Source organism: Amblyomma mixtum, chromosome 1 (genome assembly GCF_055824585.1).
Source record: "Amblyomma mixtum isolate Tamu chromosome 1, ASM5582458v1, whole genome shotgun sequence".
NCBI classification, from domain to species: Eukaryota; Metazoa; Arthropoda; class Arachnida; order Ixodida; family Ixodidae; genus Amblyomma; species Amblyomma mixtum.
Window position 1 is genome coordinate 261999877 of NC_143012.1, and position 72089 is coordinate 262071965.

A 72089-nucleotide genomic window follows, 5' to 3' on the forward strand; every position below is an offset into this window, starting at 1 on the left:
TTGTCTGGTGCTTGTATAAGGGTTGAATGGAACATGTATTTTTCGGACGATTGTCGTATGAAGACAGAAGTCAAACAAGGTTGGGTGGGGCAGAGTCGGGTGTGCATAATAGATTGGAAAGTTTTCACGGACAGGGTGGCCTGGCTGGCACAAGAAAGAATATTAATGTCATAGCGTTGAAGGCCGTGTTACACAGAAAATGTGACCTCGGCGTTGTCATCGTGGTGAGCAAAAAATCACGCGCATGACTCCGGTATGTGATGCCTAGAGAGCAACACAGGAAGCAGGTGGGCCACTTGGGTCACGTGACTTTGCGGCGTCGTCAGAACCTGTCCACCGCCTCTTATGGTAATTGTGTAAACCGGCCATCGATATCCTTAACAAAAAAAAAGAAATAGGATTTTTCCGGAAATCCTAATTTTTGTCTTTGTTTTTGCGCAGCAGTATTGTGTTTTTTTTTTGGACTTCGGTTTTGCCGCTGTATTCTTAAAGTAAACAAGTTGATAGAATGGCGCTTGTCGTGTGCCTATGTTTTTAATACCTTGTTTAGTTTGCACCCACGTATTTGCATGAACGGCCTCCGACTAGCCAAACTTTCCATCTTATTTGTTGACACCTCAAAGAAAGTTTTCTGTAAAAAGGTCGCTATAAAGCCTGAGGTGTTTTAAGAAAGTTACGTCGACGTGGCAGAAAACTGGAGGAGTTCGGCTGGCTGTGAGTTTCTAAAAACTTTCACTACATGGTTTCTTAACAACCTAGCAGTTTATTTTAGCGCAAAGAAGAATTGGCAAATCGATTAATACCTAGACATAATGCCAGAGCTCTTGGTCATGTATTTATTAGTCACTTTGTAACATATGTGACCGCGTAAAATACTGTCTATGATTCTGTACCATGGAGAATACAGAAAATAACACGTATTAGGGTATCATAAGGCATATAGTGCTTGAGTTTAATATTACTGCATGTCATGCCCAAACACGCCGGCGTTCCGCTTGCGTATTATAAGCTCTTTTGAGCTCATTTTTTCGAGCGGTGGTTGCCCTCCACACAGTGACATAGTAGGGCTGCTCTGCGAGCGATGACACAGAAAGCAATGAATGTAAACTACTGTAAACTAAATGGTGCTGTATTCTGCATTAACTATTTCCCCAGAAGTGAAAATACAAACGGTCAAACCGGCCAGTACAATTTAGAAATCCACTCGTAAATCATGGCAAATTTGACAATACCAAAGCAAGTATCGTGGGGATCAGTCTTCAAGTTGTTGGGTAATCTACTCACGTGAGCCTAGGAAGTACTTCCACAGACTGCAAAATGTGGACCTCAATACAGTTTATTTTCTAAAATACCGTTCACGAAATTTGCATATTTTATATTTTTATGTGGTTAAATATCATAAGTATACAAAACAAAATTGAAAATAGGTTCAGCTCAATGCGGGCATTTCAGATGAGATGAGCACTGTCAATCTCATCTGTCTGTAGTAACACATCTATACCATCTCAATACAGGCTAATTTATAAAATATCGTTCACAAAATTCGCATATTTTACAATTGTTATGTAGCTAAATATGTCTACAAAACGAAACTGACAATAGGTTAAACTTAATGCAGGCATTTCAACTGAGAACACTGTCATTCTCATCTGTCTGTAGTAGCACATCTGCACCTAGCAGGAGTTGAAGCAAAAAATAAAGAAAATCATGGAAATTTCTAGATGAGACGCTACTAGTTGATCCGGCCTCTTTGAGGACGTAGAGGTGAGTGGCCGGCGACCGATGCTTCCCTTGAGAAGGACAGTCGAGCCGCAACGGCAGCTGCACACAGGGCTGCCATCAGCATTGCCAGCTGAGTCCTTAGCGGTGGTGCGTTGCTCCTGAATGTGATTCGTCCGTCAATCATCGGCATCAGGGGAGACCGTTTTTTCAGGTACTGGCGTAGAATGGTGTCGTCAGACACGTCTGGAGCGAACGAAAGAGAGAAAGGCGAAAACACGCAGTTTTGCAGCTCTACAGCAAAGGAACAGGGCTGGGAAGGTGATAAGCTTAAATGAGGGAAGCTTAAATGTACGGCGGCCACGCGATGGAACGAGAAAGCGGGAATAAAGACAATTTTCCTCACAGCAGTGAGGTGGACTGAAATATGCATAGATGTTGTGGGGATGTAGTACGCAATTTTTTTTAATGGAGTGAACCAGTTTCACCTGTTTCAGCTGCCGTTAGGTTTCCGTGCCGCGCTTTTGATGGCGCACCCGTACGTGTTAGACCTCTTTCCGAAAACATTCGTTCCCCTTTAAATTTGGCTCCTAGTAACGGGTGACGTAGGTGGGCATTTCAGCCAACAGTTGGAAACATTCCAGAAAATAGATTTCGAAGCAAAACAAAATCTACTAAGGGAGAAATTTTGGCCACAGTTAACGTCATCTACTCGAAAAAAAATCGTTACATTAGGGAACCTATTAACTAAAACTGAGTAATTATTTTTTATAAACACAGCCTTGTTTTGGTGTCATTGAGAATTTTAAAGCCATGGAAAAGAACAGTCTAATTTTCTAAAGCTTTGCAGACTGAAGAAATGCGATGTTTTTTTCCGCACAACTTCAACACTCAGGGCATGAAGCTTGCCAAAATGTCGGTGCAAATGCAACCTCCCGTAGTAACGTATGGGAGTCTGTACTGCACTCAGTTTAAAAGCAATTGTTTGTCCGAAGGGAGCATCCAATGAAAAAATCAGTCGGTCACCACAGAGCAGATCAAAGAGCTGTCCCGTCAGTCGTGAGCCGGGGGTGCTCTCCTCTCGTCTTTCGCAATTTTTGTTTCTTAGATGGTGCAGGTATTAACTACAATACGCTATGTCAAGAGGGGGAGCCATATACGCTTATTTCTTGCAAGGGAGTGAGTTAGGGGCTGCACTGGCCTATATACAGCCTAACTGGAAGGATTTCTGCACGCAGTTTACACAACAGGGCGACAATAAAAAGGAAGATATCAGCAACGGAAACCAATACGTTTGTTAAGTTATTTTCCTCTCCACTGTATTTTTCCTAGCGCATCATTTGGCTGAAAAGTGTTCTGCGTGAAATGACAAATCTGGCATTGCGCTACAACATGCTCTTTTTCACAGGCTATAAAATCGTATTCGAAAAATCTAATGAAAAGACGCGTAAAAAGCTAAGTAGACGCACCATATCGCCTTCTTTGGGAATTAAACGCTCTATAAGCAGCGACCTTTGTGCATGGGTCACATTCATGCAAATGGTAAAATTTCAGTAAGAATGGCACTAAGAGTTTAAAGATATCACGATCAAACCATTTCAATCATTCCTTTTTCAGAAAGAAAAAACAAGGTGTACGAAGGGTTACAAACTCGTAAAAAAATTTGAAAAGTATTACATATCATTACTTCACTCTTTCGTATGTATTAGACAACTTGTATTAAAACTGAAAACAGCTGAAGCAAGTATTATAAGGCAGTTGACTGTAGGAAAAGGCTCACAATTTAAACAATCTCTCAGTTTATTTTCTACAATCTAGGTCGTGTCAAACTATACCGCCGCGCTTTTAAAAAAACACCTAGAACACTAATGTAGCCTGTCAGAGAAAGAGAAAAACAGCGTGAATGTTTTGTGTCATAGCTCATTCGTAATCCGCACGCACAAATATGATACGTAGGTGCACCGTATTCCGTTCTCGGGCGCTTAAAGCAAGTGGGACACACGTGTCCCGTAGCTGCACAAAGGGTTAATTAAGCAGTCTTTTTCAGTATGCTTTGTACCACGTTAATCCCGCCCAAGATAGAAAAAAAAGGCGCCTTAACAAACAATGAAGCAGTGTTCGATCGTTGAAGGTATATTACACAGGCGAAACTTATCCAGCAAAAACAAATATATCTTCTTATGGAGCAATATATTGACAACTAGAACTTTGAAGTATAGCTTAAAGGAAAACCTTTCGTACTACGACCAGTCCCCTTTTTCCAGAATCGCTTTGACTAATTATGCCCCTTGAGATAAAAGCAGGCAGATCGATACAGTGGAGGTAGAACGAGCCCCGGTAACCACTGCATGTACAGTGGTGAGCAGCCTTGACTAGAGCGCTTGAGCACTGCGCACTTGGTAACAAAAACCGAAACTAGAGAGCAGCCCCTCATTACAGGGCAAAGTTTTCGCGCCTGCTTTGTTTACGAGGCTATCTGGCGCTACTTCCGTGCAAGCGTTGCAACTAGACCCTAGAGGCTGCCACAAAATCTGGATTTGTTTGCAAGGAAGTGCACCGCCCGAGCGCTCTAGACAAGGCTGCTCACCACTGTACAGAGCCTTGCGTGTAAGAATCTTAATCCTCACTATAAAACCGAACTATCCCCTACTGCACCATAACATAAACATCCTACAGAAATCCTAGTAGAGATGGGCGGACGGTAAGATTTCAAGAAACAACGAGGTTGACAAGGAGCGTCATCAAGTTTCTCTGCAAGAATTATTTAACTGTTGGATATGAAATATCTAGAAAAAATGAGAAACGAACAGCTAGCTGCCTCGCATAGAGGAGCATTAAGTCCGACCGTCTGCTCAAACAGCCATGAAAGACTTTATCGCGCAACATGACATCACCATATAAAGGGCATAAATGTTCGATGAGAGAACAAGATGCGATGTGTGGCGCGAAAGAGAACCTCAGGAGCGTAATGAATTTTTGTTGCCAAAAGCACATTAAAGGTCCGCGATCCACTAACTGAGAGGTCATGCGAAGCAAATGGGCGAGCTTAAAGGTGCACTGAAGAGGAATTTGAACTTGTCTTTTTGCCGCGGGACCTCGATCTACACCTTCCTAGCATTCTTAGAAACTGCGACTTATTGCCCTCTGTGGCCGATTTCCCCAATTAAATCGAATTAACGTCCGGCTCCCGCCTTTTTTGTTTGAATTCTGCCTCTAACGGTGGGCGGAGTCGACCAACGCGTGGAGCGCCTTTCACCCAGTCCCGTGGCGGCTTGCCGCTCTGCCATCGGCGGAGTAATACGTAGTAGTCCGTAGTAGCAAATAGTCCGCACGTATTTTTATTTCTTCGGGCTTATTTTGCGGCTATATTATCTGCGAATGAAACTATTTATTCATGGAAACCTAAAAAACAAAATAAAGCGAAAGAAAAGCCTCCACGGGACTGGTGAAAGGCGCTCCACGCGTTGGTCGACTCCGCCCACCGTACGAGGCAGAATTTAAAAAAAAAGGCGGGAGCCGGCCGTTAATTCGTTTTAATTGGGGAAATCGGCCACACAGGGCAATAAGTCACTGTTTCTAAGAATGCTAGGAACGTGTGGATCGAGTTCCCGCAGCAAAAAGACATGTTCAGTATCCTCTTCAGTGCACCTTTAACGCTCAACGGCCAGAACCAGCTCCGTCCAGTAGCGTGCACTTGACTTGAACGTCAGATGTGGAATGCCAAAATATTCAATGGGCATTGAGATCCATTCAACTTCCCCATAACGGGGTGGTGTTAAGCCCCGTGGACGAAACCACAGGCCTGAACTTTTGAAGCAATTCCTCACAGCATCAGATACACCAAACTGATATGCCATGGTCATATCTTTATCCATGCAGCGCTTGTAAATGCAGAAAAAAAGCAAGATCGTAAGCTCATGCAAGCACACTGACTTCAATGCCCACAAAACGAAAATATGTTAGTGACACGTACAACACAACAACCGACTGAGCTTCCGAATACGTGGGTTATACACCAGGTGTTTCTCCTGCGAGTTTCTGCAATTATTAAAATATGCTTTCTGACTAAAAAGAGCGTTTTTTTCCGGCACATTCTTGTCAGTGCTGTAGCGTGTCAGAGTACAGCGATCACGTCCGGACTAGTTCGCTGGTTAACGAATTTTCAGTCGTTTAACGTTTCAACTATTGCTTTTAGTCAGCTTATTTATTCAAAGGCGTGCAGCCTACCGTAAGTTACACCCATATAAGTTTTCGTATTGCAGGCAAAGCAACCCCTACAAAGCATTAACTATTCGAAATTTGTTATTAACAATAAAAAATAGAGGCGCACCTTAGACACCACCTACATTCCCCTCATAAGAGACGGGAATAATTGTAGACTAACAAACTCTAACCCTGACATATACTGGAAGTGGTGGCCAAGTAAAACACCAGTGTAACTAAATTGAGTTCTAGTGAGAACGTGGTATGGCGGATCTGGTCGCTGGAATTATGACCTACATCAGGTCTCGTTGTTGAATTCCAATGAAACGTGGATTTTACTTTTTATCTGGCGCGTCGCCGGGTGCGAACCGCGGTCTTTTGCAGGCGGTCCGGATGCTCTACCTCTAATCTCTCTCTGCATTCTACCCATTGTTGTTACACGCTGAAAAATCTAACAAACGAATTGCCCCGGAGCTCCTACCGACGAGCTTTGATTGCTTTGGAACTTAACTGTGTGAACCAAAAACCCGAAATTCCCGCAGTAACTTAAAGGATTCCGGCCCACTCTGCGTGTGGTCGCAGCCGCACGAACATCATTACTTTACATTTTACGGACTTTGTGAACATAATGGCTCTGGTGCTCTGTATTAGCACTCAACTGGTCTCAATCTTGTAGCCGCGCGGCACCCGACTGAAGTCGTAGCGGTCTCCGCCTTGTGCCAGGAACCGGGACATGGCCAGCGTGTACCACTGGATCCAGATAACGCGCTCGAAAGCGGGCGTCCGGCACGATGTGCACAGTACCATCACGTTCTTGACGCGGCTCTGGTTGCCAGTGGCGAGCTTGTTTATCTCGAACCTGATACCTGCACGTAGGCGCGGAAACAAAACGATGACAGCACTTAACATTGCGTATGACGCTGCGAATGTTTGTAACGAAAAAAAACGCGAATTCAGTTTCAGGAGGGGCTCTGATACGAATCGATCTTACGTCTGATATGAAGATCCACCCACATATGTACATGACAGCCACAGCGTTTACTCAACATCATAAGAATATTCCGTGTTTCATTTAGAGCGCGGCTCTTCCGCGCCCGTCTCTGGGTTGAGCCGCATAGCCGTCGCCCTTCGGTTGTAGATTGGTTCTGCCGAGCGAACAAAAGTGCCGCCACTCGCTCACAGATGGCGTCACAGTGGTGCGCGCCGCGCGCTCCGTCGGCTAGCAGCACTGCATGTGCGGAAGTAGGGTGGCTAGGAGCGTAGATGTTTGTCTTTGGTGGCACAAGCACCTACGCGCTGTCTCCCTGCAGTCGTCACGCACCGCTCCGTTGAGGGGCGGTGCTCTGAAATGTGCTGCACGTGCTAAGTTGTTCCAGTTGGCGACGACACTTACAGCTTTGTCCTCCTAGTACAAACCGGGTGCTTATGAGCCAGGCATTGTTGCAGCATGTTGAACATATCCATTTCTCTGACCACAAAGCCACCTTCATAACAATCAGACTGCGAAAGGAGTGTTACGTAAAGAAAAGGTGTCCGTGGAAAATAAAGCATGCTTTGTATTTGTACTTACGTAGACGTATCTCCCAAATTCTTTACCTCAATATGCCGCAAAATCAAATCACCTGCAGAGCTGCGCTCAAATTTTGCATAGGGGAGTGTCTCAATCATCCTTAGAATTTCTTTTTTCCCTAAACAAAAAAGTAATCGCAACACTATACAATAGGAGCTAGAATGTTAGCCTCTAAACATGTCTGAGAGAGTCGTACATTGAAATATTGATTATATTAAACGGTAAGAGTAATTCCTTGGAATGCGATGAGACTTAAACAACAGCCTACCTACCGGGAATCATAAGTCGGACGTCTCTTGGTTCTGGTTACGTGACAGCAATGGTGACGTAGCGCCAACGTCATGACTACAGAACATCCTTGCTGTCTCTGCGTGATTTAGTTTTTATTTGCTTTTCTTCTCCTTCCCTGCGGCAGGATGTCGGAGTAGAAATGCTCAGCTAAAACGGGGGCGGCGAATGCCTGGTGCGCCGCCTCAGAGTACGTTGCGCTTTTGGATACTTGATTTAACTTAGCGATTCGTACACACTGCGAAACTGTTAACAATACAAGCTTAAAAGAGCGCTTTATGATTATGCATAATGTATGCCGCTCTAAAATTGTTTACCTTCGTACATTGCTAATTAAAAGTACCTCAACTGCTGTCACTGAATATCAGGTTACACAGTGGTATTTATTATCTGAGTTCATTAAACACTCAAATAAAGAAAATATGACGCGAAATTACCTTTAACCACCATCTCTTTGTTCAGACCATTGCAATAACTATACTCGGCCACCAGTTATCGAATAGCTGTCGATAAGAGGGAAGTTTTGAAGACAAAACCCTTTTGCGCATGAAGAGAAAGTACTAGCTATTATCACGCGCCTGCCGACATGAAGAAGAGCGCCAAGGACCGGCAGCCAATAAGTAGAAGCGAAGAAAGTGAAAGCAAAAACAAGACAGTGGACGAAGACTGAACTGAGAAAGAGCCCATCACAGAAGAAAGCCAGGAGAATGGGAAGTAACGAATGAACAGTCATGCAAGAAAAACCGCGAATACAGGAGCTGTGGTACGCCGAACAAAGTAGAGCTTGAGCGCGGCAGCGCCGCCGGCGAAACAGCCGCACATGGACCTGCCCACAATTATGTGGTCTAGATGGCGCGCCTACGTAGTTATGACGTCGCCGCTGTTATCATGTTGCCAGAGCCTGGAGATGTCCGGAAAACGACGCTCTCCTATACGACGGGATGTTGTTACAAACTGGTGTTTTTAAAATACTTTATCCTGGGGCAGCTGGCTGCTCTGACACATTCGTATAGCAAGAAATACCATTCGGCGAATTCTGCTTGAGAGGCGGGGCTTCGGAGCGGCAAAGAAGCAATAGAACTACAAAACTGTGATGTTACAAAATGCATCTCATTCTGTACAATGACAACCTAATACTTAAAAAAGACACGTGACTGACGTAAGAGTTCAACAGAACGTCCAAACACGAAGAAAATAAGGTTCTCAAAAACTGTCGCCACGTTACACTTAGAGTATCGCTAACCTTATTCTTTCGGTGAGGAGCAATGCCGTTCTGCACGCCCTTCAATCTCCCACTTTCGCTCTCCATGATCCTCCCGTGGTAGTGGAGGTGAGATTTCTTTCGATCTCCCCTTTACGACCTGTCTTACGCGGCTACAGACGGACGGACGGACAAATTTTAAGGTGAAAGCCATTTTTAATGGCTCATCCTTGTGCGTACGTTGATCTGCGAAAACTGTCACACTATAGCTGTCTATTATTTAGATGACGTCATCAGTGGTGTAATACGCCGTAACCAAAAATGATTGAATTCATCGTGGCATACTGTATTGTGACCATTATTTAGTAATTAGTCATTAGTCATTAGAAATTCCAAAATATTCCTAGACATTTCCTAGACATCGCCACGTGGTTGGCGACGCTCGCGCCGCTCCCTACAGCGCATGCGCTTGGCGCCTCGGTGGCGCCACCGTCGTGGATGAATATTCTTGGCTGAATATTCGCCTCGTCGCTTTATCCTGCCTGGAGCAACACGGTTCCAACGCGCAAGGCGACAAAATGATAGAGTTTCAACGTAGTTGAACCAAGTAGGACGTGCGAAAGCACTTGAGGCAACACCGCTTCAATGTCTACCCCATCCACCGATCTTATCGTCAACCCCCATCGGCAGCCGCGTGTGGGGAGACGTTGTCGCTTCGCCCCTGAAAGCCAGCCGCGCGCAAGGAGTGGAACGGGGAGGGAGCGGGGAGGTGGGCGGAGGAGGCGCGCTGACGGAGGAGCTGCGCAAGGCCTCCTCCGCGGCCGCTCCATGAAAGGTGAAAGGTTGAGGTTTCACACATACCTCGAGTTTTGCAGCTTTGATAGTGAAGTAGTGCATTCACTGTATAGAGCGAATCCTCTAACTCAAGCTTGCGTGCATCCAACCAGGCCGCCCTCGTTTCTGCTTATTCTCTAAGTCACCACTGAAAAAATTGTTTCAGTGCACCACTTTGATTAAAGAATTCAACCGTCAGTGTATGATATAGTGCACCATTCAAAACGCCGCAGTGATCTTTCGTTAAGCGGGGAATCCTTACTTTTTTTTTTTTACTCCATGCTCGTAGTTGTGTAAGCTGCAGCCATAACTTCAGTGCGCACGGCACTCACCCGAGACCTGTAGGAACTTGGTTCGGGGTGGACTCGGTTCGACAGAGTGCTCCAACATTTTCAGCAGCGTGTCCCCTCGCATGGTAATGAACACATAGTAGTCGTTGCGCGGGTACATTTGAAAGACGTCGACGAGTCGCAGTTCTCCTGCGAAATCCGAAGCAAAGAATCAAGAATGGCATGTACTCCTTCGCATCCAATCAAATCAATTGGACGTACTATAGCGAGATAGGAAGTTACTTGCGGCTGTCTATTCCAGTTTCGCAATCAGAGAAGCAGAGCCGCAGAGGCGGCTCTAGCTGGCTTTTGCGCGGTGTGCGATCATTTGAGAATTTTAGCGGAGTGTTTTGGAACACCACTACAGATACCAGAACCATACGCCGCCAACAGCGCAAGCCCTGCTATCCTGTTACGTACTGCTGAATTTGTAGCATCTAACTTTACCGCCCATCGGCACATTTTTCAGCAATTTCAAAGTGGGATGCTTCAATGGGCATTGCATAAAAATAGCAGAACACTAAAAAGGAATTTTATACAGAACCATATTTATATTTTAGCTCTCCGCAGAAGAAAATCTGTCATCTTTAGGGATACGAAGACTCGGATGCGCCATGAAAGTATGTAAAAGAGGGAGGCGCCCAGTTGTAGCGCAGCCGAACTAATGTAACTGCGTCCAGTAATGGGCATATGTCTGCCACCATGTTTTGTTTTCTGACCTTATTTTACCAGGAAGTGCTCCCAACAGAAAACGCAAGGACCGTGGAGAATGTCACCGAGATGTCAGAACGCTGAGTGCCACTGCTCAGCATTGCACTGCACTGCAATGCGTTGCCAGCCCGCCTTCTAGACCACTCAAGTTATTCTATTTCAGCTCTTCACTCTTAGGGAGATTTTTGTAGTATTAAAATAACAGGTAGTGACTGTCTGCGACATGTAATGCCATTTTTTCTGAAAATTAAGGAAGGCCCTGGTTGTAACATTTACTTTCCTTTGAATACAGTAATAGAAACAAACATTATCAGCAGAACGTGCTTGTAAGCACTATCTTTTTACTAGTAAATGTAGTTTTTTTTCCCCTAAAACCTTGTTTGAAACAAATTTCTGCAAGCTTGAATTATTTTACCTTATCTTAGCGACTGCATCCTTGTACACGTAAATGCCTAAAAAGTTTTAAATGTTTGTATTTGATTGGCGCTCACTTTCTTATAATACTCTTTCAATAAAATGTTAAAGAACATACTGAAAAACCTAGCAACTGTTAGTCGCATGTTGCTAGGTTTTTTTTGTGGTGTTTCGACGTAAATTATTACAGTGGACATGATGAAACAACAAAGAAAGCTATAAGCTCGACATGATCAGAGCCAGGTGCCAGTGAGAGCTATCAGTAGTGCATTAGCAACAGTTCGCACGCTGAGGCATAGGTATGGGGGTAATTTAGCTCAAAATACATGCTTGGAAATTACATCAAGGAACCAGCCCTTCGCGGCACATACGAGGAAGCGGGAAAATACAAAACGACAAATAGGGAGGGGTCGCACAAACTTGGCACCCTCACTAGTTGTGTACAGATTATCTCTTTAAAGCCGTATACGCCCCGTAAATAAGGCCCTTGGTTAGGGCCATTGTGTTTTAATCACTGAGCTACGATACCACCCTAAATTATGAGCTGCGATTTGAGAAACTCCACACATACTTAAGCTTGTCATACTACAGATTTATGCAAGTTAAAAACGTTTTATTCAGAGAAAATCAATCGTTTATCTTCTAAAACCTTGTTTTCGACAGTTAAACTAAATGTCACTACTGGGTAGTAAAGTGAAACCAGAGGTAGAAAAACACTATTTAGCACAAATTTTTATTTATACAACTGTTCAGAAAGTGGTAAATATTTACTGACAGGTTAGCAGGAAGTACAGTTAGCAAGAGCCTCAGCTATTTCATATACTGATCTTTTTTTTTTAAGGGATACCACGGCATATCGAACACTTTTGCCAAATTACAGTTGTTTAATATCGAAAAATATCATTCTGGTTTTCTGAATCGCCAAAACGCAAAATACTTGGCCTCTCTAATGCGCGAATGGAGCTCTACGCGCATACACTCCGGCAAAAAACACACCATTAGGCCCATTTGTTCTCGTGAAGAATTCACAGCCCCATGCCGTTTGAATATGAAACTTCGCTGGCTTCACCTTGTGGCTCCGGTGCGGTGCCGTCGAACTCAGAAATCTGCTCAGCACGAGCTCTCAAGCTCCGTTGAGCTCATACTGCTATCACTTAGGAGTAAGTGAGCTTCCATGCAACAGTTTCATCGACAGAAGCTGCCAGAGGCTCAATTTTCACGATAAAAATATATAAAAGAGCGCACCGTGGTTCTGATTCCAAAGCTGTCTTTATGCTGTATTTTATTAGAGCGTCAGCGGACGCAGCCAACCCGAAAACTCGAAATGTCGTCGTCTGCAGCCACATGAGATGACGTCACCTTTTAGCATGCTGTCAGGAGGGTTCGGGGACACGCGCCGTACTGAACATACTGAACATTCCGTTCAGTATGTGACTGTCTGTGGTCGTAAAACTAGCCGACTGAACCTATGTTCCCAATGGCAGCGCAGTGCACGAAAAATGAATTGGCTCGGATGAGAGGGCAAAGCGATAAGCGAGACTATAGCTGTTACTTCCTTTCCCGCTTTAAGTATCAAAAGGAATGCTGTGCATGCCACCATGTAGCATTCGTTTCCATGACAACGCCTAACCGGCAACACTGCTAGCCAGGTGCACTTCCGATAATTCAGAGTGAGGGCGTTCTCTTTTCATTACCGGGAATCGACCAGCTGGTACTAGGTCTGTGACACGTCCTCGGCATGCCGTGTGTCTGTTTTGATATCGGGTCTATTGGCGCGCATAATACCACGTTAGATATCTGAAACCACCGCGTTTTTTTTTTAATTGAAAAACAGTACTTGACTTGGATGTTGAAGGCCGCCTATATCGCAGCATAAAATTGTGCCCTCAACCAAAAATTAAAAAAGCAAATCAGTTTATAATAGTTATTAGGCTCTGAACTGTCTACTAACGTATGTCTAATACCTCCATGCCATACAATGCACCTGAAAAGACCGCGTTGTCCTTTGTTTGAAAGAGTTTTAGAGAAAAATTTGTGAAGGCCTAAAAAAAAACGTGTTTACTGCTATATTATCTTACATAAATATACCGCTACATTTTTCTGAAAAATGTAGCCAATTAAAATGTTAATTGTTAAACTTCCCGATCGTGTGTGCGTCGATGCATTTGCTTCGTGCTACTGCCTCTCTTCATTTTTGTTGTGGCGGCTCTACACAGTAGGCATCGGTAGAGTCGCAATAAAGTGCTCACTGTTTTTCCACCCAATCCTCTATAACCAACTGTAGTTGGCACTATATTGAAAGCATGCACATTAAGACCACTTCAACCGTCCTAGAATGTTAGAAACGCCTTCGTACCGCTGTGGACGCGCTCGTCAAAGCTTTCCCCCAAGCAGCCGAGGTTCACTACCGCAGCGTTGATCTGGCTCCAGGCTCCGGCAATGGGCACCTCCGAGAAGTAGTCGAACACCGCGTCGGCCATCAGGTTACCGCCGTTGCACTCGCTTGTGCCGCATACCGATACACTGTTGTCTATGTACACCTGTGAGGAAGAAACCAAAGTCGAGGTATAGCCGTGCGTCTCCTCAATACTGAAAAGAAACTGGTCTTTAGCCTCACTCGTACCTCCCTTTTCTAACTACAACTCATTTTATTTATTTATTTATTTATTTATTTATTTATTTATTTATTTATTTATTTATTTATTTATTTATTTATTTATCTATCTATCTATCTATCTATCTATCTATCTATCTATCTATCTATCTATCTATCTATCTATCTATCTATCTATCTATTTATTTATTTATTTATTTATTTATTTATTTATTTATTTATTTATTTTCATGATCCGCAGACGAGGCAGCGCACACAGAAATGAATACATGTTATTACACATTCTATTCTTCTTTTGCTCTTGTTTATACGCTATATTTGGTTATAGCGTGTGTATACACAGCAGGACAACGAAAATAATTGATGGAGCTGTTTGTTACGACCGAGCTGTTTGATGGAGCTGTTTGTTGTTGATGCGCCGCGGTTTGTTGCGACCACAGAAATTTCGCCACACATGCACTTCTGCCCTTTGCAGGAAGCAGTAATTACCACGGCTGGGATCGAACTCACGGCCTCATGCTAAAGAGAGGAACTGCAGTGTCGCTGATCCGAAGTTGCGCTCAGTAATATTGGTGTTAGTAAAAACCGGTAGTGTTCAATGAGTCAAAGATGGTTGCATTGCGCATTCACTGGGAAGAAATCGCTTCTGAGACAAAATAAACCGGGTAAACCTCAGCCACATGTACTGACTTTCAGGGCAGTCTTCCACATAACAAGTGATCATAGGTTTGAACGAGGCAGACCGATTCTCTGCGCCTCGTGAAGCCTTCGGAAGAGATAACAATGAGGATACGGTAAATGGATACGTAGAATGCGAAGTGAAAACCAGGGAAATGTAAGCTCCAAAAAGCCTAAGTTTCGTCTTCTGAGCTGCCCAGCCTAATGTGGGAAGTCTTATTACTGGTGTTCTGCTTGCTGTAGCAAAAAGAACCGCAGTGGAAAGAAATCTTGGCAAGCGAATTTGTGGTGTTATGCTTGGCGTAACCAATGGCACTGTACTGTAACGAAAGACTGCAAGTTAATTCAACTCCTAGTTATTCTGCTAGACTAACAGTCTTCCGGACCTAACTTATAAATCAGGTTGCACTTCCTAGGAATCCAGTTAATCAATATTTAAGACATGAGTGCCCATGAAATTAGACCAGCGCCATTTTACCTGTAAAAATTATGGTTGTTAAGTTCATGTTCCATAAAAAACAGAGTCAAAATAAAGGACAAAAAGATTCACTTTTCTTATTTAATTTTTTTTCTATGCCATCTGAACGTCATGTGTGCGTCAAGCGGTAAGCAGCGCGAAGCTAAAAAAGGGGGTTTTGTAAAATGGCGCCACAAGGCTACAAAACTTCCTTGGAACGAAAAGCTTCTGACAATTCTACTTTTTAAATACAATAGCTAGAGAGCGACTTTCATTGACTTCATTCACTTTTACCTAACATACAGTATAATGGAAAACGACGTTCTAATCTAGCTCGTAAGTATATTTTGTTTCTTACGTATGATTTCATGTACCTTAACCTATACTCAAAGCAATACGTAGCCTACAGAGAACAAAGAGAGGAACGTACAACACAGCGCTGTGTTGTACGTTCCTCTCTTTGTCCTGTGCTTGCGCTGACAGTAAAGTGGTGTCGAGATCGCGAGTTGTCTTTTAAATTAAGAGCAGTGTCTGGAGCCGAAGCGCAACTTCCACTGTGAGATTCACGCGTACCCCAGTTCCTCCACCAGCCAGCGGCGAGTTTGCGAACGCCACAAGGAGAACCGAGCGATCCACCTGGGAGCGGAAGAGGGCACACGTGCCTCTCCTCCCGTTCTCGGATGCGTGACGAGCTCCCCACTCACGTAAGGGTAAAGGGGGACAAACACTATTCAAGAGAGAGCCAGTGATTCCCATCCCCACAAGTAATCGAGATTCATTAAAACGTACCCGCTTCGCATGCCCCTGGTTCTCATCCCTACCTGGTAGTAGTGGGGCGGCCAACCGCCAAGGTATGCCTCCTGCTAGTATTTCGAGCTTGAAGATTCTTCGGGTGCGCTGATTTTTTTAGTTTTATGCTGAGACTAATAAATCCTAAGCAGCTCTGCCCCAGTCTATTTAGCCCGAACCCTCCGCGGCTGCAACTAGTTGCTCCACGGATTGAGGGACGGGTGGGTACAAGTGACGGATGTGTGCGTGGCACGGAGACGTCTCCTTCGCCGTGTTCGCAGTGCGGCTCCCATACCACATAAAGAGCTGTCAGTAGCGATCTTGCCCAGATCGCACCATCTAATGCGGCTCCGAAACCACTTAGCTTGAGGTGCTTAAATGCGACGTGAATGTCTCGAGACCCACATGCTGGCTAGCGCCAATGGCTTATGATTAGAAAGTATAAAAGCGCATAGCATTTTGACAGGACGCGAAACGTTAACAATGCAAGAGCGGGGGCTATTTGGTGCTTCATACTGATCAATTCGCGCTACAAGGAACATACACACGAAAACACAAACGGACGAACGCTCTTCGTCCGTTTCTGTTTTCGTGTGTATGTTCCTTGTAGCGCGAATTGATCAGTACGCGAAACGCTCTTAAGCTCTATCAACCCCGAAATCCGTCCTTTGAATACTGCAGCTTATAGAGGTGGCGACCTCTACGCCAGGCTACTTTTCGGTGGCGATCATATTGCTCTTAGCGCAGTTATACCTTCAATTATTTTTCTGCAAGTCGACACAAAGATTTCTTTTTTCTTTTCTCCATTTATTGCCCTCTAGACAGCGTGTTGAAGCTGTCCATCGATAACGAGTTAATTACCTCACCATTTTTTCTCATATTTTTTCTCTCTCTCTCTTCATCTTCTATTCATTCGCACCACCACTTTTTAGTGTTCAAAATTATGTACCTTTTCTACGTGGTTCTCAGTGAGGTCCGTCGCCTGGCTTCTTTCGAATGCACTAAGTCTAAATGCACTGTAGGCGTGTACGAAATATAGACACATAACGTCCTTTCACACGACTTCCATAAACACAATCAGCGATGGTATATTCCCAAAGTAATTCCTTCTTCAACATCTTCATTCTTCTTCACCAACAATTTTCTATCGGACCATGATACAGGTCCCTGCCGTAGATCTTAGGCACGGTCAAGTTACAGGAAATTAAAAATTCGTTGATGACGACCGAATGCGATTTAACGCCATCGCGTTGTCAATATTTGCTTTCGGGACACCATTATGTTGTTCCTGCTATACCATAATGAAAGGTTTTTTTCTGTGCATGTAAGATTCTAAAATAAAAAGCTGTAAGTCTCTCCGATGGTAAAACTTGAATAAATAGGATTAATAATGTTAATTCGTTGCTATATGCTGTACGAAGGCGAGAAGCTAACGGTTAACTCAATAATCAAGGCGCTTAGGAAATCCCTGCATATTTAAATCACCAAAGACGCACCGGAAAAAGAGACGATGTGAAATCAGTGTTCAGCAAGCATCTAATCCTAAAGATCGACTTGAAAAACAGGCAAGGGAGTGCATGAATTCGGCCTCGCAGTACCCCATGACGGTTACCGCCCTCGCCTAGTGGAGGCGATTTGCGCCCCCCCCCCCTTCCCTCTGTTGTCCATCCTACCTTAATTATGGATGAATGGATGGATGGATAGGAGCGTCCTCTTTGAAACGAGGTGGTGGCAATTGCCACCATGCTCAGTTTTTCTTACATTATTTTTGTTCAACTGTGTTGTTAATTCTCATTAAGATTCGCCATCTCCTTTCACTACAGTTTCCTACACCTCTAACCTTATGTCACATCTCTGCTTTTCACCCACCAATCCTCCAATCGTTTTTTGGTAACTTCCACTGCAGATTTATTTACATGACCATTGTTATTTTTAAACCCCAGGTTCTCAGAAAGAGTGACTGTGCCTGCATCGACAACCGGATGGATACCATCACATTTGAGTATGAGGTGTTCATTTGTTTCCCCAGATCTACCACACACTGCACATGTGTCATCTTCTTCGTTAAATTTCTTTTTATAGCTGCGCGTTCTAAGACACCCTGGCCTATAGCTTCAAAGAGCGGGGTACTGCCTCTTGAGTTATCATAAAAAACTTCTTTCCTGCTCTGCCTTTTCCAGTATCGATAAAGTTATACACTAAGCTTCTTTTCCATTGAATTAATTCAATTTTTAACTTCCGCGTTTTTAACCTGTCGTTTAAGGATCTTTCTTTCTCCGTCCTCATGACCGGCACACTTAGTGGTTAGCAATGCAGAAATAAAAAGACAGGGACAAGCCAGGGATAAAAAGACAGGGACAAAGACAGGGACTCAAGCATTTGTCTTGAGTGGTTAGTTTTCTAGTCATTTTCCGCCACTGTGAGTCAACGCTCTTTCTATATATAAGTATTTGAATACCTTAGGTGCCCACCTGTTATCGTCGAATTTCCTCAGACGTTCTTCATATAGTATTTTTCTCTTAGCTTCCCGTGCTTCAAACGATGCCCAGCGCATATCCCCTTGTACTGCCTCGTTTCTGGTTTTGCCGTGGGCACGTAGTGCTAATCTTCCAACAGCTCTTTGATTTACGTCTAATCTCGAGTGAACTTCTGCCGTTAAGCACAGAACCGCATTTCTGAAAGTAAGCCCCGGCACCATTATTCATTCCAAATACCTCTAAGTACTTCATATTTGTTGTACCCCCATAATGCCCTATGTTTCATTATCCCGGTGTATCTTCTTCCTTCTGCCCTAAGAGACTGTTCATGCTATTCTGTGTGTATCTGCCCTTCGTTTAGCCGTATCCCGAGGTATATGTACTCGCCCGCTTTGGGTATTTCGTGGCCTTACATGTATTGTAAGCACCTGATCAGTTGTATCGTTGAAAATCATCACACCTGACTTAATTAGTTGCGCTAAAACTGAAACCTAGAGTGTCTCCTTCGTCTCCACAACGATTAGCCAAAATTTGTAAATCTTCCTGGCTATCTGCTAATAGTACGATACCGTCCGCGTACAATAAACCTTGGGAGCCGCTGCTCAACTACATTTCCGCCTAATCTGTACGACAGATTATAACCTAGATTACTAGCCTATAACCTAGCCTTCTTTCAGCGAAATAACCACCGCGCCGTCTTGTGGGCAGCCCACCTTCCCCTCACGTGTTCAGCGGCGAGGGCAGTTGGCGAAATACTAGGGAGGGACGCACGCCAGCAGACCGATCGGGAGCACCTAGAAGTGTCAACTCAGGTAACAATTACCTTCTGCCTCTCTTCTTGCCAGCCCTGCTTGTCCTGCTCTGCCTGTCCTTGCCCTACTTGTCCTGCCCTTCTATACCTGCCCTTGCCCGTCCCCGCCTGCCCTGTCCTGCCTGTGCTTCCGTGAGAAACAATGGGAATGGGAAATAGCAAACTATTTTAACTGCGGGCCATTCTTTGGTGTCGTTATTTGTGGCCACTAGCAGTATCTGCCCAAGTCGCGGCATGAAAACGCACAAGCGCTTCTTAAAAATCCCAAAGCTACTTTTTGCTTGCGCCTGCTTAATTTGCATGGAAGAACAAGGCACTTGGTATGTGCAAAAAAAAAAAAAAACACTGCCAGAACGTCGGCTATTAGGCATTCATGTGCTGGAGTCAGGTGCGTGCCAGCGCCGAGACTGAAGAAGCTGTAATGGTACAAATATACACCGTGACGTATTCACGCCTAACCAGGACGGAGTATCAAATGGTAGAAATAGCTAGCTCTTTACGTAATGTGTCTCTCCAGGTGCAATACTGGATTAGTTTTGAGAAAGAAGTCAGCAAGAGAAATTGATATATTAAATTCCACACAAGTCTTCTATATTCTGATGTTACAGCAACCCCGGGAGCGAGAGTGTTGATGTCGAGAAAAGTGCGTGCTAAGCATTATTGCTTGAAGGCGCGTCGCTTTTTAGAGAATTTGCATTACCCTAAACTCACTTCAAGGTTCCTCTTGTGCTTTTCGCGCGCATTTTTTGGAAGCTTGTGAGCGGCGATAGTGCTGGCCTCTACGAAATCCGGAATATTTTACTCCAATTCGGCGACGTTTTTATTAGGCAAATTTCCTAAAACATTGACGAAAAAATTTCCGACAATTACGTACCTTCCTAATGCGACATTTGAGCGCAGCTCAACAGCTGTTTGAGCTTTTCAATAGATTGAGGCAAATAATTCGAGCAAGACGTGTATGTACAATGAAAGACAACTTGTTATTTTTCACACGTATTCCTTCTTCAAGAAACACTGCACTAACAGTTCTTGAATGTCATTAAGGAAGCTTTCTGGACGAAGAACTAGATAGATATACGCTCGACTTGCTGCACCAATGCCTGGTTCTCAAAGACGAGGGACGCGCAAGTATGTCGCGAGGTTGTCACAGCTGTGGGAGCCGTTACGAGCGAGAGGAATGGGGTGTTCTCTCGCGTAAGTGGTAAGAAATTTCCGCTGGTCTTTATATCTACGTTAACGTCCCCGCCCGCCCTGCCGCCCTGGCAGGTAGCAGCGTTCCTGGCACAACGTTGTCAATGCCAAAGCATGCGGCGCACATCTAACTACCGCCACGTAGCTTAGAGCACGATTGAGGTGTCCGCTGTTCCAAGAGGGCAATTATGGGCCTCCCGTCTGGTTCAGGTGTCCACCGAGATGTGTGAGACAGATACTGCGCGTTTCCTTTCCTCAGAAACCAATTTCAGAGCGCCCGATCTATTGGTTTCGCTGCTGTGGGAGACAGATACTGCGCATACAGATACCTAAAATACTGAAGACACGTTGGAAATTCTTAAGTGTGCTTGGCGAAAGCCTTGTGGTCAACCCACTGCCGCTTCCCCGAACCGCTTCGCGCGGAATCACTGGGCCACTTCGGAGCCATGCGTCTCACTCACTCGACTGCAACGAGACGTCTGGCGAAGGAGCAGCGGTGTAACTCACTCGACTGCAACGAGACGTCTGGCGAAGGAGCAGCGGTGTAGCTGCCAAGGCCGACGCGCGCGCGCTCGTTCTACAGCTACTGTGTGGCGTCACGATTGCTATGCACAGCTGCGTCCCCTACCGGCGCGCCTGTTACTAATGAGGGGAGGAGGTTTCGCTTTTACTTTCTCCTTTCGAAGCTCCCGCTCCATTGCTTTCGCAGCTTAAAGAATGTCCACTACTGGTTACAACGGAGAACGGCGACAGTGACACCGCGAAACGCAGAAACGGGTGCCTAATAGCTTCGGTCTAAAAGTTTTTTCGCTGAAACTTTTCCGCAGTGATTAGAACAAACAAACCTTTGTCGTTCCGATGACTTTGTTAGCCTCTGGCTCCACTATATTCTTGTAATACTCCATCCAGTGACGCGTCACAGGGTCTGCAAAAAAAAAGAACACAAGTATACTTAGCTGTATTCTACTGGTACTCACCTATGGGGAAGAAATATGGAAGCTATTGACAAGGGTTCAACCTAAATGGGGAGAACGCAACGAGCTATGAGAAGGAAAGTATTGGGTGCAATATTATGAAACGGGAAGATAATGCAATTGATCGGAGAACAAAAGCGTCCTAATGATGGTTTAACAGAAATAAATAATAAGAAACGGAGATTTGCAAAGCATATTATGCGATAAGCGACGGTCGTTAACTGGTGACACCTGGATTCCAAGGGGGTCAAGCGCAGAGGAGGAGGGAGAAGGTTTGGTGGGAGGATGAGATTACGAAGTATCTTGGCATAAGGTGGCCCCAGCTGTCAGAAGGCCCAGTTAATGAAGAGATATGAGTGGTGCCTTTGCCCAGCAGTGGTCGTAGTCAGGCTGATGGCGATGATGACAAGACTCTCTGCTGTTTAGAAAGCCCGCAGCATCTATATTAAAGGTGCACTGAAGAGGAATCTGAACCGGTCTTTTTGCAGCGGGAATTCGATCTACACCTTCCGAGCATTCTTAGAAACTTCGACTTATTGCCCTGTGTAGCCGATTTCTCTAATTAAATCGAATCAACGTCAGGCTCCCACCTTTATTTTTTTCATTCTCCGCGTACGGTGGGCGGAGTCGACCAACGCGTGGAGTGCCTTTCTGCCAGCTCTGTGGAGGCTTTGCTTTCGCTTTATTTTGTTTCTAGGTTTCTGTGAACAAATAGTTTCATTCGCAGATAATATAGCCGCAAAATAAGCCCGCAGAAATAAAAAATACGCGCGGACTATTTGCTTCTACGGACTACTACGTATTACTCCGCCGATGGCAGAGCGGCAAGCCGCCACGGGACTGGGTGAAAGGCACTCCACGCGTTGGTCGACTCCGCCCACCGTACGGGGGAGAATTAAAAAAAAAGGCAGGAGCCGGACGTTAATTCGATTTAATTAGGGAAATCGGCCACAAAGGGCAATAAATCGCGGTTTCTAAGAATGCTCAGAATGTGTAGGTTGAGTTCCCGCGGCAAAGAGACGATTTCAGATTCCTCTTCACTGCACCTTTAAGTACGCATCCGTCAATGCATAAGCTAGGAAAGCCGCGTGCCTAATTCCTTCAAAGTACACATCATTAATTGTTTATATCAGTATGGATGAGTCATCATTCCCGGAACAATGTCACTGCCCGCTCTTGATATAATGATCTATTGAAATGATGATGCAGGAGCCACAAACATAAAACATAAAGCATGAAACATCTTGCTCACACATTCGAAGCATACACGCTGCCGCGAACTCAGTACTAGCATTAATTGCTCTTTACTGTTGCACGATTCCATGGCACCAAGAGCCCGAATTGTCTTGGGCCGAAATACTAGAGCACCTGGCACAGAACACACTTTATTTATTGGCTTTCGATTGCTTTTGTCGCAGAAGTAATTGCCCGCCATATGCGATAAGACTAGTCTCAGCTAGTCACTCGTCTCTGTTCGTTGCAATCAAGCTTTCGTACATACCTCAAATTTCTGCATTCCTTAAAAGGACTCTACATACCTCATAAGCCTCTGCGCTGCCGACTACATTTTTCAACTGTATTAGTGACAAAAACAAGAAGATGACAAGACAGTGGAAGCAAGTTGGGACGAGTTCTCACTGAAGCATGATTAATAAGTGCGCCTTATAGTCGAGCAGTGCACAAAGCTGCTATAAGGAGTTTACTTGGACTGAAATACAAGCAAGTGGATACGAACTTTGTTGGAAGACAGCCCTTGCTCTAACTGCCTATTCATTCCTTTCGCTTTTTTTGTGATCGAATTTACTGCGAGAAAGTTGCCGAAAGGATATTATTGACGACAAAACAACAAGAATTTGTGTAGTCAGAACGGAGAACGAAAATACGAGCACTTCGCACCTTCGGGAGCGTCACTATTGAGGAGCTCGGGTGTGCCTTTTGCAGCCAACACGTTCAGTGTGTCAGTCTGAACGGTGATCTGGAACTTGCCCAGCAGCTGGTGGTGGTTGGTGGCGGCGAATATGAAAGCCTGACCACCGTCCGCCAGCCGGGTGAAGTTGATCGGGTACTCCAGGTCTTGATCGAAGTTGAGATCTTGTGGCTGGGGCGATGAGGACGGGTAGGCATGTCGGTTCTCGTACTTGACCACGAAGGCTGTCACGTCCGGAAGGCTCTCGGCCAGATGCCGGTCGACGTCAGTATCGCCGCCGCCCAAAGCGAGCACTATGTGGCAGCCCTGCGCACGTAGGGTCTTTGACTCGTTTCGCAGGCACTCGAGAGGGTCGGTGACGGTGATGGTGGCTGCATTTATATAAGCATACAGCCAATGCATATCATATATCACTGCGCCACTTTCAGGCATCTCAGGTGTGAAAGTGCGAAGTAACGAGATATGGTAGCTGTTGAGCTGGTGATTTTGAGAATACGAGCTTCTTGCCCGGTTCAGAGAAAACAGATTACTTTTGGCTAGATATGCCCTCGGTTGAAAGACGCCCTCTCCATAAGGGAAAAATAGCTCTTTAGATTGTTGTCGTTCTTTATTGCTACACCACTGCATTCTAAGCACCGTTTTGTTCCAAGAGACTTTATAATGCCCATTGAATAGCTGTTAGTAAATTTATGCCAGACTAGTTGAACCCGTTATTGTACAGGATAAAAATGATAAAAACAGGCTAGATCTGTGTCACAGAGAAGGGCTCTGGGTTACTGAGCGACCCTGCTTGTTGCTGGAAGGAAAAACTACATCCTGATAAGCGTTCAGAGCTATGAAATCTAAAATGTATTTAAGGGAAGAAAAAATGCAAATGACAGAACAAGTTGTCGAGTGTCACGATTCCAACCGCGGAGCTAAGGAGGCTTCGATGACCGCCTTTAAAACTGAACCACGGATATCACTAGGCCTTAAGGATTTTTTTTCCTTTGTCTGGTGTTACTGCACTTTTTAACAATTTTGTTATTTATACGACGTGTATAAATTATAGTCGTGGATAGCTGTGGATACTATAGGTGCGCTGAATCTTCTTGCGGACTGTCAGTAGCTGTCAGTCACGTCCTCCACCTTCAGTGGCCTCAGTTTTGGTAATAAACATCTCCGAATATCGTAATTTATTAGTACTAGCTGTTTCTTGATGCTCTGAGAACGCACGCGTTGTCTTTACGCCAACAGCTATCTGGATCATCAATTCGTGGCACAATGCGTCAATTAGATGCACAGCATCTGCACAATGGCCGACTAACTATTGGTAGAGCCTGCTAAAGCCACAGCACCCAGCGGCAAATGGCGCTTAAAGCAGACGCTGCTAACAATTTCATGGACCTATTAGAATGCTACGGCCTGCCAACACCGCTAACGTGTGCAAAATGGCAGACCACGACATGCTACAAAATGGCCGACACCACTGACTGCAGGTAGGGTGCGCGAATTGTCCTTTTTCGAAACCGAACTCGGTATGCATAGTCTAGCTTTGTGACCTAATCGAATACATTTCCGACTAATCATTTACAGGCGTAATCGCCAAAGGAAGCGTTATACGAATGAGAGCATAGCGTAGAAAACGAATGTACTTGTGTAATATAGGTTCTGTGTTCCTTTGCTTTTCTTCCAAACAGCATCACTTTATCTTTTGCTAGATATTTATTTTCCAGGTTTGAAAATATTTTGAATGCTGCTTCCACTAGGCCTGTCTCGAAAGATAGTGCGCCACAGCTACTTCGCCCATTGTGTCGCCTGCTATGAAGCGAAGCGTGCATATTTGTTAGTGACCGCTGTGTTTCAGACATCCTCCAGCATATCTTTCATGTTGGTGACAAAGGATATTTTTCATGTTGCTGACGAAAACTAACATTTTGTTTTCCCTTAAGAGTCGCAAGTTCTTCGTCGGTCAGCGATATGAAACTGCAATGCTACGCCGATCAAGAACGGCTCCAGTCTTTCTGGTATGAGCGCTAAATGCGAGCTGTTCTAGCTGCGTAAAATACCTGTTTTTCCGGTACGAGCACTAAACATGACTCCTTGAGACACGTTCGAGCTACGAATAGTGTAGGTCCCGCCGTTATGACCGCTAATATAAGGCACGTAGTGGATGTATAGTGGGGGTGCCAGGACTCTCGTACTTATGTGTGTCATGTCTAATGCCTATCGGATTTCTCTAGCAGGGCAAATGTAGAGCTGGCTTTGTGACCTCCTGCCTCATGCACCAGGCAGCAGGCAGCAGCCTATGTACTCAGCATGTATGATATCCATCCTTGATGTGAAGTAAAGGAACTTATGGTACGTCACCTATGGCGGTGTGTTGTCTCCTTGTCACTTTGCACCGAGAATCCATCACGACTAAAGATAGAAATCCACACCTTGTACTGACATATATGCAACCGCAACTTTTACATAACACCCCTAAAGTAAAGTATTACTGAAAATAGACATAAGGATACTAATTTCGCATGAGTGCGACGTGCTCACGTCCAGGCTGGGCTAGCGTAAGCACTTGATCATCGATGTAGCCGACGATGCCGACTTTGAGGTCGTCCACCGTGAGTATTGTAGAGCGTGTCGGCAAGTTTGGCAGCTTTTCCAGTGTCGGGTCTCGTTTGAAGTCAACGTTGCAGACCACAATCTGCGTACTCTTGTTGAGATGAGTGAAAAGGGGCACCAGTCCACGCGGACCATCGTAGAACTCCCGTATACCCAGCGTCTGCAAAAAAGGCCGCGAACGGTTGTTACATTCTGCAGAAATGACGCTTAAAGCAGACATTGCAAGCAATTGAATGGACATATTAGGGCGTCGCAATCAATGTCTTGCCGCGGCCGTTATCAAGTACAAGGTAGCAGACCACGATACCTTGACGATAGGTCGATACCATTGACTGCTGGTTGGCGTCCGCCAATAGTACTTAATCGAAATCGAATTCAGTATGAGTAGTTTGGGTTTGCGACCTCATAGAACATGAATGGAATAGTGAAATAGCCAAATCTGTTAAAAATAGAATATTTGCATGATTATTCTCTACTTGGGCGAATATTCGTACTAAACCAATATTCAAGTCAAATGCAGCGCAAGCGGCGACTGCATAGCTGATTGAGTTAAAGCAGCAGCTGTTGGATGCCACTCTTCTCTCGATTATGGGGCGAGCAAGACGGAGTAAGCATAGTTAATTATTACCGTCATGTCCTACGCATAAAAAAAACACCTTTTGTTACTGGTGACGACAGCCCAGAAACCAGAACCATGTTTCAGCTCAAAAGCGCGAGGAGAGATGTAATCTATAGCTTATGAGACCTGGCATAAAGGAAGAGCTCGCAGAACCTCGCTGTAGCTTCCCCCGTCGCCCCACCTTTAAATATTGTGTGCGATAGCTATCAAGTGAGTGCAAAAAAATAACGACGTCACAGCACAGATCCTCCTTCCCGCCCAGTCAGGCCGCAATAGCATCTTATTAGGACTCGGAAGACAAGCGCCCTCTTTTTTGAAACAATCTTTGAAGAGAGCTGCGGCGTGCCTGCTCTCAATTCGTTCTAATTATTCCAAAGTTCGCAGAAAACTTGTGAGCGTATACTGTTTTCTCGAGTAGTTTTGTACATGTGCTATTTCAAGCATTTAGCGAAACAAAAAGGAGAATATTTGATTCAATATTCTAAAATTTCAAATATTCCTGCGCCCCTAATTCTAAGGCTTTCTCTGAGGAGTGTGTTCTTTTTATCTACGTTTTATGCTATTAGGATGTTTTAGAGCACCAATGATGCTGGCATTCAGGAGGGCTGCAACCTTCATATTTTTATATTAGCCGCTGTTTGAATAATCCTTTTTATTCTTTCACATTTTTTTTTAGTACAATGTACGGATCATGGCTGAATAACAATGCAAAATAAAATGAAGTCAGTGGTTGGTAATTGTACGACAATGTTCTATTCTTTTTTTTATGCATAAAAAGGCTATGCGATTGAGGCTTGTTAAATTGAAATTGCATCTACAAGCGACACGCGGCAGTGATCTTTATTCATGTTCTGAAGAAAGCACCAAAGGGTGAGGCGTGCGTTCCCTATTTCCTAGCGACTTAAGAAAGACCCTTTAATAAATCCTTCAGTTTATGCATCTTCGTACAAGCACATGCTCCCAGAAACAGCTCAAATCAAAATGAGAAACGAACAAATAAGACAACACCACCGGTCCACCTCTCCTGCCTACTTTCTGAAAGTTGAGTTTTCTTTGGCGCGGTATATGAGAAAATTATTGTTGACAATAATTTGGCTACGTATTATAAAGCAGTCAAAATCGAAATCTATGTGATCTCTTTTACTCTTCTTTCAGGCCTAATCACTTCTGCAAAACGTAAGCTTATTCTATATGTTTTGAGAAATATGGTTTCTGTTGCCACTGCGCCTACAAGCCGTATCGATGCCTTCACAAGTTCAATAATAAGTGCCTAGAAATAAATCAGGAATCTTTTCGGCATTTCGTGGGCTTAAAACGTTACCACATGTCTATCCAACGAGTAATGCGAACCTCAGATAAAACGCGAATGGTGTATATCGGCCATGTCAGTCACCGCTTAGAAACTCTGATTATGGATCTACAGAAGACGTGTGAAGAGAAATACGGGGTGTTTCTTAACTTTACCTCATCAGCAGGCTACCGTCCGCACGCTACAGTGAGAAATGCACTCTTAAGCACGGCCGCTTATCAATCTATGAATGTAAAGCAGCTTGACAGGCAAGGGTTCAAAGACAGCGTCACACGTTACCACGAAGTCATGCGAGACGCCTCTACTTCTAATGCGATAGTGTTAAAGCTGCCGTTGTGCAGGAAATCCGGCATCGGCGGCGTCGACAGCCTTGTGAGCAAAATATCCCCCCAGCAGCAACCAAGTGAGCAACCTGGGTCAGGTTACCTTGTGGCGTCCTCACTACCTGCCCCCCGGATTGCGAGCAAACTGACCACCATGGTAGGTAGTAGTTAAATTAGTGACTAGTCGCGAGAAGTTGCCCAGGAGGAGCAACCGGGGTCACGAAAACCGCACCCAGGGCAGCACCTGCCAGCGCAGGGAGGTCGCTTAGCTGCTGCACCACGGAGCCGTGAGGGATATGACGACTGCCAGGGTTCTATGAATGTAAATTCGGGGACGGGTAATTCCGCATATATGAACAATAATTAGCCTATTAAACCTATCGCGTCACACCCTTAAGGCAGAGCTAAGTGCCCTCTCCAATTTTACTGTCTCCCTTTCCTCTTTCAACTGTTTCAATTCTCCTAATGTCATAGTACCTAGAAACTCACCCTTAACAGCTAAAACGCTACAGCTTTCTAGGAAGCCCGTCTGATATTCCCATAAACGGCATGCGCTTTATTGATTCAAATGCATCCGTCAAAGTAATCCCATCGGGCAGTTACGAGCGAATATTACGAGTGTTCTTCATAGCTAGCTGGCGCTTGTCTGCGCCTTACATAAAGGTAGGCTGCTCTAGACTCATCGCTGCTACTACGTGTTGGTATGATTGTGTCGGAGCGTTCGGGAGTAATTTTTATTAGTACGGCGTGTAACTCTTTTGCGTCGTCGGAATAGATGTTGAGAATGGCTTCGTCAAGTGTGTTCTTCTAATGTTCGTCAGGGTGCTGTTTCCGAGAACTGTAGGGTCAATGGAGATTCGCACTTGCCAGCGCGGTTTTCAAGCTCCCATCCCTGGTTTAAAGGGGTCAGATGAAGGTGCCACCGCAGGAGCATCCGGAGGAAAGTAAAGGAGGGAGACGTAAGCCGAGAGCGGAGGAAGAAGTGTTACGTGTTACTCTGTCGTGACAGTGCGGTGAGACAAGGCAAAATGATAAGTGCCAGTGAGGACGAATTTGTCACCCACGCCAGCACCCCGAGAGCATATGCCTGGACGGGCTTATATGCCTTTTCGTTTCGACACACATACGGGTTAACCGTACTGAACACATCGAGCACGACTGCAAGCTTCACTGTATTTAGTTTCCCAGCAGTATTGCCCATTGACAACAGATCTTTGGATGTTTGAAACAATCAGTGCCGAAAATACATGGCGACAGCCGGAAGGGGCGTCCACACGAATATGAAGAGGCCTGGCTGCGTGAACTAAACTAAAGCGACTACTGATTATATTTCTTAGTCGCCTCTGCTTCTGCAGCGTAGCTGTTTATGCCAATTTCTGTGGATTCAATGACGGTGGTTCATGCAGTCTCAAGAGGATGAGGAGGAGAACGGAGAAGTAGGCGAGAGGGGGAGAAGAGGAACGGGGAAAGGGATAGGGAGTAGCGCGAATTGGACACGTTAAGTGCCCTGCAAGTATCGTTCGCACGTGTTGCCTTGAGCTAGTGCACTTCTATGCGTCGAGCTTGCAATCGGGGACCAAGATATCTGGAACAGCGCAAGAACAGGACACAATGAGGACACACAATAAGTGCTGTTGTACAAGGATATACAAGATGTCTCAAACCCCATATTATTTTGAGCAAAAACTCTAGGACGCGCGAAAAGTCTCCCAGGTTCATTATTGCCATGTTTCTCCTCTTCGACTTCACTTAACTGCTATCGATTTTAGAACTTGAGTCCCAGGTTCACCGCCAGAATTTTGATGTCCAGACGGCCAATGACAGACCTCTAGGCCTCGATTACCACTCACGCATCATGGAGATTTTTGCAGCCGATAGACACCACCAGGCCACTGAAACATTTACCACGACTACGATTCTCGGTAATAAAAAGGGCTACCACAAAGGAGTGGGGACATTGTCCGTCTACTGGTTTAGTATATTGCCTTTGATCCCTGCCCAAGTGTTACGATTTGAGAATGTTGGCTACCGATCAGATTTGCAACAGCGCATGGACGGGCCGCAAGGGTCTGGTTCATCCATTTCATGAGAACGACATAAAAAGGAACCTATATTGGAGGGCATAAAAGAAACCTATATTTTAGGCTAATCATTCTTGCTATGGTATTCAGTACCTGGTAAGCGGAAGTATTTCAGCCCGAATTCACCCACCATCTTCAGCGAAGGTGCCAGCAATAGAACTGGAGAAAAGCCGTTCCTTGCTTTCTCCCGCCTTTAGTGTAGGTTAGGCTTTTTAACACGGTAGCGTTAAAGGCCCCGGTCTCCAGAAAATCCGGCATCGGCGTTGTCGGCGTCACGTTGTATGCGAAAATTCACGGGCATAATTCTGGCAGGTGTTCCCAAGAGAGCAACCTTCAAAGGAAGTGGGCCACCTGGGTCACGTGACCTTGAGAAGTCATCACAACCAGGTATGGTGAGCAAACTGCCCATCGGGGCAGGTGGCAGTAAAATAATTATTGGTCGCTCCGGAACAGCACCCTGGGACGCAAAGCTGCACCACTGCGCCAGGAGGGGTATGAGGACTCCCAGGGATGTTATGAATGTAAAGGGGTTAATGACCTTCTGCATATATGGGAATGAGCCCACAATGCTTTCGATTCATATAGTTAAGGCAATGCTTATATGCCCCCCCCCCCCCCACACACACACACACACACACACACACACACTTTTTTTTGACCGTGAGACGAGCGTACGCTCGAGACTGATTTTCATGCTCACAATGACGTCAAAGCCCAGGTGGTTCAGCATGTCCACGACGACTGGCTCCCCCTTGATCCGGAACCAGATATGACCGCCGTACACGTCACCAGCGAACAAGGAAATACCCGGCTTGTTGACGTTTATCTGAAACCAAAAGAGAGTGCCGGCTCAGTGCCAGTTTAAGCTTTCGTTTCACATCTGCTCGGGGAGAGCACTGCAAGGCGCAGTCAGTGCGTATTCTACACGGATAGCTTTTGTAGAAACTATTCTAAGCCCATAACAATTATTCAATGCCAACACCATCGTATAATTACTTCACAACAGTTCCTGCAAAAAAACTACAAAAAAATCACACTTCAAACGATCTCTTGACGACCAAACTTAACGATGCGGGTTCTGAAAAATACACTAGTTAGTGGCGCTCTATACCGTTCTCTTGTCTTTGTATGCGTGTGGTTTTTGACGCCTTTACTTTACAACGATCACTTGACGAAGTTGTGACCAACGTAACTGCAGGCGTTTATGGGGCTCAGTTTTTTTCAGCTACAGAGAAATTTACCACGCCGATGTGATCAGACGTGGAGACTATTTTAAACAAGTCAAGAATTGAGCCATAAATGCTTTGCGTTGCTTAGGAGGAGCAGGAGATATACAACAAGTCAAGGATTGAGCCATTAATGCTTTGCGTTGCTGAGGAGGAGCCGGAGATACACTTTTGTCAGGTAACTACCCGAGCTTTCACCTTTCTGTTGCCATTTCTTTTGGCATAAGTTCATTCTAGCTTCATAACATATTAAAACACAAATAAAATGAAACCTGTTCATGCGCCTTCAGACGTTGACGACCAATGTGAAGTACAAGTGATTACTAACATTACAGCAGGACATTGTATAACTACAATTATCTTAATTCCAAAGATAACCAAGCAGACGAACGCAGCATCTGAAAATGGCTTGGGAACGTGAAGGTAAAGCGAACAACGCGAAACTCCGTATTGTGCAGCTGCCAATCAAAATAATTATTTTCTTGGACTCGCTCCCCGTGGTTCTTTACATGCTATAAATTATTGCCCAAGTCGTCTGTTCCATGAAAGGCAAAGCAAAATTATGTGCATAAAAGGGGTAGGGAACATAGTTTGCAGCCAGGGGCATGCGCAGCGTGAGCTATAAAAACCAATTTGAGGTATGTCTACAGTGTAGTGTTCTTGCCTGCAAAGACGTACAGGGTTGCTAAAAACTTCCAAAGCCACAGGTTGTTTTTCTGCGGTATATCCTACAACGTAAGATGCTGATAAAGATATCAAGGTTCTCAGAGGCTATAACGATGGTTTTTCTGCCTTCTACGTAAAATATGAGCTTCGGAGACGTCCTAGCCGTCTGACTATACTGTTCGGAAGGAGATCCTGGGGCCTGGAAATTTTTCACCAACTCTGTACGTTCCAAACGGCTAAGCGAGAAGATTGTCTGCACAGTCACTCAACGCAAGAACACTGATGAGGGGCCGCAGGCAAGTACAGCCAACGTGACTACAATAGTGATCTTTTTCGTGCTCGTCGACCAGAACAATCATTTTAATGCTATAGCGCTTATGTTGTCGTCTGGTAAGACACTCGGTCTCACCGTAAATTGTTTTTGCTCGTTCAGAGGATCATGACGTCGTCAGCACCACTATATTTGAATATCTGAGGACCAGCATGCTCGAGTACCTTCAATTAGTTTATGATATGCAATTATTCCTAGTCCCGCCACTTTTCTACCTTAATGCACCCACTAGCCTCAACTCATACGCATTTATCACCCAGTAATCCACTACAGTCTTCTTTCTGGGGTGGAACTACTTCAAAAGTTGGGGGTCCTTAGAAATATTTGGAAGTGGGGCATTTTCCAAACTCTATCGCGTTTTCTCCTTCAAGAACGTGCTTAAGAATGCCCCAATATTTTTTTTTTGTTACTAATCCTCATTCTCATTAAAAGAGCAGTTAAGTGTGCAGAAATGAAAAAGCAACCTTTCCTTGTCCAATTTGCTCAGTCAAGACGCACAAACCAGAATTCCCGTAAACACGATTGTTTCAGAAAGAGGCACCTGGCAAGCCACTGTCAGCAATTATTTGCAGCTACAAATCTAGCGCCTGCTCCTCGAAGATCCTTTCATGTAAAAAGTTCTAAACAAGCAATCACTGTCGATCATGCTCTCGAATCTGCCACTTCAGCGTTTTCTATAGACGTCGAAGTTATAGATTACTCGATTCCACGTGGAAACCTTCTCTAGTTTGTCCGAGACAAGATTGCCGGCACAGACGAGATAAGCTTCCAGAATTCATCCGGGATCAGCGTTGACAACTTTATCACCTTGATTGAATTCTACCTAAAATCGACAGCGATGTCCTTCGAAGGAAAATATTTCGTGCAGAAAGACGGCATTTTCATACGGTCTGCAGTATCTCCTGCGCTCTGCGACATATACCTTTCTGCCATGGACAACCGCATCAAAGAAAACCTGACAGGAAAGGCAACACTCTAAATTCTAAGGTACGTGGACGACTACCTCATCATATTAGATGCTCCCTCGAAGGCTTGGTTCCCTGAGATCGTAAAGGTGTTCACTGCGATGTCTAAGGGCCTTAAATATCTGTAGTAACTCCCCCAGATTGAAATAACGCGCTTTGTACATTCCTTGTACAGGAGACATGAACCAACTCGCCCAAGAAAGTTTTAATATTGTTATTGGCTTCTAACACAACGGGTCAGCATGCCGCTATTATAGCTCAGAAGGGCAATCTCATCATGCAGCAATGGTTTCGACATAGATGTATTATGAGTTAACTATTATTAAAGTATTATTTCTCTAACCCTCAATGCTAATGCTGTCATTACTTCTCTCCTGACAGCTACTACAGTTGATCCCACTTATAACAGCCTCCGATATAACGAATGCCCGCAAAATTACGAATGAGGGTACTGCTACAGTCAAAATATGTATTATTGCAGTGGCAACACGTATCAGATATAACAAACAACTGCGACCATTACGCTCGGTTATAGCGAACGAGGAGGTGCCGTGAGCTCGCCTCCTCGGTCGAAATGCTCGCGCTTCCTAAAAGCGTCGAGACAGGGAGCGTTTCTGAGCCCCAATGACACGTTGAAGAGTAAATACAGTGTATGGTTACCCAAAAAAACAACAAAACGGCAAAATTGTAGATCACCACCAATCAAGCTCGCGCTGAAGGCCTATAAGGTCGATCATTGCTTGCATGTGTGCTGGCATACTGCCTGCATGTAGCGGCTGGCGAAGCTACCAGCGCGATGGTCGCCGCGAGACAGGCCCAGCGTCAAAAGCGAATCCACCACGCTCGGTCGGAGATAAACAAGTTTAAAGAGCTAACTGGCTCTGCTGTTCACGTGGCTTGCGTGCCCTGTCGAGTCGGCTCTCCACCTTTTGTATTGCTACCGTACGTTGGTAGCGCGTAGAGCGCAGGCATCATCATCATCATCAGCCTGACTACACCCACTGCAGGGCAAAGGCCTTTCCCATGTCTCTCCAATTAACCCTGTCCTTTGTCAGTTGCCGCCACTGTATCCCTGCAAACTTCTTAATCTCATCCGCCCACCTTACTTTCTGCCGTCCCCTGCTACGTTTGCTTTCTCTTGGAATCCACTCCGTTACCCTTAAGGACCAGCGGTTATCTTGCCTTCGCATTACATGCCCTGCCCAAGACCATTTCTTCCTCTTGATTTCAACTAAGATGTCATTAACCCGCGTTTGTTCCCTCACCCACTCCGCCCTCTTCCGATCTCTTAACGTTACACCTATCATTTTCCTTTCCATAGCTCGCTGCGTTGTTCTTAACTTAAGCTGAACCCACTTTGTTAGCCTCCACGTTTCTGCCCCATAGGTGAGTACCGGTAGGATACAGCTGTTGTATACTTTTCTCTTCAGGGATATTGGTAAGCTACCATTCATGATCTGAGAGAACCTACAATATGCGCTCCACCCCAGCCTATAAGTTATGTGCGCGAATTTGCTTCGCTACCTTCGTCGCCGCGTGCACCTCGGAACGACAAATTCCGCTGTCAAAAAAAATTGGGAGTGGTTTAGCTCTGGTTAAACCTGGAGGATTGCGAAAGCAACGAGGAGAGAGAGGCGATGGATAGAGCGCGGCAGCGGCGGCGCCCCGGCACACTAGCTATACACCGCTACTGCGCATGCGCAACTGGCCAGCGTGGCGGCGGCACCTCTGAGTCACCCGCGCAGTGACGGCGGCGGCGCGCCAGCTGTGCGCCGTGTGTCGTCACAGCTTCCCATGCATGCGCAGTATGGCCTTTCGTCAGTTCTGAAAAATAGCTCGGCCACTCGCGTAGTGTTGCTTTCGCAACAAAAAAAAAACACAAAGTAATTAGTCGCATTGAATTTGTGGCCACGCGCCGTTGATGCGAAGCTGGGTGGATGGCACCTGGGTTGCGTGCGGACGCCACTATAACACTGTCAGGCTTTGACGAAGGCATTGTACCCGATGTGCGAAAACTTCGCGCCGACCGGAAACCTAATACAGAGAGGTACCTCCAGCCAGCTGCCTTGAACACGACAGCAGCAGTTAGTTTAACTGTGTTCCTAAGGCCGCAGCATGATTCTCGGGAACATGAGTGCGCTGAGAAGATTATAAAGCGTCACGATAAGACGTGTTTTCAAGAATATACGCACTTAACGCACTTGTTTAAGAAATGAACGCCACTTTTGTCGAGGAACCGTATCTTTAGAGTTCATATGACAAGTCCACTTACTACGAACTTCGAATACAACGAACGCAATGCGCATGACTGTCAGGTTTGTTATAAATAGGCTCGACTATATTATCATTAATATTAAGTTTGTTTCCACTACTACTAGTGCCATTAATATGGCCACTAATAACTTCTGCTGTTCCTGCTGTTGCTGTTGCCGGGCTGCTGGACAGGCTACGTTCAATGCGCCAATAGTTTTCGAAACATCACTGAAAAGGTAAGCAGTTGCTAAACCAAGGGGCTCTCTGGCAGCGTCAGTGTTTCACATATCGATATACTCTGTCTTGAAAGAAAAAATAAATGGGCAAACGAATTACCATATACTTTCGTCCGTCACCCATTTTTCGATACAACACATACACTAGCTGTGGAGTACGGGCGACAGCCGGTCGCCGGCCGCAAGTCGCAGGCAGCAAATTTTTGGATGCCAACCTTCAATGAATACACCGCGCGTGCGCCAATGCACGCAACTTTCAGAAAGCTTTTCTCTTTCCATGTCTACCATTCTCGGGCTTGAACATTGGAAAATTTTTGTATACTCTTATGTAAATAATGAACGTAATTGTTCATTCTTCTGATATGTAACAAAATCTTTCTTTTAAAGTGTTTCCATCGATCGCATCAAACAGTTAAGACTGCCACAGAAAACCAATGGAGAACGCTTTTGACGATAGCAAAAACGTTAACCGAAAAATACCAGTCTGCCAACGGCTGATGTGCGGATATACTGCTCGTAATAGAGAAGTGGTACATAATATGAAGAAATTGCGTACATAAACGGTTTTCCGCTCAAAAATGTTTTTGTCCAGAATTGTTGGGAAAGTTCACACTCGCTTCAATCCCTGAGCACACAAACTTCTGAAGCGTACCTTACCTGGAATCTCACCCTGGCCGCTCCACCGAAGCAGTCGTCCAGTGCCCTCTTGGAGGCAGTGCACTCTTTGTCGTCCTTATCTACTTCAAGGAACTGGGAATACAGGGAGCCGGAGTGAACCACCGTAAGCGTCGCATTCGTTGCGCCCTTGGAGCCGGGCCCACGAGTGGGAGGCCTCACCGAGGGAACCGCTGATGGCGTCCCCTGAAAAACGTTGACCTCAATATGACACTGCACATCGGCTTGAAGTTCTCCTACGAAACAATCATGCTGTGGTATATCCCATTTTAAGAAACATAATCAGCACATCGACAAAGTTCACAAGAACAATTATATTTATGACTGGTCCATAAAATCAATGTTGAATCAATGTTGAAATTAACTTTGAATAAAGCGCCTTATTGCAAGACTAGGTGCTGGATTATTCAGAGAATCCTAAGTTTCTGACGACAGCATTTCAAAAAAAGTAAACAGTAGTGTCCCGGAATAAAATCAATCCGACACATAGGTTAAACTCAAGCGATCTGATTCTATGCTGCCTCGGCTTGGTGAAAGTCCAGTGAAATAGTTGACACGAAAGCTAGAAAGCAGAAAAGCATATTGACCTTTGTTGACACAGGGAATTATGCAAATAAATATTTGGCGCATGTCTCACGTTGTCTACGTTAAGACTACTGCTATAAAATTAGGTTGCTCCATGATAGCATGCACTGCCGTGTTTTTATTCTGTCCGCGCAGATCGTGTGATCTTTAGATACAATTTGATTCCTCAGAAAACCTCAGAAGTGCCACCGGCTCCCATGGAATAATAGAATGGACAAACTTACCTGCGCTTTTATGTTCGGAGCTCTCCGGTAGCACTTGCTGCGCCCTTGCTTAGAAGAGGAGCAGATTTCTTGGTCGCTCAGGTGACGGCTGAGGACACCAGGCAGAGCTGGTTCTGCGTCATCGAGTAGCGTTCTTTTCGCAGAGCCTGAACCGGACAGCGCTGCCGAACGCGCCTGGCTTTCCTCTTTCCGCTGTCTAGCGTCCACTAGCTGCGGCGCTAGGACAAGCAAAACGAGAAATGACATGAGTGCGATAGAGCAGACACAGGAAATGCTACCCAAGGACTCCGGGATTATGCGGCCAGCTGCTTGGTTCTTGCCTTGCCCACAAGCTCGCGCTCTTCGTCCTGTTGATGATGATGATGATGATGTCCTCGGGCTGTTACCCGCGTGCTTCTACTCGCCTACTTCTTTCACGAACTGTTAGTGGACGTGGTGCACGAGTTCTTGAAGGTAAATGTGCATGCATTAGGCCGGTTATGTTTGTTCCACCATCGCATGTGAAATAAACAAAAATCGCAATGCTTGACTTGTGCCTCGGGAGAACAACTTAAGATGCCAATTATAGTCCAGCTTCATATGAGCAGAAAATAAAATTCTTTATCCATTCTTCTTCTTTTAGAGAATACATCTTATGCGCTCATTCTTAGATTCTGCGTCGTAGTCGTCGTTGTCGGCGTAGACATTCTCGAAGCAGTCGAGGTAGTCGCCCCGTCCGTCACATTAAGTCGTACTAGGTGGAAAAAAGGCAATACGCAAACGAATCCTGGTTCGAGAAGCTGAAGCCTTCAGTTGTTGTTTGACACTACTATAAAACGAGCCGACCTTATTAATTTCTTTTGAGAGCAACAATTTTTGCTAGGTTGGCTGACGGTACCTCTGCCATATCGCCTTGTTCAGGAGTCGCGAAGAAGGATAAAGCGAGGAACATCAGTCTTGCGGATGTTGAGGCGTTGATGCACGTAATTGTAGCACACGGTGAGGGGTTTAATAAGGGCCCCTTGTCTGGATCTCGGCCCGCTTATTACCGTGGGGCCCATCACGACAACCTCTTGCTGACAGCTGCCAGATGGTACAAAGCTGCAGCTTGTCACCAACTGGCCTAAGTTGCTTCGCTTCTTAGACGAACAAAATACTAGTGATGCACAAACACCAGGACGCGGGCGGACACATCAGGTTATACGTTTCAGTGGTGTAGAATACGATGTACTTTAATTATTATTTTATGAATGGGAATCCGAACACGGTGATCAAAACCAACATCCGACGGGCAATCTTCGCTGTTGAAAAAAAAAACGATTTAGAGCTCCCCGTGGAAATAATGTACCAAACATAGCAGGTAAATGAAGCGTACCCGAGGGGGTCGAATTTCGATGGAGGCGAAATTCTATAGGCCCCCCGTGTACTGTGCGATGTCAGTGCACGTTAAAGAACCCCACGTGATCAAAATTTCCGAAGCCCTTCACTATGGCTTCCCTCATAGCCTGAGTAGCTTTGCGACCTTTAACCCCCAGAAACCATTAACCATAAAAAGTCGCGTAAATTCGAAAAAATAAATAATGAACAAATCAAATACAAATTTTAAGCTAACGCTCTTCCTTCAACAAAGCAGAAAGCATAGAAACTACTTGACTGCAGTGGAGCGTCACTTTTCGAGTTCTTCGTTTTTTCCGTTAATCCGCAATGGCGCGCCTTTCGAAACCACGGTCATCCTCTTGAAAGGTTTGTCATTACATTAGCTACAATACACTTGGTGCGCGCTCAGTACTGAGCACAAAGATAGAGGATAGGTACTCTTGTCATTTGCATGCTTTTTCGTGCTTCCTAGATGAGTAGTAACTTGTGGACTGTTTGGGGATCTCTTAATTAGGCAACAAACGCTAAAACTGTTTTAAGGCGGAAGCCTTTAATGTCTCATCGTTGTAAGCAGCAGTTGTTGACAGAAAATGTCACGCTTTTCAATTGGTGGAAACGGTCGTGACGTCACAGTGCGCGAATTTCAAACAGGGCCAATTGCACTTTGGCTAGTAACCATACAACCAATTGAAGGGATCGTATAGTGATGCTCCAAGAAAGTGGGACTGAGCTTAGTTAATTGCTTAATTACCCAATTAGCCTAATTAGCTTTACTAGTCAGGCCATATAAATAAATAAAAGCGATTAAGAAATTGGTCGAGCTCAGGAATCGAACCCCGGTCTTCGGCGTGAGAGACGAGCACGCTATCCACTCCGCCATGCCAGCTCGATGGTTTGGAATGAACAAAGGCGCGTCTAGTGAATACGGTGTCTTCACTCACTCTCATCCTCCTCCATTCCCTTCCGGCGAGGTTTAGGTGTCCACCGACAAATGAGAGACAGATACATTTCCTTTCCTCAAAAACCAATTTACTGACGAGCGAGGCGTAGAACCGAATGGGCGATGGCGTTCTATGGACTCCTTGGCAGCGTTGCAAGACACTGTCGCGTTCCACTCTTAGGGGCGAAGCTTAACATCTTAACCACACATCAGTGACCACACTTTAGGTCAAAAAAGTGCCCCCCTGAATTTTGACGGGTGTCCACCGAGATATGTGAGACAGTTACTGCGTAATTTCCTTTCCTCAGATACAATTTTCATTTTCTTCATTACGGCTCCTCTTTATCTATCTTCTTTCGCTCCCACCTCCCTTCCTCTACGGTGCGGTTCAGGTGTTCACCGAGATGACAGAGAATTACTGCGCCATTTCCTTTCCTCAAAAAGCGTTGCGTTCAAAGGGCAAGGCATCGCGCCGAACGGGTGGTGGCGTTCCGTGGACTCCCTGGCAGCGCTACAACGCGCTGTCGCGTTCCACTCCTAAAGGCGAAGCTTAAGCGTCATTAATTAGCAGTTAATTAGAATTCAGGCATTAATCAGTAATTAGCAATTAATTAGCGATTTGCCATCACTTAGTAATTAGTACTCAAATATATGTGACGCCACCAGTGCCACAGAAACAGCGGAGGTGGTGCGGAAAACGCTTCCGCCTCTACCCACTTTACACAGTCAAAGTGCCCCCTGAATTTTTTAGTTCAGTCTCTTCGAAAGCTTAGATGTTCACATGTTAGGTGAACATGATGCTGATCATGTGACCTCCGTTAAGGCTTAGGTGTAAAACATGGTCATCATCGTACTTCCTCAGCTAAAATAGAATATATTCTCAATAAAAATTAAAATCTTCACCATTCAAAAAACATGGTTCATCCATTCAATATGGTGCACCCATCCACCTTTTCGTCCTTAAGACGTTGAAATGCCTAGAGGGGACACTTAAGCTCTCCTTTCTGGAATTGGTCATTCTCTACTTTCCATTCAGAGATCGCTAGGAACCCTCAAACAACTCCTGGCGCAGTGGTGAAGCTGTAAAGTGATGCGCCCGCCGGCCCTGCAGGTGGCTCTTTCAAAACAGCCACCTCTGTTGTTTCGATTGTTTCCCATTCGTAAATCCAGAAATGCTCGAAGCTAACGCCTCTTTGTCTGGCGTAGTGCCAGCTTCCGACAGTTCAAGGCTTCCGATGCTTTCACTATTTGCTTTCACCCTGGAGATGTGAACAATCCCGACAACAAACAGTGTGCTTCCTCCGTAGCCGTTGAGAAAAGAAATCGAATAAAGCACACGGGAAATATTCGCTATGTATTCACTGCAAAGAGCTAAAAACAAACTCTTTTGTAGGGATAGGAAAGTCGCGGAAAGCAAGGGGTCCGCGCAGGCGCACCTCGAGTTGGACGCGTCCTGGTAAACAGATTATTTCTTTCCACCTGTCAGCAAAAAAGCACTAGGAAGAAGAGCGTACAAGAATGGCAATGACATTTTGCTTTTTCTTCTGTTCAGTGAGCCAGCACAAACATCAATTTCGCTGGAAAGAATCAGGGTGGGTTTTCAGACATACGAAAGCCGTTCAATGGCCTTCTATTCTTCACACTGGCGTGATTCCTTTTGCCTCAATTGAAATTCAGCGAACCTTAGTTTGAAAGAAAGTTTCGGATCTTGTATTTCTCAGGAGCACGCCATTTTGTCCATGATCGCGCATACGCCCATTGAATTCTGATACTGAAGAACTACTTTCTACAAGCTGTTGTCGTACAGTCAGTCATCCGCAGGATTGATTGATTGATCGATCGATAGATTGATCAACTGATTGATTGATTGATTGACTGGTTGACTGATTGCTTGATTGATTGATTGATTGATTGATTGATTGATTGATTGATTGATTGATTGATTGATTGATTGATTGATTGATTGATTGATTGATTGATTGATTGCAAAAACATCTATTTCGTTTGAGGAGAAATTCTAGAGGCCCGTGTACTGTGCGATGTCAGTGCACTTTAAAGAACCCCAGGTGGTCGAAATTTCCGGAGCCCTCCACTACGGCGTCTCTCATAGCCTTAGTCGCATTGTGACGTTAAACCCCCTAAACCAAACCAACCAAAATTCAAATGCAGTCTTCAGTAGAGTCACTCACGTTGCAGCCGAAAGTCTCGCAATCAGCTGTTCGTGAAGACGAATAAACGGTCAATAACAGGCAGGTTACGTCCGACAGACAAGTTAGCAGTGCGACGCGATGTGGGTGTCGACAAAAAGCATTACCATTTTCAATGCACTCTTTAATTTTGAATAATCTTTCATTTCGATGACAGCTAGGCTTCATTCCCAACGATCGTATGTTAGAAAAAGGTAACCGTTCTGTTAGTTTCTGGTGTCGCTCATTTTTCGCTTCAGCATATGAGCATAAGGGCCCATAATACACGTTGACATTTTTTTTTAATATGCTATGCTCTTATAACACAACTCTCAGTCGTCTGGTAGGGAATCTAGGATCCGTGTGTTTTCTCGTGCCAAGGTAATTTCTTGTTGAGTTCTTGCGTGAAAGGTTCACAAACTTTCTTCAGTTTTAATTTTGCGCCGAAAATGCACAGGACGCGATTGCGGCGTGTACATAAGCATTCTCGCATTAGCAGACGTGTCGAAAATACTCCACTTTTCACATAACATTAAAACTGATAGTGACCCACTGCATCACTGAGTGCAGCATGTTTTGAAATTGGCCCAATTCTATGCCAAAATTCATAATATTTCTGAGCTGGCACAGGTGTGTGAACTATTTGACTTATTATATTATAGAGGACAATGTATTTTCGAAGCAATACACAAAACGCTCCAAAAATTCTGCCTTCTTGAAGACTTCACTTCCAAGCAGTCTCCAATAATCCTCCCTTTTGAGGTACTGTTTTCGATCATATTCTAACTAATAATAAAGTAACTACAGAACTGAAAGCTCTCATTCAATCTTGGTCATCTTGCATCACAAATACAACAACGGGTAATTTCTGATCACCTTTAGGTATAATCCCTGTACTTAATTTTTGCTGGCATTCCAGCGGCTCAAGGCTAGAAACGCTCGCGGTATCAATGGTTCTTAGAAATAGGAGATTAATGTTCAAAGGTAGGTCGCGCCAGGGTACTCTGTAGTGCGCATTAATAAGAGGTTTCAGAGGCCAGTCGACCACGTATACTGTAATATTTCGAAAGACGACTCTTCTGTTTCGCGGTCACCGCATCTACTGATAATAAGCCACCATCGCCATTTAATTACCGGTGCATTTGACTTGCTTAAATCCCTTAAGGAAAGGCAAAAGAAAGGAAGAAAATGTGGAAATGAGCACGAGATCAGCATTATCTCGTCCACTTCCATCAGCCGCAAGAAAAGAACCTGAGAGAGCTAAAAATGAGAAGCGGGAGATGTGGTCCCAGTTGCCTGGTCGGTGAACGACGGTGTACTGGAAAGGGCATTTGGAGAGTTCAGCCGAGTTCAGAAAGCGGCAGCGCTGTGGCTTCATAGTACTTCGACAAGGGGGAGTTCGTATCTACAAGGGCGTTCTGTCAAAAGCTCGCTCGTCGTCTTCTGAATACATTGTCATTGCAGTGTTCCAGGTTATGAGTCACGGGTGAGGTTGTCGCAAAGCATAAGGTGCGAAACATCGGGCGTCACAGATCAGACTGCCCATATACCAGATGAGACAAGAATGGTTTTCGTAAACACACGTCCGAGCACCTGTTTGTATAAAGCAACTGTGGTCAAGCGCCGACAGAGTTCAGGAGGAGGAGAGAGCACCTCTGAATGGCAGGGAGTAAGTAGAGAGCATATGTGCACCTTTCTCATCATAGAAAGTTGTATGGTGTGGTACTAATCTTGGCGGTAAAAATAAAAAAAAATGGTAGCGTGTCTGTGTGTTCAAGAATTATTGGCACATTAGTCCATTCAAAGACTGGCCACGGGACTAAATTATAAAAAATCCCTAGAGAAGACTTGCACCGTGCCGAACACTGTCTGCCTATAAAAAAAGTTTTGGTTTCATATTACACGTCAAGCAATTAAAAGCATGCTTATCTGTACTTGGTACCAGGCATATCTCTTTTCCCCTCGTTTTTACTTAACTCAAAGGCTACAGGTGAACAAAGTTGTATTGTGTGGTACTAATCTTGGCGGTAAAAATAAAAAAAATGGTAGCGTGTCTGTGTGTTCAAGAATTATTGGCACATTAGTCCATTCACAGACTGGCCACGGGACTAAATTATAAAAAATCCCTAGAGAAGACTTGCACCGTGCCGAACACTGTCTGCCTATAAAAAAATTTTTGGTTTCATATTACACGTCAAGCAATTAAAAGCATGCTTATCTGTACTTGGTACCAGGCATATCTCTTTTCCCCTCGTTTTTACTTAACTCAAAGGCTACAGGTGAACAAAGGAGGGGGACTTGGGTGCTTTAAAAAACTTCTCCTCACACCAAGGCGCTTACTGAGCGCGCTACGATGCAGTGGGCTCTTCCCAGTTTTTTTCTTTCTGCTTCGTACTAGATTGTTCGGGTCGCATTCATCGCATCGTTTCCTCGGTTCAGATCATTTGCGCTCCCTATGCGATTGGAGTTAGCCATAACCAATAGCAAGGACACCGATCGAACCCACGAAAGCAAGCATTGAGTAAGACAACGTTAGTCTTCGGGACTTATTTTCTTTTCACGATATGCATAGCAAGTAAGAATCAAAAACTGCCACTGTATTATTCTTGCAACGCGAATGTTGTTCTCCAGGAAAGCGCTAGTCACAGAAAACATACATGCATGAGATACTGCCCTCTCATAATTACTCAATAATATTGTCATGGGCTAGAAGACAGCAAAGTGGGCAGTGGTGTGGCACGGAGCGCTCACGCTAGGCCCGCAGTCATTAAATCATGACATTGCCATCTTTCATGCAGTCCTGTTTTCATCAACTTGCCGTTATGTACCAATATTATTAGGTTCAATTTTTTCCAATAATTTCTACGATGGTGACAGAGTTGTAGTTGGTTACGACGGCGAATATTATGCGGATGCTGAAGATATGGGCACGGATTTTGACGCCCTTAAAAGAAGCTTTCGCTCTCATTTGTTCGGTTCTGGCGAAAGCGAAAAGTTTTTAGTTTCTTTTCTTTTCTGCTCTTCGTATCACCAAGCTCAACAAGTCATTGATAAAAACCTGAACGAACAAATCAAAGGAGCAAGCGTATATTTTCACATCATTTTTGGTGTTTTTTTTAGAGTGGGCGACTTTAGTTATCTACCGAAAGGACCTAGAAATATGAGTTTCAAGTATCCTATATAATACTTACCTTTGAGAAAGGATTGCGTATCCGGCAGCGATTTCTACTTCTTTGCTTCTTTGGATACAAGTATTACACCACATTCTGCGAAATGTAACAGCTAAATATATATGGCTACATTGTTCATAACAAAAGAAAGATGAATAAATCACATCGTATACTTAGGTATTTCCGTTTGGACGGTTAGTTTCAAACAGCTTTTTTTCTACACAGTGAATCATTGGTAAAGAGCTAAGAAGGGAAGTACACAAAGAAACGACTACAGAAAGCAGTGGTTTCATGGGATGCTCATTTCTAAGCGTGAAATGTTGTAGCCTAAAATGTTTAGCCCATAGAGTCCGTATAAATCTTCATCTCACGATAAAAGCGATCGTTACTTTTTATGTCTTTTAACTGAAATATTTGGTCCGTATCTTGCGGAGATTGCTCATATCTTCTTGGTTCTTGTGGAAAATTGGCTGCAATATTTTCCACGGCAGCCATCTTTTCATTTCTCCTGGCAATAAGGCTGGACAGGATGGACCTCGACAGGAGCGACAGCAGCGCCTATGACTGGCAGGACGACATGCTAAGGAGAGGAATAAGTTTAATCAACGCCCCGGACCCGGGCGTATTATTCGTAGGTAGGTTGATGGGATTAGTGTTTGGGGGAGCATACTGGCTGCCAAGAGCACGGATGATGTGTGCCACTAAAAGGGGCCTTTGTGTTGGGCGGAGTTGAGCAGTGGAGCGAAAGCCCGCTCTAGAAAATAGTGGAGCCGGTGCGGGATGAGCGCTCGGAGTAGGTGCTGTACAAAACAAGGGAGGACGCACCGGACGCAAAGCTGTATGGTTGTTTTGCTTACGCCTATCAAGTATTTTGATCTCATACTGTCCGCGCTCCCTCTGGTCCTGATACCTTAAGCGCACGTACCATTGTTGCTTCCTGAGCATGGGTCTCGGACCTCGTTCGAGCATTCGGCGAGCGTGCATTAGGACGCCTGCCGGTGTGATTTTCTTTACAATACCGTAACATGCCTTGACTAATAGATGACAATGGAGACTTGTTCAGTATCAGGATGCAGCGCTATCTGTACAAGTTTGGCTCAACGAAGCTTCCAGCCGCCGCGGTGCCTGTAGCTCAGGTGGCAAGGAACTTTGGAGGCAATAAGGGGGCAGTTCATTTACGGTTAGTTCGAACATCTGTGTATGGCCGCGGGTTAGCTACAAAGCCGTCACATCTTGCTGCTCGCGTAGTGCGCCACTTTTTAGGGACAACGCACTGCTGCTGAGCTGTGTTTTTAGATAGTCAGCTTTTAAACATTCTGAAAAATAAAACCATCCCATATGATTTGGGATCCCCTGGTTTCGGTGGCTGTAGGCTTCCGTCATGGATTCGGTAGGCGTAACACGTTTATTCTGTCAAGAGCGCTTCGGTTATACGAAGATGAAAGTGCGGCTCTATGTAGAGAAATTTGGATTTATTTTTATTTGAACCCGAAGACCACATCTGTAGCGGAAGGTCGTGGTTATTTCCATAATATCATGAATGAAAAGACAAATGTGGTGCGGGAAAGATCAATCCTACGCGAACAATATTATGTAACTCAGTTTGGAAGTAGCTGCTGCCTTTTTGGTTGTATCAGTTCGTGGAGGTGGCTGCGGTGCCCTGGGGTTTGGGGTGTATTGAAGAATCAGCTGCATGTCTTTATTCTGAGCGCCGTGAATCGAACATTCTGTGCGTAACACGGTCGTCTTCATTTCTGCAAAGCGAAGGTATAAATTAGCCACTAAGTTTGGAACATGTACAATTTTATTTTATATAAACCCGACCAAGAAAATTTTCGACAACAAGACAATGAAGCCAGATTTAGCATGCATTCCTTTATGATATGCCGGTAGTACAATAGTAGTTATATAGAATGAATCACATTGATTCATTCTCGAAAAGTAGTGTAGCTTTAGTTAGAGGAACAGGGAGGCCAGATCTTTTTTGACTCTTCTACTTTGGGGGGAAGTTCTTTTTTTTTTGAGGAAGGAGTCTGACTAACCTAGGTGAACAAAAAAATGACAAAATTTACGAAGCAGGACATTAGCCTGAATAATTAAACTGGTAATGTGAAGGATCAAAGTAACACCACGACAGGTTTGGACGCCGAGATGAACTTGGGCTACGGCAGAGTATGAAAATTGCTAGTTGTGACTATATATAGTCGTGACTATAATAGTTTTGACTATGGTAGATGAGAGATTTTGAAGACCCATCTGGTTTAATATTTAAAGTTGTTACGATTCGCTTTCCACAAATCACAATAATTAGAGATAGCTTCGAAGTCAGATTTTAAGGCACTGGTTTCATCAGAATTGTTCATTTCACCAATGATGTCACAATCACCTTTCAGGGACTTCACGTCAGAAGACACATAGGTAGGTCAACATTGTGTACGAGGGGCACCAAAAGATCTTTCACGGATACATAAGCCGCACTGGGAGTCCATAATTGTCGATTACTGTTGGCCAATGCAAACTGTGGTTGATTTGAAATGCTCGAGCCAAAGTAAAAGGTTTGGTCCAATACTAAGTATTACTAAAATAAAGCGGAACACTTTGCTACTGATTTAAATGCTTTAATAGGGTCCAGAAATAGCAGTCAGCCTGTGAACCATATATCAGTGATAATATCAAGCTTGGCACCGAATGATACTCGATGTATATCATTCATATTCTTCGGAAAAGTGCTGATTTTTATACTTTTAACACTTTTAGAGTGAAGTATATGCTGCAGTAATTTGCAGGGGACACTAGTAATGAAATTGCATGGTAATTAAAGCATGAATTTCATTATCTAATCTGTGGACAGGAACCATGCACCTTCGTGGCTTTCTAATCAGCAGACAGAGTACATATGTGGACGGACTGATGAAAAATCTTGAGAGAGAGAGAGAGACTCTTTAATGAAGAGCAGAGAAATTAGCCGGCGCTTAAAAATCGCTGGCATGCTACTCTGCGTAGGGAGGGGAATTTGGGAGATAAAGACAGAAGGAGAGCAGAGTGGAAGAGGTAAAAAAAAACGAAGATAAAATGCGGCCATGAAATGGGTCCTAATGATGCAATGGCGAGAATTGATGTAACCTATGGAGTGATGGAGTGCATAGTCCGTCAAATGGCCTGACGAAGTTCACTGCATGAAGAATGCATGAAGGTGACGTGCAAGTGAGTTTAAAGCTTATCAAGATGGCCAATGTCTTTTAAATATGTGAATAGAAAAGTCATTGCAAGTCTCTGTTGCCTAAGGCAGGCTAAGGGACCTAAAACTTTGTCCATTGTAAGGGGCACGGAGCAGAGCTTCTGCATGCAATGTTCATAGTACGCACGCTCGTTGGCATATGCAGGGCACTCAAGCAAGATATGCTCCACAGTTTCTATCGCGGCACAGTTGTCACAGTGCGGACTGTCCATTTGTCTAAAACGGTATCGTAAGCCGTTTGTATATGCAGCATTAAGACGAAGTCGATGATAAAGTGTTTCCAGATGTCGAGGAATTCTGGGTGAGAGTCTTGATCTAAGATGTGGGTCGATTGAGTGAAGAAATTGGTACTGATATGTCGGCAAACTCCAAAGCCGATACATTTCTTCTGAAGCAAAACTTTTGGCCACCTGGGACGCATCAGATTTCGTAAAAAAAGTTCTAATGTATCTCCGATGTTGGTGGCCCTTACGGGCCGCTTCATCTGCTTTTTCATTAGCCTGAATGCCATAGTGAGCAGGTACCCACTGAAATGCTATGCAGTGGCCTGCGGCAATAGCTAAATGATGTAGATATCCGATGTCCAGGGAAACTGGCTGGTGATTCGTTTTCTTCAGCAGGTTGGCCAGGATCTGAAGAGATGCTTTCGAATCGGTGAAGATAACCCAACGGTCGGCGGTTCGGCGCAGGATGTAAGAAACAGCTTCCTTAATGCCGTGAAGCTCAGCTGTCGTAGAGGATGTCCTCCGCTGCAGCCGGTAAGAAAGGGCATGGCCTATTAAGGCGAAAGCCTTTAATGTCTCATCGTTGTAAGCAGCAGTTGTCGACAAAGAATGTCACGCTTTTCAGTTGGTCGAAACGGTCGTGACGTCACAGTGCGCCAATTTCAAACTGGGCCAATTGTACTTTGGCTAGTAACCATGCAACCAATTGAAGGGACCATATAGTGATGCTCCAAGTAAGTGGGACTGAGCTTAGTTAATTGCTTTAATTACCCAATTAGCCTAATTAACTTCTCTAGTCAGGCCATATAAATAAATAAAACCTAGTAAGAAATTGGTCGAGCTCGGGAATCGAACCCCGGTCTTCGGAGTGCGAGACGAGCATGCTATCCACTTCGCCATGCCAGCTCGATGGTTTGGAATGAACAAAGGCACGTCTAGTGAATGCGGTGTCTTCGCTCACTGCCACCCTCCTCCCTTCTCTTCCGGCGAGGTTTAGGTGTCCACCGAGATATGAGAGAGAAATACATTTCCTTTCCTCAAAAACCAATTTACCGACGAGCGAGGCGTAGAACCGAATGGGCGATGGCGTTCTATGGACTCCCTGGCAGCGTGGCAAGACGCTCTCGCGTTCCACATCTTAATCACACATCAGTGACCACACTTTAGGTCAAAAATTCAGGGGGCACTTTGACTGTCTAAAGTGGGTAGAGGCGGAAGCGTTTTCCGCACTACCTTCGCTGTTTCTGTGGCACTGGTGGCGTCACATATATTTGAGTACTAATTACTAAGTGATGGCAAATCACTAATTAATTGTTAATTACAGATTAAGTCTGAATGCTAATTAACTGCTAATTAATGACGCTTAAGCTTCGCCTTTAGGAGTGGAACGCGACAGCGCGTTGTAGCGCTGCCAGGGAGTCCACGGAACGCCACCACCCGTTCGGCGCGATGCCTTGCCCTTTGAAAGCAACGATTTTTGAGGAAAGGAAATGGCGCAGTAAATCTCTGTCATCTCGGTGGACACCTGAACCGCACCGCAGAGGAAGGGAGGTGGGAGTGAAAGAAGAGAGATAAAGAGGAGCCGTAGTGAAGAAAATGAAAATTGTATTTGAGGAAAGGAAATTACGCAGTAACTGTCTCACATATCTCGGTGGACACCCGCCAAAATTCCGGGGGGGGGGGGGGGGCACTTTTTTGACCTAAAGTGTGGTCACTGATGTGTGGTTAAAATGTTAAGCTTCGCCCCTAAGAGTGGGACGCGACAGCGTCTTGCAACGCTGCCAAGGAGTCCATAGAACGCCATCGCCCATTCGGTTCTACGCCTCGCTCGTCGGTAAATTGGTTTTTGAGGAAAGGAAATGTATCTGTCTCTCATTTGTCGGTGGACACCTAAACCTCGCCGGAAGGGAATGGAGGAGGATGAGAGTGAGTGAAGACACCGTATTGACTAGACGCGCCTTTGTTCATTCCAAACCATCGAGCTGGCATGGCGGAGTGGATAGCGTGCTCGTCTCTCACGCCGAAGACCGGGGTTCGATTCCTGAGCTCGACCAATTTCTTAATCGCTTTTATTTATTTATATGGCCTGACTAGTAAAGCTAATTAGGCTAATTGGGCAATTAAGCGATTAACTAAGCTCAGTCCCACTTACTTGGAGCATCACTATACGATCCCTTCAATTGGTTGTATGGTTACTAGCCAAAGTGCGATTGGCCCCGTTTGAAATTCGCGCACTGTGACGTCACGACCGTTTCCACCAATTGAAAAGCGTGACATTTTCTGTCGACAAGTGCTGCTTACAACGATGAGACATTAAAGGCTTCCGCCTTAAAAAGTGCACCCCCCCCCCTGAATTTTGACGGGTGTCCACCGAGATAAGTGAGACAGTTACTGCGTAATTTTCTTTCCTCAAATACAATTTTCATTTTCTTCATTACGGGCCATCTTGGTCTTTTTTCATTCACTCCCACTTCCTCCGTTCCTCTACGGTGCGGTTCAGGTGTCCACCGAGATGACAGAGATTTACTGCGCCATTTCCTTTCCTCAAAAACCGTTGCGTTGAAACGGCAACGCATCGCGCCGAGCGGGTGGTGGCGTTCCGTGGACTCCCTGGCAGCGCTACAACACGCTGTCGCGTTCCACTCATAAAGGCGAAGCTTAAGCTGAAGCTTAATTAGCAGTTAATTAGGATTCAGGCATTAATCAGTAATTAACCATTAATTAGTGACTGGTCATCACTTAGTAATTAGTACTCAATTACATGTGACGCCACCAGTGCCACGGAAGCACTGAAAGTGGTGCGGAAAACGCTTTCGCCTCTACGCACTTTAGACAGTCAAAGTGCCCCCTGAATTTTTGAGGGCACATAAAGGTCACATGAAGAGGCTTCTTTAGTAGTTGAACCATCGGTGAAGATATGGGTGTGCTGCCTATATTCCTCCGTTAAGTAGGCGAGAGTAGTTTGCAGAAGAGCTGCCTGTGGCATGCGGCTCTTTGCATTCACACCTGGAACAAACTTCTTCACCTTTAGAGGAGAGAGTGTCCATGGAGGAAAGGTCAGAGGTAGTAGTTTCTGTGGCTGATTAATAGTAGGGATGGGCAGGAGCTGCACTGCCTGGCCAAAGCTAGAGTTGCTGTGAGTTAGGTGGACACGGTGCAGGAAGTGCTTCTTCCCTTGAAGAACATGGCGGAGATGGGTACGCATAGTTTCCTGGGCGGCAATCACCTCTAGTGGGAGACATCCTGCCTCCGCTACTGTTCCTGATGCAGAGGAACCCTTTGGGAGGCCAAGGCATATTCGCAGGCAGTTGTTCCGTGCGGCAACGAGAGACTTATTGCTTGATGTAGATAATCTTTGAAACACTGGTAGACAGTAGCGCAAGGTTCCTTCAACGTAGGCTTTTTCAAGCAGAAGCATTGATCGGCAGTTGCTACCCCACCTTGTTCCCGCCATGAACCTAAACACTTGCGATGCTGCAGTGATCCTCTCGCGGAGTTTTTTGATCTGAGGTGTCCATGACAGATTATAGTCGATTACAACACCCAGGAATCGCTGAGATTGTGTATATGGTAGCGATCGTCCGCCTAGGAGCAGCGGATATCGGGTCATCGTTTTTCTTGTAAACGCCATTGCAACACTCTTTTCTGGCGAGAGACGAAGACCTCTGGAAGCCAGGTACATCGAAATGTGCAATAGCGCTCTCTGTAGACGTTGCTGGGTGATATAGCGCGAACGTGATGCGGTCCAGATGCAGATATCATCAGCATAAATTGTTATACGGATCCCTCGCGGAAGGTTTCTTCTTATGTGTATAAGGGCAATATTGAACAGGAGAGGGCTGAGCACCGCTCCCTGTGGTACGCCCCTCTCTACTGCGTGAAAGCGTGTTGGACCGTTTGGAGTGGTCATAAAAAATTCAGGGGGCACTTTGACTGTCTAAAGTGGGTAGAGGTGGAAGCGTTTTCCGCACCACCTTCGCTGTTTCTGTGGCACCGGTGGCGTCACATATAATTGAGTACTAATTACTAAGTGATGACAAATCACTAATTAATGGTTAATTACTGATTAATGCCTGAATACTAATTAACTGCTAATTAATGAGGCTTAAGCTTCGCCTTTAGGAGTGGAACGCGACAGCGCGTTGTAGCGCAGCCAGGGAGTCCACGGAACACCACCCGTTCAGCGCGATGCCTTGCCCTTTAACGCAACGCTTTTTGAGGAAAGGAAATGGCGCAGTAATCCTCTGTCATCTCGGTGGACACCTGAACCGCACCGTAGAGGAAGGGAGGAAGTGGGAGTGAAAGAAGATAGATAAAGAGGAGCCGTAATGAAGAAAATGAAAATTGTATTTGAGGAAAGGAAATTACGCAGTAACTGTCTCACAAAATTCAGGGGGGCATTTTTTGACCTAAAGTGTGGTCACTGATGCCCCTAAGAGTGGAACGCGACAGCGTCTTGCAACGCTGCCAAGGAGTCCATAGAACGCCATCGCCCATTCGGTTCTACGCCTCGCTCGTTAGTAAATTGGTTTTTGAGGAAAGGAAATGTATCTGTCTCTCATTAGTCGGTGGACACCTAAACCTCGCGGGAAGGGAATGGAGGAGGATGAGAGTGAGTGAAGACACCGTATTCACTAGACGCGCCTTTGTTCATTCCAAACCATCGAGCAGGCATGGCGGAGTGGGTAGCATGCTCGTCTCTCACGCCGAAGACCGGGGTTCGATTCCTGAGCTCGACCAATTTCTTAATCGGTTTTATTTATTTATATGGCCTGACTAGTAAAGCTAATTAGGCTAATTGGGTATTTAAGCAATTAACTAAGCTCAGTCCTACTTACTTGGAGCATCACTATACGATCCCTTCAATTGGTTGCATGGTTACTAGCCAAAGCACAATTGGCCCGGTTTGAAATTCGCGCACTGTGACGTCACGACCGTTTCCACCAATTGAAAAGCGTGACATTTTCTGTCGACAACTGCTGCTTACAACGATGAGACATTAAAGGCTTCCGCCTTAAAATTTGCCGTTCTTTCAAATAATGCCCAATCCATTTGTATAGCTTTCCTCCAAGGCCAAGACTGACAAAGGCGGCGAGTATTGCATGGTGAAAGACAGAGTCAAAGGCGGCCTTGATGTCTAGGAAAACGGCTGTCGGGATGTACCCAGCATGAAGGTACTCCTCAATTGATGAGACGAGGGCGATGATATTGTCAGTCGCAGACCTGTTTTGACGGAACCCGTTTATTTCTTGGGGGAACTCATTTCGGCTTTCTAGGAACCAAGTTATGCGTTTGCAGATCATGCGCTCCATGAGCTTACCTACGCAGCTCAGTAGGGCAATGGGCCGGAATGATGAATAGCTTGTTGGCTGCTTACAGGGTTTCAAAACAGGCACAATTTTCGCCAGCTTCCATTCCGTGGGGACCTCACCAGTCATCCAGGAAGAATTGTAATACTCCAGGAGTCGAAGACGGGAGGTGTGGGGTAGCTTTGCAATGGCTTCATAGGTCACTTCATCATGACCCGGAGACGTGTGTCTATTGTCTCCGCGATAGCTGTGGATAGTTCTTCCATTGTGAAAGGCAGGTCTAACGCTGGCACTGCCGCCTTTGGGATGCCTGATTGACCATTTGCGGAGAGTGTCGAATGCCCTGACCCTGCCGACAGTAGCCTGCAGTATTCTTCTGAGACTTCTTTTATAGATTTTTGTTCGTGAAGGGAGAGTGCAGCGAAGGGGTGGAGTTGTTGAGGTGGCGTGCGCATACCTGTAACTATCCGCCAAATATTGGTTACTGGTTGGCGCACATCCAGCGTAGAACAAAAGTCACGCCACTTTTGCCGACTGAGTTTATCCATATAGCGTCGAATGTGACGTTGTGCCCGTCGGCATGCACGTAGGTCATCGAGGCTTTTTGTGCGCAGAGCTTTCCTTTCAGCTCGCCGGCGTATAGCGCAGAGTCTTTGAAATGTGTCATCATTTGAAGGTAGGCTATCATTTTTAGTTGTAATTTGTGTACTCGCTCTCAGGCAATACGCCATTGTTGATGCTAATTCCTCATTGCGAGTTGCCGCAGTAATTCCTCTGCTTACAGCGCCCTTGTATGCGTCCCAGTCTGTAGATTTTGTAAGGAATTTCTTTGGGTTCCTCTGCGCATGGAAAGCCGATATGAGGATTGGGTAATGGTCGCTTCCGCGTGTCTCCAAATCAGTGCACCAGCCAAAGTTGTGGGCGAATGAACTTGTGACAAATGTCAAGTCGATGCTGCTGGTAGTCGTCGGGCCTCGGAGGTAGGTGATGCTGCCATCATTTAATGGCTGAACCGAATGCTTGGAGAGAAGTTTTGCAAGCTTGGCACCTCGGGCACATGTATGTGAGCTGCCCCAAATTTCATTATGAGCATTGAAGTCCCCGCAAATAATATGCGGTGAGGGCGTCCTTGCTATCAAGTTATCAAGTCTCATAGCATCAAATCTTGGAAGGCTTAGCTTGCGTGCAAGTCCCGGCACTTTTCACGAAATTAAATTTAATGACATCAGCACCAGGGATTTGTGAATGAAATGTATACATCCAGTCTTCCATTCCACTGACTGTCTACACTTGGCTCTTTGCTTTGTCTAAAAGTCGAGTTTCCTTGTAATACATTATTTTCGCTGTGAGGAAGGGCGGAAATCGAGACAGCTCTAATGGTCATGGTGCGTATGCTTTCGAGCTTTCACCAGTGATGGGAAACTTCCTAGATATACCATTGTACAGCCAATCTGCATGTCAGTGTCAATTCCTTCCAAAGCGGCAGGGCGAAAGCCAGCTGAAGAACCGTATCGTTATCATGGGAACGGTATTCCGCAGAAAAAATTTCATTCCGGAGCGGCATTCGAAACACCATCGACGTAAACAGAATGCCTTCGTTCTGTGCCGTACCTGAGACAAGTCAGCGAATGAAGGAACGTTCCACGCTGCGTGCATGTGCGGGAATGGGTCATTTTAAACATGAGATTTCCTCTAGTCACTATGTGTGCTGAATCAGTTGAAGCCGAAACTAACTGGAGTTCACTACCCCGGCTTCTACTGCAATTTATCCGCCAAGTTCCCATCTGTGTCCCACTTCTTAGTAGACTAGTACTGCTTCTGCTTTGAACGCATGCTTAACGCACGCTTAACGCACGCTTAACGCAGACTCTCGATTGCGCATCCTGCAATGATGTTACAGCCCCTGAGAGCTGCGCGCTGGGTCCGAGACCACGCTGCACGTTGTATTTGTAGCGGTTGTACACAGCTTGAGCCCTCCTTCCACCCTCATATTGTCTCACACACAGCGGCCGACACACAGCGGCGCTAATGTGAGTGGAAGACAGACACCCAAGCGTTCGTGTTAAGCGTGCTACAGTGCTAAGCCGCGTTCAGCTAATTTCCTTTATCCTTTGTTTTTAACTAGGACACACAATCATATGAGTGAGGATTGAAACACAAGGAGGGCATGTGTATATGTGAAGTAGGACCACTTCATAGAAAAAGAAATTTCAAGAAATGCCGTTACAAGAAACGTGTGTACTTAGTAGACGCAGCGAGGGGTTTCGCCTACTGCTACTGCGAGAGAAAAACAAAAAGATCTAGAAATGCGGGCGGAAGCTTGAAGAGGCATCGCATATAAAGTAATCGCTCAGGAAAGAAAAAAGCAGCAGACAGAGCTCGGAGGTCAGTAAGAACATTATGTGCAGCTGCCGCCGTAAACCATGTGGGTTACCTGGATCACTGTTTCTATGTTTAATGTTTATTTTGCTGATGTAAATATTCTACCTCGCCTCTTAGAATTCAACCAAAGTGCATTTCATAATGCAGACACCATAATTTACTTTCTGAAAGCTGCAGGAAGGCATACGCAACTTCATGCACTAGCAGAAGGGTAATTTTCTATGGTTTTGATGTTGCCCATTCAACTGGGTGTTTCCAAAATACTTCAAAGAAAAGTTCTGCATTGCAGCCTTCATAAAAGCCGGACCCTACTGCCCGCCTTTTTGAACCAGATTTTGATCTGAGCCTCATTCAAATATGTAAATCGAAATTAGGCTTGCAAAACGGCGGTAGTACGCTTTGGGCGTTATGGTTGTAGCCCTACAATGTTGAGTTCAGCCATCTCGCCGCCCAGCACTCCTACTCACAACCCGGGTTGCTTGAGAACCAAGAACCAGAGGCAAGAGCTCCAGTTTTAAGTTCATAACAATTTTTTAATCAAGCTCCGAACACGCTTCAAAACGCAAATGTAAAGAAATGGCGCATGTTATAATCGCTCAAATACATCAACATAGCCATGTGTCCCGTTGCCTTACAACTTGTGCAGACTGACGGCTTCTTGTGGTCTTGGAAACTAAATGAGCAAGAGGCCTTAGAAGAAATAAAAATTACGTCTTTTTAAGCCGTCTGCAACCTGAGATGACGTTTCGTTCATCGCCCCGACACGGAAATTCGATGCGAAGATAAGGAGTGAGGATTTCTGAAAGGTTGCTGCTATCTGGCATTACGAAATGCGAGACCGAAGGCAAGGCTAGTCCGTTGCCATCCTGGCTCGTAAGAATCCGATAAAAAGTTGGCGTGCGAATGGCGTGGCGAATGGCGTGGCGTGCGAAGAAATGAAACGACATTGAGAGCTACGCCCAGGAAAAAAAGATCTTTTTCGAGTCTCTACAGAGTCGTCACAGTATGGATTAAAAGGGCCGTATTGCGATCTAAATCCCTTGCTGAGCACCTTTTTACTTCCCGCTTTCCGATGTTGGCTTTCTCTTCAATGTAAAAAAAAAATCATGCCTCTTATCAGTATTTTTTTTTCGCCCTTTTGCAATACCTTCATTGTTTCGATGCTACTCCGGTTGTCTGTTCTCCTTCCATCGGCAGACTTCCTTCTTTTTGCATTTCTCCTTACTGCGTATGTGTTTCCTTTTGTTTATTTATGGCTTTTTGATCTTCCACGGCCTCTCTTTGCCAGGATGTCTCCTGAGAGGCTCTTTTAAAACTTCCTTGAGATCCAGGCACCAGTTGTTACATCGGGCTTGCGCTCTTTTCTGCTCGGTATTACTGCGTTACGAAACAAGTAGCAGGTATGATAACGGGAACAATTTCACAAGTACTTACGTGACAGAGTATCGTACGATATAATATCAGATGCAACGATATTATTCTATTTCGCATTTCTGCAATAGTATTTTGCGCAACATAAAGAAAAATTTCATATTCCCCTTTTTCATCGACAAATTCTTTATGCATAAAAACACTGATCAGCACCAATCTAAACATGGTATTTCTTAAACAAAGAAGGCTATTGAGCTGCAGTGATTTTTCATGGGGTTACTTAAAAATCCCCAACGTAGACACAAAAAATCCATATTTCTCTTGATATTTCGCTACATCATTCCGGAAAAGGCAGAGCTTGAGGAACAGCAAAATTTCGGGTCTTTAACATTCCTGCAAATCCATGCAGATGTCCTTTGCGGCAGACATTTGTCCGAATTTTTGAGAAAAGCCAGATTTCTGGAATGAAGCACCAGTATCTTCAATTTTGAGAAAGCATTAAATTTCAACGAGTTTTCCGTGTTTTGACGAGTTTATCAGCAATGAAAGAGGCTGCATGGCCTATTCAACTCGGAGAAGCATTACCATAACCAAACAGTATTAAAAAAGTTGCGGACGATTACATTACTTCCTAATGCGATACTTGAGCGCACCTCATCAGCTGTTTCAGCTTTTCGATAGATTGAGGCACAGAATTCGAGCAAGACATGTATGTACAATTACAGACAACTTGTTATTTTTCACGCATATTGTTTCGTCAAGAAAGGCCCTACACAAGTATTACGGACTATGGCACCTCCCCTGCATGCACCCTGTGCGGTGACCCTCACGCCACACTCTCCCACATCCTTTTCGGCTGCCCTGCTGATCCTCCCCCGCAGGGACAGCCCGCGTTATCAAGCTGGGAGGACTTGGAGGTCGTGCTCTCGTCTCCGGAGCCGCCATCGCAGCTTGTTGCGGTGCTTCGGGGTGCCGACGTCATGGACAAACACCACATGAACGTTCCGACGTAGAGTGGGACCATGCGGTGGTCCAGGGACCCAAGGGGGGGTCTAAACACACTTGCCATAAAACAGTTTCTCTCACTCTCTCTCTCTCTCTCAAGAAACACTTCACTAACAGTTCTTGTTTGTCATGAACACTCTTAGAACTAAAGGAGTGCAGAGGAGTGCCCAGAACACACTTTGGAGGAGTATTTGCTTGTCCCATATTCCACTCCTTTTTCCAGAATAAAATTACTCCCTCTGGACAAAGAGTGATTGAACACCTACTCATGGAGTACTGTCCTACTACTGCAATAGAGTACAGGCACTCCTCCGAGGGAGTAAAGCTACCACATTGAAACAGCATCCTACTACTTTTTCAGGTAGAGTTCCAGGACTCCGTTTGTTAGAGTGACTATACTCCTTCAAGGAGTATCAGCCCAGATCTTATTTTACTCCTTCAAAGGGAGTTTCACGTGTTTTCAATGTATCCTACTAATTTTCTTATTTCACGTATTCTTCAGAGCAAGTTGGTCATATGTTTTGCAGGATCCACCTGCGCTACATCTACAAAAGAGTAGTGAGCAAAAGGGATTATAATCTTTGAGTAGAATAATTTTTGCTCATACAACTACTTTATGGCTACACTACAGTTTGCACATTAGTATGGTGCTCTGTCTGCGTTGGGAATAACAATGGTTCAAGAAATAATGACACAAATGTACAACACTGATAACTTTTATTTCTCAAGTCATTGCTGTGATTGCTGTGGCTGCCCAAAACACGCTCGGGAGGCGCTCGCTAGGATCAAGCCCCATTAGTGTCTCAAGCAGCAGACAAGCCCGCTTTGTTTTTGGGGTGTACTTGACATTAAATGCCAAGAACACTGCCAAAAGCAAAGTAAACCCATCTACCAAATCCACCGCAGTGAGCTGTAAGCGCTCAAAAGAAACTAAGATGCTGGATGATGCCGTAGCTTGCTCGGCTGAGTGAAGCAGCTTTGGCTATGCGTGCATTTCTCCGGGTGCCTGCAAACATGAATGAAAATAATGCAAGTAAGAGTCAATTCCAATGCCCTTTTCATACTATCCTGCATATAACCCCATGAAAAAAAAGAAAGAATACAACTAGAATGTACTGATCGTGTGTGTCATGTCGCTATTAGTGTGTACCTATATTGTAACCAAGTGCAGACACCTTTCATTGCAAACCTTCATTCAGAGCTACAATTTTATGAAGCCCAATACAATTATCACTATGCTAGTCCTTTCAAAAGCTGTGTGCATGTAAAACAAGCACATATTTACCAAATGAAAATTTTAACATGAGCAAGCTCTTCTGCAAGTATCATGATCAGCCTGAATACGCCCACTGCAAGGCAAAGGCCTCTCCCATGTTCTCCAATTAACCCTGTCCTTCGCCAGCTATGTCCACCGTGTTCCTGCAAACCTCCGCCCATGGAACTTTTTGCTGCTTCCTGCTACGCTTGCCTTCTCTTGGAATCCACTCCGTTACCCTTAAGGACCAGCGATTATCTTGCCTTCGTCTTACATGCCCTGCCCAAGCACCCTTTTTTCTCCTGATTTCGACTAGGATGTCTTCAACCCGCGTTTGTTCCCTCACCCACTCCGCCCGCTTCCGATCTCTTAACGTTACGCCTATCATTTTTATTTCCATAGCTCGTTGCGTTGTCCTTAACTTAAGCTGAACCCTCTTCGTTAGCCTCCACGTTTCTGCCCCATAGGTGAATACCGGTAGGATACAGCTGTTGTATACTTTTCTCTTGAGGGGTATTGAAAAACTGCCATTCATGATCTGAGAGAACCTGCCATATGCACTCCACCCCATTCATGTTCCTCTAGTTATTACCCTTCATGATCCGGATCAGCGGTCACTACCTGCTCTAAGTAAATGTATTCCCTTATCACTTCCAGTCATTTCTAAAACCACACCTATTGTGCTTGACGGTTTCTTGTCACATAATACATTGTGCAGTTTAAAATATAGGGTAACCTTGAATCGGGAAAACACTTAAACCAATGACAGTTTTCTTGCTGAAGAGAAATGGCTGTTGCAATTCCTGTTTCTCAGATACCATTAACTGAATTTCATGCTCTAAAATAGTGAAGGAAAAATTCAAAATTTTTCATCTCAAAGAGGCAGACAACAAATTTCAGTTTGGTTTGGGTTGGTTTAAGGGGTTTAACGTCCCAAAGCGACCCAGGCTATGAGAGACGCCGCAGTGAAGGGCTCCGGAAATTTAGACCACCTGGGGTTCTTTAACGTGCACTGACATCGCACAGTACACGGACCTCTAGAATTTCTCCTCCAAAGAAATTCCAGCCGCCGCGGCCGGGATCGAACCCGCGTCTTTTGGGTCAGCAGCCGAGCAAATTTCAGTTGCACATTTTTTTTTGTTTTTAATGATGCATAAGGCATTACTATGCACGGATAACCACACAGTATTCGCCTATGACTGCTAAATAATTTGTAATTAAATATCTTCTCTCTCCTGCTTCACTTTTAAAAACTGAGCAATGGCAATGGCATCAAAGGTCAGTATAAGCCAGGGGAGGCATGAGGAAAACTGCAATATAATTGCGGCTTCGTCATTCATTGTGATTCCGACTCTTAAGGCAGGCTGGCTTTAGCATTGTAACTGAAGTAGCGATATCGTAGCTTTTTTGTGCCTTCCATAACCTATACTGAACATTGATGTCATAGCAATTGCTATGCTATTGAAACAGGGAAGAAAAGAAATCTGGTTGTAATTATTTAACGATTGGAGACGAATACTATGCAACAATTCTATGTATACGAATGCCCAGCACGTCGCTACAAAGAACACACATAACCAAAAATTTGGTGTTTATACTCATTTAAGGTAATACTACTTCCCACGCAAGAACACGACAGCCATGTGTAAACTTTTTGCTTTCATAGTAATAAAGTCTATCCAACGACAAGTTAGGCGCAGCATGTCTGCTCTTTATAAATATGCAATACTGACAATGTTTGACACTAGCATTTGGCATGAACGAGATAACTGTGATTACTTCACACATTACGTGCCAGTCCATACTATTATGCACAATTTAGATTTGCAAATGTAATTCTCTATGACTGCCACGTTAGTGCACTGCAAACCAATGAAGTTGTCTTGCATTTGCAATGTTCTCACTACTTTTATGCAACACTGATCACTTCAGTATATCTGCATCGTTCTGTTAGACGGCCACGGGATAGCTAGAATTAAGGCTATTTTATGTGATGGAAACCATTGACTAGACAACAAAGAAGAAAAGCCTTAACAACTGTCCTGGTGCTGGGACGTCTAATAAGAGCTCAGAAAGACTCGGTTTCAATACGCCAAACCCTCCGCATAACATTACCCTGTGCGAAAATACCCCACCCCACCCTAGCTTAATTTCTGTCCACATGCACCAAGGCTCACTGCACCTGTTATAAATATTGCCCTAAATATTGCAATCAAGCTGCCCGTGTATGCATAGGCTATCTATGCATGGAGAAAGAAAGAAGTTGTTAGGAATGTTTCACACCAAAAACAGAAAAAAAGCCAGCCTGTTTCTCAGAAACAGCTAAGAGCATGAAATGGTGTGTCCAAAAAGATTAGGCTGCTTTGTACTTATTTATGACAACGAGAACTGTCAGAGCTGCGCTTTCAAAAATTCAGGAGCTTTGTGCACAAACGTAGCTTCCATATGCACGTCTTGCAGCACCAACGCTTCCGAATTGAAACGACCGATGAATATGCACAGGAAAAAGCAAATAGAGAGCGCTTGAATTTAAAAGAAAAGCTACCTTGCACAATCAGAAATTTCGCGACAGAACCTTCCAAACAGTGACGTGTACTGGTTGCGGTATACCGAATATATACCTAGCAAATAAGTGTGCGCTTTGTTAACGAGCGGGATTCTGTGGCGGCAATGCTACAGCTCCAATTCCGAAAACCTAACGCTGCAAAAATACGTGCGAATGCACGATACACTTTTGCACGCATTTAGAACTTTCAGTTGTGAAACACAGACAACGAATCTTGTGTATGCGTCTTCCTTGGCTGGTAAAAAAATTCTTATATAAGTCTCCAGTTTGCCTGTGTACTCCACAAATTCTAGGATCCCTGTCCGCTACATGTCAAATTTCACTGAAGCGAAAGTAATACAACCGACAGCTGATGATCTGCTAGGGCAACAGGATTTCAAAAGTTTGAGAAGGGCAGTGGGAGTCCAATCCAGGTGGAGTAGTGAAATTTGACTAGTAACAGACAGGGATCCTCCAATCTGTGGAGGACACCGGCAAATTGGAGACTTACGGAGGAATTTTTTTACCCGCCAAGGAACACGCATACACAAGAGACAACCACAGAGGACTACGGCTTTTACCAGCCCTTGTCCTGTGCGGTTCTCTCTTGTGTATGCGTCTTTTTTGGCTGGTAAAAAAATTCTTCCATAAGTCTCCAATTTGCCTGTGTCCTCAACAAACCGCAGGATCCCTGTCCACTACTAGTCAAATATTTCAACTCCACCTGGCTTGGACTCCCACTGCCCTTCTCTGTGGAGGAAGGGTGACAGCAGCTGGCAAAGGACAAGGTTAACTGCAGATCAACTGGGGAAGCATTATCCTGCACTGATTTTGACGGCAGGTTCACAAGACAAACAAAATCAACTCGAGGAGCGGGGTGCACATCATGCGACTGAATGTCAATGGCCAGTGAAAATGGCACCAGCACTGTGGAATGCACATGCAGAAAACGAGACGCATTTTTTTGTCAACTTTGAGTAGCAGTCTACTGCACTTTTAAAGAGCAAAGTTCTCAAGTATGGCAACACTGGCACTTTTTGTTTTACTGGGGTGAGGGTCGTCGTGAGGGTTGAAGTCCATATTTCTTTTCCATCCACTGTGTTAATTGCGAGCTATGTTTACCTAATAGGGGCTGGGCATCTAACATCACCGTTATTTCTTTGCAGCAGTTAAAACAATACAGCATATATTTTATAACATGCTTAATGAATTTTTGGGAGCAGCATGCTTTTACCCTTCTACTATTTGTTGCTACTGAATCAGTTTGGCGTTGACAAAAGATCTGTAATAAGGAGTAATTACTCATTGACATCCACTCGAGCACAGCCAAATGGCTACAAAGGAAAGCTATACAGCTTTCACAGAAACTTCGTAGTTAAAGAAAGATTCGTCCTGGTCCGGTGTTCGAACTCAGAACCACCACTTCACTGGAGCAGTCGCTCTACCAATTTGTCCAACCTGGACGGCAAGCTTATGGTAGGGCGAGAGCGAAGTGATCAATAACTCGAGTGGTAACTGTGTTGGTCCAATGTTTTAGGACCCCTAAAACATTGGACAAACTCAGTTCCCGCTTCATGTTACCTCTAAAACATTGGACAAACTGAGTTCCCGCTTCATGTTACAATACTGAGTGACATTTTGGTCTATACACCAGAAATACCGGTAAAGCATCATGATAGAACACAATGTTTTTTAAAGGGATAAAGGAATATGTTCGCCCTTTCAGAGGGCACATATGCATAAGAGGCAACATGTGTGAAATAGTCACTGCACCTGAAGCAATGTAAACTCCATTATGTTAACAGCAGCAGTCAAAAGCTTCATGAGCGACTATTTCATACAGATCATGCAATTACATTCATGTAATTCAGAATCAGATTCATGTGATTATACAGGGAGGTACTGCTGCTAAGTGCACGTAGAGCTCTGCATGCATTTCTAAACCCGGCTGTAAGCCTATGTCTACGAAATTTTTCTAAATAGGCAGGTAAGGTATGCATCACTGGAAAACAATACCTACCACAAACAGCTGAGGAGAGAGAGCACAGCCAAAAGCTGGAAGCACGAATGGCCCAGTAGATACTGGCAGCTGGCAACTGCAAATAAATATGTCACAGCAACTGTTGTCAGTGGCCGTAACAATGTCATGAATGACAAGAAATTGTCTACTGCTTCATAAATTAGAATAAGGTATTAACATACGAACACAAAAAGCAATGAGATGGCCCATGACAAAAGAAATGAACAGATTGTATGTGATGCACCGATATACATTTTTTCAGTAGATTTACATGACTGTCACAACCGCATAGAAAGATGAGCTGGCTGGAATACCACTACTTTTATGCATGATGAAAAGAGCGTAACTATTCGAATATAGCATGCACAGGATTTAATTATTACTACTAGGGTGCTTTGCAGCAGCACCGAAGGTATTTTTAAATTGAACGTAGCAACCAGTAGACCCGTCTGCTTTGCACAAATGACGAGAGGATGGAAAAGGTTTGGTTTGGTTTATGGGGTTTAACGTCCGAAAGCGACTAAGGCTATGAGAGACGCCGTAGTCAAGGGCTCCGGAAATTTCGACCACCTGGGGTTCTTTAGCGTGCACTGACATCGCACAGTACACGGGCCTCTAGAATTTCTCCTCCAAAGAAATTCTAGCCGCCGCGGCCGGGATCGAACCCGCGTCTTTCGGGTCAGCAGCCGAGCACCATAGCCACTGAGCCACCGCGGCGGCGGATGGAAAAGGCATGCATTCATTAGCAAGAAGCACGATATCTCACATCACAGGATGAAACGAAAATTGGTATTGCATTTAACAAATCTGCACAGAAATAAAAACTGCCTAGTGGCAATGCAAGTAAGAGCAAGGGAAAAAAATACCGAAGAAAACTGGTGAGTGTGGTGCAGGGAGGTCTGTGGGTAGGGTCTCGTGCCTGGGAATAGTTCCGAGCGCGGAGAATCGCCGGCAGCACAGCTGGTGGCAGTCAACCAAGAATAAATAAGAGAAAGTGAAAATCAATAACAAACCATCACCGATATAGCGAACGACTTGAAAGCGGGCCGCACAAACGAGGGATATAGCAAAAAGCTTGAAATCCTAAATAAGTGCGCAGTTGCATCCCAAACAGTTCTCAAAACCTGAAGGCGAGGAAGCATCGACACCTACACCTCAGGGCAGACGCAAGAACGATCTAACTTTGACATAATACTCTGTCAAATTCTGTTCCATGGGGAAGCACAGATAAAAATTTACAAATGACTAGGCAAGGGATATGCCCCAGCCTTTTAGACGCGATCATTGTCCCCGAAAAAATTGTATGACAAATATTAAGACGTAAGCACTAATCCGACGAGTACACACACTGAGCACTGTCTGTTGGCAGCTGGCCTAGCGCGAGTGCTCTGTCGCGCGGCACTGCCGCTCATCGTCATCTTCTAAGTAGCACCAATCAATCCGACGGGCACCAGCCGCGAGGCAACTCGACCGTTGTCAGTTCCCTTGTCTGTCCGCAGCTGGCCTAGCAAGAGCGCTCTTTAACGTGGCACTGCACGCTCATCATCCTCTCCTACGTAGCACAAATCTATGCTATTGGAATGTAGTAAACATTGTCTGTTGTTTTTCGCAACGCTAGCAAGCGACCGCATAACTCTGTTGTGATAACTGGTGTCATTTTTATTTACTGCGGCACCCGAGTACTAAACGCAGATAGAGACTATGGAGCAACAGTTGCCATGCGGCCTATACGCCCGTTCTTTTCTGGTAAAGGCCGATTCACACGACGGCCCGTTCGCCCGCTGCCGCGGCCGACAGCGCGCCTCTCAACGTGGTGACGCATGAATACGTAGTGCGCGGGCCGCGGGCCGCGGGCGAAAGGACCGTCGTGTGAATCGGCCTTAACGCATTATAGCTGAGGCAACCGCACGCAGACTGCCTGCACTGCCATCCCTATATAGGCGCACACTAATAACGCGTGCGAATAGAGATCAGAAGTAAAGAAACGTACGCGGGACTCACCGTTCAGACGGCTCATCAAGGCTTAGCAAAACCGCACATTCTTCTTCGTTGCCTCTCCAGATGACAAGAAGTCGTAGCGCTACCTTTCTTCACGGCTTTACCCGTTCAAAATCACCAGTGTTGACAGGGCGTAATTCTCGTCGTTGGTTTCCAAAACACACTTGTGTTCTTCATACACGTCCACCGCACGAGCACTCAAACAATGCTACGAAAACCCAAATAACACAAAACGTGACGACCAGTGACGACGGCTGCAGTTTTGCTTCGTTGAAAAAACCTACAAATGCGCTTTTTTATTACTAATATTTGAATTGTGTTCGCAGCAAAAACAAATTATATTTTTTCATTTTATTTCTTTATTAAATGCGAATACCAAAGCGCTTTTAGATACTTTTGCTGACATGTCGTTTGTAGAAGCTGCGATCCTGTGATCCCATCCCCGGGTGTCCTAGCAGACGACGGCGCAGACGACGCTGTTGACGGAATGCAATTTCGATTGACGCAGCGAAAATCCCTTAAATGCGACAAAAAAGGCAAAGAAACGCACCGTATCGCAAACTGGTCCATATCAAGGATATGTTCGACGCGAGCGGTAGGACAAAGAGCAGCTGCGATGCATTACTCTACGCGACACTGGCATGCTCGACGGAGATCTACATGAAACAGAGCTTAAATGTGACCCGTACAAGCGGATTACTGTGATATCAACTGCGTTACGGAACTACGACGATACTTGCTTCACACTTTAGCTTATATGCAACAGCGGCCCGCACTCGCCGCATCCTGTTCGAGTGTACTTTCACTAGCAAGAGCCCACATGCATGGAAGCCGACAGAAGCAACTGTCTTTTCGAGTTCAGATTGTTCCGAGAAATACGAGCAGCTTACTTTAGCACGTACTCGAATTCAAGTTCTCAGCCTGTGTGTCACGTACGGTGACGATGGCGTCGAGGACGAGCTTAAGAATCGCCTTAACGTGGCCGCAACGCGGCCGGTATCAAAACCATTCGTGCGCTAATTGTTGTTCACCTGTACTGCGAACGTGCGCTCAGTCGCAGGCCAGCCGCTAGCTGCTCGATTTGCCAGCCTTGCGAGTACAATTCGCAAGTTTCTGAGCCAATCTGTGAGCGAGCCGAGCTTTCAGCAATGACGCTGCTCGCGAGCGCGCCGCGCGACGAGCTTCGGCCTGCTCCCTGGCTGCCGTATTCGTAGCTAAGCCTAGGAGGTTTCACTTCGATGCCAGAGCTGAGAGCGCTTCGAAACTGGCTAGCGCTGAGATGCTACTCTTTGCATTGTAAGCACGTTTTATTGTGAACTATGTCTCGTAGTGAAATAAAGATATGCTCGGGTCTACCCGAACGGTGATGATGGCGTCGAGGACGAGCTTAAGAATCGCCGCAACGCAGCCGATATTCCATGCATACATGTGTGCTAAATTTGTTCACCTGTGCTGCAAACGTGGGCATAAAGGCTCGCTCAATCGCAGGCCAGTCGCTGCTCGATTTTCCAGCCTTGCGTGCGCGATTCGCAAGCTACGGAGCGAATCATTGAGCGAGCCGAGCTTTCGGCAACGACGCCGCCCGCGGTCGCGCCGGGCGACGAACTGTGCGCTGCTCGCTGGCTGCCCTTGTCGTCGCTAAACCTAGCCGATTTCACATAGATGCTGTAGATGAATGCGCTTCGAAACTGGCCAGCACTTAGGTGCTACCCTCGGCACCGTTTTACTCTGAACCCCGCGTCATAGGGAAATAAATATATGCTCGGTTTCCGCGACCCCTTCAGGAGCGGAGCTATAGCAGAGGCCAGGCGAACTCCAGAGCAGCAGCAAAGCGGCTATGGGAGGAAATTTGTATGGCTGTTATCGCTTCTACCAACAACTCGACATTGGCTAATGATACTCTATCCCAGAGCTTTGGTCGTGAACAAACAATACCAGTGCATTTTTCTGACGCCGGCATCCAGGCTGGCAGGCCGGCCCCGAGAAGCTAACGCGCGCTTACGATTGTATGGCCGTAAGGGCGGAGGAGTAAAACAAGCACTGAACTCCCTTGGGGTATGCAGGAGTGGAAATGCCATTTTACTCTTTTGTCAAGAGGAGTGAACAGGACCTTTCACTCTTTCTCGTTTGTAGAGAGAGTAAATTGAGACCTGCAGGAGTAGCGAGGCTCTTTTACTCTTAATGCAGGAGTAGCAGTTCTTAGAGTGAAGGAAGCAATTAAGCTATCGGGAGATCGTGGAAGGCAGCGCGTGTCCGCATAGGAACGCTGCGCGGCGAAGAGAGCAGCGTCTGACTAATGCCTCTGACACTGCTAGCGAGTCAAGTGAACGTGTCTCTACATTTCGGCTTGTGCCTGCGGGAGAAATGGCGCCAGGAGCGCGAGCAGCTACAGCAGCGCGCTGCCCCGGCTGCGGAGCTGGTTACGAGGGACAACGGCGAAGCCGCGAAACGCAGGAACGGGCGCCTAAGAGCCTGCGCTCTAAAAAAAGATGAAAACACGGCTTTCACAAATAGCCTAGCATATTTCCCCCTATGAAATCTCTTCGCAGCCTTGATTTCAAGGATTATAACTATATGACTTAAAGTAGGCAGCTGACTTCGGTGCACATGGGCTGCAACCTAAAGGATATAAGGCTTCTGTAGTGTCTGCCCGGTTACACTGCTAGCTGTTGCTTAGAGTCATGGTTGTTGCCAGCTGCGGCGGTAGCGAAACGCTTGCAAGCGGCTGCAACAAACTTGGCTGTAAGAAGACGAATTAATGCCTATTTCTTCTCATTGTGTACAACATAAAAATTAATGTCGAGCAGTTTAACAGGAAAAACTGAGGGAGCTCCTCATTTTCGGCAGGGTCTTAGGACTCATATCTCCTAAATCTTAGCTACCATTCGGTGATACAATGGGTGCAAGATTTCATCTGGCCTGCGGCTGGCGTCGCTGGGCTGAAATACTTTGGTGAGGGTCTTTGACCCCATCTTGTGTAAGAAAAGTACAATTGCGCAGTGTCACTCGCTTTTCAAATCAGCCCTTGCGCCTTTTAAATTCGCGATCGTCATCAAGTCTTACTTTAACGAAAAAACTTCGTCTTAAAAACCCGAGACCTACGTTGACAAAGCTCTCTAGCCAAGCCTAAGACAAATCACACTGGATCCAACCTGCGCGAAAGGGTATGTGAGCACATCTGTTGGCTCTTAAGTTTTAGCGCGAAAGCCCTACTTCACGAGGAAAACTGTCAAACTCGAGGTGTGTGTGAAGCCTCTACCTTTCACCTTTGACGGAGCACCCGTGGCAGAGGTCTTCCGCAAATACTCTCAACTCGTTCCATCAACTCGGTTCCATCAACTCGTGGAACCGGCATCGCCCCCCATCCCCGCGCGCGGCTGGCTGTAGCCGCTGACGATATCTTGCATGTGGTTGCCTTTGCAGCTGTGTTGCGTCAAGTGCTTTTGCCTGTCCTACTTGGTTGAACTACGTTAGATTCCTACCATTTATTTCTATACCAAGCCATCAAGCGCAGATATGAAAGAATGCCGATCGTCGCGCCTAGATTCGGCACAAAATTAACATCGCGAAACCACGGGAGCGCCCTAAAAAGACCGCATTCCTCCTTGGATCACCTCATAAACTGTTTAAGAGCCCATTCTGCGTAAATCGCCACATGTCCAGCCCTCCAAAGAGCGAAGGCAGCCAGTCAACCATGCTGGTGACTCTAAGCCAGGCTGGTTTCTGTCGTGAACTGTTGCAAGCATTTTTCATTAAAACCACCGGACAAACGTTTAGGCTGCCCCGGTAGCGCACCACTGCACAATAAGGGCTGCACCAGATATGCACCCAATACATCCATTTGCCATAAGTGCACCCATTCCAATAGCCGTCCGCAGCAAAGGGTGCCGGATGTCGCATTATAGATTTTATTTTCATGACATGCGAAGGCAAATACCACGGCATGCATTCAACACAAAGTGCCATATAATGGTACTAGTACCCAAAAACTCTGTGGTAGAAATGTTTTCCTTTTAAATTTCTTTAAAAGGGTAAGAAGCTATAAGCTTCTGGACCAGCTAACGGGTTACCTATAAACGTGCTTGTCACTGCTGCCTGCACCAATCTTTGTCGATAATTTCTAAGCCTCAAGGAAAAGCAACCAGAAGACTCATAGGTACAAGAATACTGGACCGTTATGCTATTTTTCTGTATTGCTTTGCTGTAGCTTCCTGCCGAGGAAAGTAGATGCTCGCTTTTCCAGGGTCTCCATCGAGACGCGCCTGCTAGCGCCGCCTTTTGGCGGATATGTCACTCAATAACTCTGTAGTTGAGAACTCCGTCGCTAGACGCCAGCACAGCACAGGCGCAGATAATTAAGTTCGCGACAATTTGCAGCTAGAGGGAAAAAAGGCGCTGCGGTCGTTGCCATGGGTCGTTGCCAAAGAGGATATATAAAACTTGCTGGAGTGGAGGGGGCGCTTGTCAAGTGAAGCCGGCCGCCGCCATCTTGCCAGTGGCAGAAAGCGCGCTTGACGCCGGCTCGCGCTGCTGCTTTCGCGCGCTGTTTGAGTGCAAGCTGACGCGACGGGCATGCAAACACCAACGGTTTCATAATGGTTGCCTCTAGCGTTGCCTACGGATGTGCAAACAGGCTGAAGAAGGGTTGTGGCCTCACATTCCACCTGTAAGTACACGAAAACGTGTTCAATTGAGCCCTACGCGCGCGTTGTCGAGCGGCGCAAACTGATGTGGTAGATGTGTGCAACAAATAATAGTGCCTAAATTACTGGCAGGTTTCCAAAAGATCCCGAGCTGCGGAGCCTGTGGGAGCGGGCCGGGGGGGGGGAATCTGACTGTGCAGCCTGCTCGTGCCCCCCCCCCCCCCCCCCCCGCCACCGAATACGGGCCGGTGTAGTTTCGGCTACTAGGCTTTGTTTCGGTGCAATGCCAGCAGTGGGGATGGGATGGCCGGGACCCATATCCTCTGGGGATGCAAACCCCCACTGGGAGTGGCAGCGACTCCCAGACGACTGTGAGGGCCAGTCGTGCACGTGAGGTCCGATGCCTGAGCGGAGGCAGGCCTGGGTTCATACTCAGGTTGGACCCACGAAATCCGGCCCGGAAGGCATGTCGAAACGCCAAAAGGTTTTCAAATACATGCTACCTTCCTTCCTCTGCGCGCGGGGGCGTGCAAGTCTGGCTACCGACGCGTCGGTTTCTGGTTACGGAGAAACCAGGTCCGCGCGGGGGTTCATAGTGGCCAGGCTCTGAGGACCGCCGCCTCGGGGAAGCGGCCTTACGGCCGGCCGCAGGCTTAACCGCCTGCGGGATGCCGGGGGATGAGGGCTTAGTACTGCCTCGTAAGAGTCTGGCGAAAACCGAAGATGTGTGGAGTACCGGTGGAGTGGGCCCGGGTCATCTCATCCTAAGCCACGTTCTTGGTTAGTGGCCCGGTCGCCCAGCCTTGAACACTCTCTCCTCTGTAGGAGAAGAGTAAGCTAGGAGAGGAAATAAGTGCATGGATGGTTGGAGGAAGCACAGATGGACCCCCCGGAGCGACCAGTTCTGAGGCCGCGAGGCCGTTGACGTTCTGGACCTCCACTGGCTCGGGACTATCACACATACTTCCGGTGTCCGAAAAACCGCGAAAAACCTTCGACGGCTAGTAGCCGGCAGGTGGGAAAGGCCTTCTAGTGTGCGATGAGGAGCCCCAGGTAGCTACTGACCCCGTATTAGGTTTTCCTGTCTCCGACGGTCGGAGCCCGTTGCGTATGGTGGGTGGTCGGGCATCCCGTGAGTGGGGCCGCACCATTGGGCAATCTCGATG

At 45.6% G+C, this 72089-nt stretch overlaps 1 protein-coding gene and 1 long non-coding RNA gene across 2 annotated transcripts; both read right to left on the reverse strand.

Moving 5' to 3' along the window:
* Positions 1 to 1732: 1732 nt before the first annotated feature.
* Positions 1733 to 37527, reverse strand: LOC149371590 (protein 5NUC-like). Its single transcript, XM_089580615.1, has 10 exons — positions 37282 to 37527; positions 36467 to 36658; positions 30821 to 30946; positions 25717 to 25948; positions 23157 to 23558; positions 15592 to 15745; positions 13626 to 13858; positions 10148 to 10294; positions 6582 to 6788; positions 1733 to 1965 (listed from the first exon to the last, which is right to left on the reverse strand). The coding sequence occupies exons 1-10, from the start codon at positions 37525 to 37527 to the stop codon at positions 1733 to 1735; spliced, it is 2172 nt and encodes a 723-aa protein (XP_089436741.1).
* A 21459-nt stretch (positions 37528 to 58986) lies between these two features.
* On the reverse strand, positions 58987 to 66508 carry LOC149371591 (uncharacterized). The gene is made up of 4 exons (XR_016292004.1): positions 66284 to 66508; positions 65149 to 65242; positions 64283 to 64358; positions 58987 to 59468 (listed from the first exon to the last, which is right to left on the reverse strand). It is a non-coding gene; the product is annotated as an uncharacterized LOC149371591 (long non-coding RNA).
* Between the last annotated feature and the right edge of the window lie 5581 nt (positions 66509 to 72089).

Coding starts and splice junctions, on each gene's coding strand:
- LOC149371590 (XM_089580615.1), bottom strand. CDS start 37,527: ATGTCATTTCTCGTTTTGCTTGTCCTAGCGCCGCAGCTAGTGGACGCT. Junction 13,859..15,591: donor TGGCTGGTGGAGGAACTGGG/GTACGCGTGAAT, acceptor GTTTCTTTTCAG/TATTGAGGAGACGCACGGCT. Junction 6,789..10,147: donor CAAGTTCCTACAGGTCTCGG/GTGAGTGCCGTG, acceptor GCCTACGTGCAG/GTATCAGGTTCGAGATAAAC.